The sequence below is a fragment of the Macrosteles quadrilineatus genome, unplaced genomic scaffold, assembly GCF_028750875.1.
Source record: "Macrosteles quadrilineatus isolate MER2022 unplaced genomic scaffold, UCM_ALF_1.0 Scaffold_5__1_contigs__length_97177068, whole genome shotgun sequence".
Classification (NCBI taxonomy): Eukaryota; Metazoa; Arthropoda; class Insecta; order Hemiptera; family Cicadellidae; genus Macrosteles; species Macrosteles quadrilineatus.
In genome coordinates, this window is record NW_026542598.1 from 28,779,381 (window position 1) to 28,834,633 (window position 55,253).

Here is a 55,253-nt window from a genome sequence, read left to right on the forward strand (position 1 = left end):
AGAAGCTAAAAGCTCATTTTTATCTCTGTCACTGACACACATGACAGAATCATCTCTATATCTCATAGGTATTTTTATTCCATCACGTTTTCTCAGGTTATAAGTCTCCTCTTGTAATATATCACCTGGAATAGCGTTATCATCACTAGGACACAACATGTCTTGCTCATCAGTATCATTGGTTCCTGGATACACAATATCTTGCTCTTCTTCATGGAATATATTGTCCTGATTACTGTCAACAAGCTGATTTCTGGTCTCATCATTTAGAATTGATTGCCTGTCAATATCATTGCTACTCTCTTCAATGTTAAAGTAGTGTTTATCATCGTTCTTTTGACAAAACTCAGGATTGAATTTTACATCACGGCACACTTCAGCTTTGTTCTTATCTAAGAAATATACTCTGTATCCACAGTCACTATACCCAACCAAATAACCCTTTTTGGACTTAGCATCAAATTTCTTCCTCTTTTGTTGAGGTATCCAAGCATAGCACTCACTTCCAAAAGTCTTTAGATGTTTGAAGTCTGTTTCACCCTTTAAAAATATCTCAATTGGGGTTTTGTTCTTGATTTTTGTTGGTCCAGTGCGATTGAGAGTATGTGTTGCAGCAAGCACAGCCTCTCCCCATATTCTTTTTGGTAAGTGAGGAGCTGACGTCATCCATGACCTGGCCATTTCACACAAAATTTGATTTTCCCTTTCTGCAACCCCATTCTGTTGAGGTGTATAAGGACAAGTCAAAGAGTGGTGAATTCCATTTTTCTCAGCGAATTCTTTAACATCTCTATTGTTGAATTCCTTTCCACCATCAGTTCTCAGCTCTTTGATTGTTGTTTTAGCTTGATTCTTCACAATCTCACAATACACTGGCAATTTATCTTTAACTTCATCTTTCTTCCTTAGAAGGAAAGTCACTCTAAAACTGGAAAAATCATCTTTAAAAACTAAAAAATAGCGATGACCATGTAAGTCAGGTTCTTCCATTGGCCCACACACATCGGCAAAAATTAACTGTCCAGGTTCATGTGATTTTTCTTGCCGTTCCTTAAATGGAGATCGTTGATATTTCCCCAACACGCATCCCTCACAAAACGGTTTATCAAATCTTACATCAATACCTCGTGATTTAAAAAAATTGTGAACATATCTATGATCTTGGTGCCCCAGTATTTCATGCCAAGACTGCAAATCATTATTTATTTTCTTCAAAATAAAACATGATTCTTTTGGTGGAATGACCTTAACAACCATATTATACAATTGATTAGTTGTATTAGATATAGCCAAAGCAATGGTTGTTCCGTTTTGAGAAAACACCCATGACTTACCATTGTTTTTCACAGTCTGGTGAATGCCTTTTTCACCTGCTTTCCTCACAGAGAATAAGTTACAAGCAACATCAGGACAGTACCAAACATCATCGAAATACCTGTAAGTCCACTGTTTACCATCAAAAACCATAACGTCTATTTTTCCTGACCCCAAGGCCTGAATATGAACACCTTGGCGAGCACTGTCCATCTTTTTAGGAGTATCAAATGGTGTGTAAGTGGCAAACCAGTCCCTGCGGTTTGTCACATGGTGAGAAGCACCACTGTCAACAAGCCAGTTGTCACATTCACTGAAAAATGACTTATCAATTAGGCCTACCTCTAGATTTGATCGAGTCATCATTGCAGCATTTTGTATCTCACGGGTACATTCATTTGATTTATGTCCTTTTGTGTGACACTTAAAACAAATTACACCTGTTCGACAGTTTTTAGATAGATGACCATTTTTGCCACATGAAAAACATTTTATCGCTCCTAATTTTTGCAAGTCTCCCTTTTTGGCATTTTTGGCTCCCATATATTTTGGCTGTTTAGAACTTACTTTTATTTTGGAAACCATGGCTACTGTTACATCCATCTCGTCTCTGTCCTTTAGACGTAATTCAAAGTTGAGACATTTCTTCTGTAGAATGTCCCACGTCTTCACCTCCCTTGGTGAGTCGTGCCAAGTCACATAGGTATATGTGATCATATTCCTTTGGCTTGAGTTGTTGAACTATTTCTCCTAATTCCAAACTGATTTGAATGTAAAACATGTTTCTCAAAAAATGGAACAACTTGTTTCAGTACCACTTCTTCAAAAACTTTAGATAGCACAGGTAACAAGGCCACTGGTCTATAATTATCAATTGACTTTTTATCTCCTTTTTTAAGAATAGGAATCACTGTAGAGTGTTTAAGTTTTTCCGGGAAGTCTCTATTTCCTAGACTTTTGTTTATAACAAAAGTAAGAGGCTTCAATAAAAGATGCAGCAGCTTTAATTACAGGGGCCGGTATTTCATCCCACCCTGCAGAATATTTACTTTTCAGAGACTTAATGGCATCTAGGACATCTTTTTCATTTACTAATTTAAATTTAAAACAATCAGAAGTTTTGCATCTAACTAAATTAATGGCTTCAGCGGCGGGAGATTTGTAAAGAACCGTTTTCTGTGGTGTTGCAGATTAAAACATTTTCACAATTCATAATGTGGAAGAGTTTTTATGTTTGGCACAAGAACATATCCTGGCACAAAGTGATGTCAGCGAGAAATGCCCTCAGTAAAGCATTGTTGTATCTGAATCCCATCCTTGGACGAGCTGTTCTTGATGTCACAGAATTGTGCTGGAAAATCAGCAGGATATCGTTTTTGGACATTTCTATGACAGAGAAAAATAAGCTTACAGATTTTTGTAACAATCAGGTGGGTAATCGAAATTTTGTTCATTGATGGCAACCGTTTGGTTATATTTGATTTTTTGGTTTTGATCATCAAATTGTTGTGACACAAGCGTAAAAGAATAACGTTTAACATTCAAACTTTTGGGATTGAGATGTTACAATTTTTCAACTGGTTTATTTATTTGAGATAACTGGATGGACATAGAATTTTGTGATGGTAATGTAAACAAATTTTAAAATCTAAATGTAATTGGGAAATGAACAGATTAGAAATATGTGTTTCCGTAAAATACACAGGTGGTGGTATAGGCCTACTGGTATGCAAAGGAATCAGTTTTGAACATTTTTTTAAAAGGGATTTGATTAATATTCAGTTGTTGATTACAATTTAAAGTGTTTTTTTTTTCGTTTAGTGAATTTCTTGTGATGTAATCCATCCATTCCATATGAATGAGATGCATGTTTTTTACATAATTTGTTATTGAGACTATGCAAACCGTAGAAATTATATATTGTACTCCTACCACATCTAAGATATCGTATCAAATATATTACGGTAACATATTCCTAGTAGATTTTAATCTTAAATAAATAGGTTTGCATTCAATCAATACCTACAAAATAAAAATAAATAATCAATTTTTAAGTTCCTAGGTGTTCTGAATTATATGGATTTTTCTGAAGATAGTGGTTTTTATTTTATTGTAGCATTCCTTAAAAAGCAAAATCGAGGTGCGTTTGATGGAATTCAGGGAGCTTGTGAAAGAAATTGTTAACACGGCTTGCCAAGGTGCTCTTCTAGTCGTTGGATACACACCTGATGATTCTAACTTGAAAGTTCCAGATCATATCGTTGGTATGTAGTGCAAGTTAATAATCACAATATCTTATATTTCTTAAGTTGAATAGTAAAAAAAACATTATTTATGACTTAAGTTACCCTACCTAAAGCTAGGCACTACAATAATTATTATGCCTAGTTTAATAAACGGTGAAAATAAATTCAGCCAATCGTGTATGTTTGTTTGCCTTGAATAAACAGTCATTATCAAAGCATTGCTCTGTCCACACAAAACAAAAATTTTGTTTGAAAAACCCCAACCAATTCTCCTTTATGGATTAGAAACAGTTGCCGAGAAAAGATAATAACATTTGTAACTAAAGAATCAGTTCAAAGTGCTCTTTGGATCACCAAAACATGAATCAAACATTTTTGGGAAACAAGGAATATGTTCTCTGGACCAGGTGTTGCTCAAGCAAAAACTAGATGTATGATATAGGCTGGTCATGTAATAAGGAGGGAAGATGAAACTATAATGAAAAATATGGCAGGAAAACATGGATGAAAGAAGACTTCTGAACACAAAAAAGAGATGGAAAGCCGCAGGAGCCAAAGATATGAGAATGTTGAGAGAAGATGAAGAAGTCACAGAGGGTTGTAGGACATGTAGGCAGTTAGTTGGTGACACAAAATACTTTCTTGGGTATGAATTCCAATGGAAATAAGAGTAAATGTGTTAAACCTAAACACATTCTAACTTGTAGAATAATAAAAGTATGACTACTTTAAAAGATAAAATTAACGTTGTACTCAGTAGCATTATAAAAATAACTAAAAGCATGTAACTAATGTTGTTAAACATGTGTGGTGTAGGTACGATTGCTATGCGAGGGATAAAAACATCGAGGGATGGAAGATACCGGATGACTTATGCAGATCAAGCTCTCAAGAAAAAAACATGTTGTCGCCTTGCAAGGTACTCTTTTGCTTATGTGATTAGTTTAAGTTTACATGTTGATTTCTGGGAACTTCAATCTTCCATTCATATCTCATGTTTCATATTTGCAAAAAAATGTTTTATTTTCTTCAAAAAATACAATTATCAATACAATACTCAACACAGAAACGACCTTCAGTATCCTCTGTAGTTCCTTACTATTAATACTTTTGGGCTTGATAATTGATACTTTGACACTGATATACAGGGTGTCCCGTAAGTAAACAGCCAAACTCCGGAAAAATAAAGATGGTTCTATGGGTCAAAATAAAGAGAAAATCAAGAATACAATTTTTTCCAAAATCACTTTATCAAGCAGATATCTGCCATTTTCTATTTTTTACATAAACATTTTTATTTTTGGATTTTTTCAACCGATCTTGGCTGTTTACTTACGGGACACCTGTATCCCGACCTGTATATATAAAGGCAAACTGGTGTATTATGGACTCCCAAATCTAATCCATTTTTTTATCCCAAAGTTTAGGATATTTGCAGGTTTGGACACCAACAATGCCTCTCATTCCAAACGTCTCTATTCTTCACAGTTCTATTCCCTCTGCTCTATTATCCACATGGGGCGTAATCTCATTTAGTAATTTTGCATTTAGAATATTAATTATATTTTCATTTTGATATTGTTTGGAGACCACATAGTTAGTGTTATCATTCAGCGCAATCAGTTTCCTCAATTTCAACACAGCATCCAGCGTTCATTAATCGTTTGTATTTTAAATATTTCTTTCTTCTAATGTATTTGTGTCGTTTTTAGTTTCATTCAGCTAGTGGACTTTATAGTGCAAACAGTTTTCCACAACATGTTAAAAACAACGTTGACAGAGCTGGAGAATGTCTTGCTTCATCACATGAAGTACCTGCCTTCAGACGACACTGTAATTGCTGCTGACCTCAGCACAGTGCTTGAGGAACCAAGACCTGCGCCTCCTAAAGTAATAGCATGTTATAAGCCTCATTTAGTTAGTATAATAACTAAAAAGTTCTACATGGTTCTACATATGTATTTACAACTGTTGAGCAAATTTAGTTAGGTACAGTAGAATCTCAAATATATATTCGGTTTTCTGTGTATGATTGATTATTGTGAGATCAATTGTTATTGCTGTTGACTCTATGTAACACACAGACTGTAAGCATGTGGAAATGCCTAATATAAGCTTGCTAATAGACTGCTCCTAACGCAGTAATAGAAGAATCATTACAGCATCAATCAGCCATAACACGGAACATAGGTAAACGTTCCATTTTTTACACGAGCAGTAGTTCGATTGTCAACTCTATTGAACTTTCAGTTTAATCGGTTTCCACAAACAAATCGAAAAAAATTGATCAAACAGAAAGAAACACACATAAATAACATGTTTCTTGGTGGCTACAAACCAATGGTATAGTCAATTAACAAAAAATCACAATCAGTATCATTTTCAGAAGACTGCATGATACTGGAGCAACCCCCTCCCTATGTTTCTTCACAGTTTAGATTTGATTGACTTATCTTTCACTAACAGTTTTTTCTCTTTCAGTTTCCTCTCTTTGTGACGGATTTGATGGTGAGTCTAGATAACCTGCATCTGTCGCCATCTTGTCAGGATTTTCAAGAGGCATTTGAAAGTCTCATGAAAGATTTTGAAAGTGTAATCTTAAACATACCTGTGTTCCTATCAGACTTCTTCTTCGATCCATTCACTGAGTAAGTATTCTATAGATCAGTTGTATGTTAATTTGATGGATGCTTTAATCCTTTTTGAACCATTTATAATTCTCTAAAAAAACCATGAAATTTGTTGCCTTTCTTTTATAACTTATTAAAAAGTTGTGTATGGCTCTCACAAAATGTTGTTATTCTTGATAAAATTTTGCTTGTTTATTAGCTTGTCAGGTGGCAAAATTGTTCTTGTAGACATTTAAGATTTTTTAACATTTTGTCTGAATTCATGCTATTGGCTTAAATGCAGAGATCAATCAAACGCTTAAAAGTAAATCCATTCAAACCAGTAGCAGCTGGTGAACAAAGGTGGTGGGAGAACTCTGTATAATTTGATATAGGGACACCACATTGTTCTTATCAGAAAGAGTAAAAATAAGCAAAATGTTTCAGTTAACGTGCAACTTACAAATAATTTACTAATCCCATTAACTTTCACCAAAGTTCACCATTTATTTAAAGCCTGGTTTACACGACCGGTTCACGACCGCCCGTTCCCAACCGCCCGTCTGACCGCCAGTTCCCGACTGCCCGTCTGACCGCCAGTTCCCGACCGCCCGTCCGTTCCCAACCGCCCGTTCCCGACTGCCCGTTCCCGTTCCTGGTCCTGACCGCCCTGTCACTAGGTCGACAGAGCGTTGTATTTACACGACCCGTTCTCTGTACCCGATCGGAGCTCAGTGCGTTGCTTTCCTTTGTTGGAGATTGTCACTATACGATTTTAAAAAGTAGTTTTTTGGAAGTCTTTAAGTGTAAAATATAAAGCTTGAGAAGTGTCCCACAACAGTTTGTAAGATTTGTACACTTCTATAATTTCCGTAAAAACATCTTTTTCCTTTTGTGGAGTAGATTCCGTCATCTCAAAATTACGAAAAAAAAACTTTAAAGGCAACTCAGACACTCATATCAAGGTTGGACTGAGAGATTTGCCTGGTGTAGAGCTTCGGAATTCACATCTGTTTCCAAAGGAAGTGCACTATCCCCACCCTTCCTCCTTAAATCCGATGGAAATCCCTTTTGATGACCTCCCTACCCAGTGGCCGGCCAAATCGTGACCAGGAGCACACGTTTACACGATCGGATTTCAGGGTCGACGTCAATCGGGCCCGATATAGGGTCCCTAAATCGGTTGTGTAAACAGGGCTTTAGCTTTCTCCCAACATGCTCTGCCACATATGAGCCTCACACCAGACCTGACAGAGATGGTTTGGTTCTACTTGTTTCTTGTAGGCCATTGGTGTGCGGAAAACAAGAGGAGCGACTTTGTGGATTAGGCCCAAGTTTGGAATGTGTAATAAAAGGAGACTCAAAGATACAGAATATGAAACAGCACATTGCACAATGTCTTGTTGACAATTTCAACAGTGCACATCTGTACATGGAACACTTTGAGTCAATGCACACATTCTACATGGACGATTTGTCAATAGATAAGAAACTCATCACCGATGAGACTGGTAAGCACTACCGTTAATTTGCTATGTAGCCTTGTATTTTAAATTTGGCTACAAACAAAACTTTAGGCCTACTCATTATTTTAATTACTTAATTTGTTTTGATTTCTCTAGTATAATTTTGTAGAACTGAGGGAATTTTGTTACTTGACATCCATTGTTTGATAGTATTTTACACAATTCTTTATTTTGCATTTATCGAATCATCAATATCTTTTGGCATAAGTATTTATGGCTGTACCTCTAATGAAAACTTGGATAGAATTCTTACTCTTCAAAAAAGTGCAATCAGAATTATGTTTAATTTAGAATGGGATACTTCTGCTCGTCAATATTTTTCAAACATGGGAATAATGACTGTGTATAGTATTTATGTTTTTCATACAATTTTACACACAACAAAACTATCTAATGCTAATTTGGTCCCAAAACTTGGTGATAGTCATAATTATTTTACCCAGAATAGAAATGAAATTGCTGTCAGTGCCCATAATTTGGAGCTCTTTAACAAAAAAACCACCTGTGCAGGGAAAAGGTTTTTGGACAAACTCCCAGCTGAGGTGAGGAATATTGATAACATTTCCAAATTTAAAAATAAACTCAAACATTTCTTAACTGATAAAACACTTTATGGTTTCGATGAATTGTAGGTTAGTTTGATTTAGTTTTAAGCCTAGTGACGCCATTCAATGTATACGACTGTATACCATATGAATAAAGATATTTTTTTTCATTTCACAATGATCACGTAAAGATAATATATATGGCACAAGTAGAAAATGAAGACACAAGCTTTGGCGAGTGCCTTAACAACTTTTACAAGTGTCTTAAAGGCTAATGATGCAAGTTGGCCAATCACTACTTTACCTACAACCATTTTTCACTAGAACTGTCTGTCATTTGCAAAACCTTTCAACTGACCTTCCGGCAACTGTTGGATAGCAAATCGTTTAGTTCACCTTAGGTTAAGGAAAGAATGTGTGAGTTTCCAGCAGAAGTAGGCAGATCAACAATTGAATTGGTCGTTATCAGCTTATAAAGTTGGCATTCAAAGCATTACAATTTTACTTCTTTTCTCTCAACCCGTGAACCCCATTGGTCCATTACTTTACCTCACCAGTGTTGTAATAGTAGGCTATATTACGCTACTAGTGCGGAAAATAGGTGTTTCGGGATTGCCATAAGAGTATGGTAAACATATTTTCTACGAGTGACAAACAATAATTTTTGCCATACTACTCTTAACAACTAACCTATCAATTAAAAAAACTTTACAAATTCGTTATATATTTCTACCATCTAATATACTTCTAAATCTCACAATATACTCACAAAGTTCTAAGAGGGGTTATATTTTTGTTTATAACTCATTGTATCAACCACGTAAAAAGTGAAAAATTTTTAGAGCAGACTAACGCCTACAGTAAAATCTATTTTGCTCTTCTAATATAAACCAAGCATTTTTCTTGTGTTATTTATTAGCCTTAACTAAAGATTTTTATCTTTTTGGAGTTAACACAGAAGTTAAGTATATGCTTCAAAAAATTCAATTGCACATTATGCTTGATCACACATATGAAGACTGCATATAGTGAGCACTATTTAAATAAATTAAAACTCCGCTAATCCATCTCCTACGGAACTGGGACCTTGGTCGGAACAGTGAACAAGTTTATCTATAAAGGAGCATATTAAATTACCACATTAATGTTTGATATATTTCATATGAGCTTCTTATACTCTAAAACATTTACGTTTATTGTTAAAATCTAATAGGCCTAATCGTTACTTCACAGATTTGGAAAAACTCAGAGAATTTTTGGTTAAGTATAATACTGAACGAGATCTCATAAATAATATAATCGATTCACAAGCAATGGGTATTTTATTTCTACGGATAAAAGGTTTTAAAGACAAAACTTTACCTATACCGACCAGTCTTCTTGAGATTGTGCAAGAAACTTGTCCCAGGTATGTAAAGATGTTCTTATTTAGATTTAATTTTTTTTTTAGTTAAGTTTAAGTTACAGATTAATTGTTGCAATAATATGAGTGTTGTTTTGTGACTTTTTTGTATTTAATTATTCCTTGGAATCTAATTTTATCTGGTTAAATAGCGTAACACTACTTCTTTTTAAAACTTCCTAATCAGCCATTTAAACAGTCAACTATAATAATTGTTATTTGCTTATATGTTTACATAACTAAATCTTACCCACAAATGACTATTTGAAAAGTTTAGAATGTTCACAAAACATTTTCACAGGATTGGACGAGAGCGTATATCTGCTCTAATGGAGGAAGCAGAGTACGCATATGACTATCTGGAGATGGAACCTAAAAGCACTCAGCACTACGTACAATATCTCGACTTCCTGGACAGTGTCACTAGCAGGGTAAGGTTTGAAATCAAATTCCTCTTTAACTCATAACATCTTGAAAAGGTTCACCACTTAAATTAAGCTTTTTACCAATTATTTACTTCCAGGACTGATGCAGTGGCTACGATAAAATAGTTTACGTAGCGTTGTCAATCTGGAGGTTCAATGTTTGGTTTTCAAATCTAATCATTGTAAAAACGTACACTGTATCGTAAAAACAATTTAAATTGGTTGGAAAGACATTGATCATTACCGACAACTATGAAGATTCAAAATCACCTTTAACAGTATTCAATGGATTAATGGCAACATAAGGTTGTTGAGGTGTAATCTGTTTTGTCGTAAATATTGCTTACTTACTTGCTAAAAATAAGTTTATGTTGTAACAAATTGTAGTGTTTAAAATTTGTTCAAATTACATATTCTGCACTCAGGATAGAATGATATGACAATGTAAAAACAGCATTAATAATACATTTGTAACTAACCAAAACAGGTAATTTTAGATCAGATCATTGTTACTTTTACCCCCGGATTTACTTAGGCCCGATTTCACCAAATTCTCGCTAACGATGTTTTAGTTAAACTTCGGTTAAAACTAACCGATGATTTAAACCACAGTTAAGGAAATCTGGTTTCACCAACGAAATCGCGTCAAAACTAACGCTGGTTTTATAAACGAGAGTTTAGAGTAAAATCCAGGTGGCGGTGGCAGTGAACTGTCATAATACCGGGCTGTTATGGGAGCAAGTAAACATAACCTAGAAAATAAATCGTTGTTAATGAGGTAGTGGAAAACAAAACTGGAGACAGCAAGCTTACAGGAATACAATAGATTCTGAGCAAAAAGAACAAATAACAACAGAAAGCAAGAATAAATAGCAAAACAATTAACATAAATAAATAAAGGCAAAGACATGTTGATCAAACAAATTGAATTGAGGAACTAAGCTTGAGTTTTGCGGTGAGTCAAGACTTAAAATCCAACAGGGATGTTCAATATTCTGTTTGTTAACTAACCAGTTTGGTACATTAGAAGTAGTGAAAAAAAAAAAAAAAAAAAACTGGACTCAATGAACTACAAGAACGAGACACAATAAAGAACACACCAAAATAATGATTTTCTATCAAATGCTAGCAGAATAATGACAATTTAGGTTTAGGATGTTGTCATTAACTGTTGACCGAACGCAAAGTAGCAAAACAATTGTTTGAACTTTGGGTTAGGGTTACCCAAAACCAGGAGAAGGAATGGGAGCCTATTTTTTCGAACAACGAAAAAATCAATTTGATAATGTTGGTAGAAAACTCTCTTTTTAGCCGGGATAAAAGAGTGGCTCTTGGTCGCCAATCAGTTCAACGCGATCGCTGATCACAGAGATACGCCTCTAAAAACACAGATCATAGACTAAAAACCTTGTGGGATAACCTAAAGCAATGCATGTGGGATAGCCTAAACACAAACCACTAAAGTGGTTTGTATTCATTGCCTAAAGAAAAAGACTACACGTTTTGATAATTCATATCTAATAATAAAATCAATTTCATCTTTGTTATTAAAATAATTAACCCTTTATCTTATCCACCTAGTTCGGCGAACAAAATAGGCTTCTTGTCGTTGCCATCACTTTCAAAAGCTAATTCGTATCGTATTACTTATACCATTTGGCCTTTCCATATAAATGTTAAACTTAAAGCCAGCTGATATTTCCTTAACAAAGGATTAAAGAAGTTAACCGGTCAAAATTGGGCAGTTAATTATCTAACGACGGTTTAGTCTAAACTAGCTCTAACGGCGGGTGGTGAAATCCGATTTCGTCAGTTAAGAGTTAACTGCAGTTAGAGCATGGTTTAACGGCGGTTTAAGTGCTTGGTGAAATCGGGCCTTACAGTGTATAGATTTCAGGGTCAAACTTAAACTTAGTTTAAAAGTAAAATATTAGAGCTGACTTTATGTATGATCTATGATGTAATTACAATTTGGGTTAGGGCCTAGTTGTACTTCGAAATCCTTCTAACAAATCAGAAAAAAATCCTTCTTTTGTTATTGTTTCTATATTCTGTGTGAAACTGTCTTTTACGAAACTTCTTAATAAGGTTCTCTATTGTAGGTTGATGAGATGGACAATGAGCTGGAATATTGTAAGGATCTTTATGACTTGATCGAAGAATACCAGATAGCAGTATCACCTGACGACATAAACGCTTATTTTGTAAGTTGTTTAGACGATAAAACGATACGTAAAGACATAGTAGATAATTATTTCTTGAGTGAATTTTTGTGAAAAGATTACTAACAACCATTTTAGTTAGTCAAACTCATTGATTTAACAATATAACATTTCTTGTATGATTTCTTTGTTAGCTGTGTTTTCAATTAAAGAAGATAATATATTTGGACTAGCTTGAATAGTTTGTAGCGAGGTGCTAATTTGTGTTGTTATGTTACTGATTGAAACTGGTGGGGTGTGTCTGTGGAATAATGGAAGAGTGGTATGGATAGGTGAGGTTTGGGACATGAAAATAAATAATAAATTAACTATAAGGTTGAGGAATTAGGAAGGGATGCATCTATTTTAAAAGAAAGGTTTTACCCTGAGGTTGATCGTGCCCATTGCCGTAAACACCCTAAGCCAGCTTTGATTTACTAATTTATCTTAAGGAGAAACCGACATTTGAAATTGGAAAACGACATCCTAAAGGCACTGGGCCAGACTGAAAGTGATTTCAGCCAGTATTTTCTACTTGCGCGCCCAGTACATGTATATAACGGTGACACGCACGGCACAAAGTTGAATGAGCCTCTCATAGTATAAAACAAAAATTATAGATTACACAGATGATAGGATCATAGAATATGCAATAGCTTACAATGAGTTGCCTTTTCAGTTTTGAAGTTTTAAAATGTTTACCTACGACCGTATTTCAAACTAGCATTTCAATTCAGTTCTTAGAAGATTCACTTAACAGTATTGCTTACTTACTTTACAGCATTGTTTTGTTACTTTACAGTACAAGTTTGCATCAATGAAGTTTGAGGATTGAGAGAAAAGAAGTAAAAAATTGTAATAGGTACTTCAAACGTCAATTAATTTATAAGCTGTTAAGGCCAATTTAATCAATTATACAATGAGTGAGTGGTTTGGGACAATGAGTCGTTTTATCACAATAAGTGGTTATGAGAGATTATAAACTAAAACATAACTTTTCTTAGAGGTTATGAGAGGGGATTTTTGGTATTAAAAAATGGTTGTAGGTATTAGGTATTGTAGTGTATGTAACTCGCGTAATTAGCCTTTAAGAAACTTGTAGAAGTTTTAAATGATCGTGCCAAGGCTCGTACCTTAAATTTTCTACTTGGGTCTTAACCCTCCGAGTGTCCATAGTTTAGGCCTTAATGTCCGCCTATTTTTGGCGCATTTGCAAGGTTTTACTAAAACGGATCTGAAAAGCTTAAAACAATGTTAATTCTACTGTTCTATATACCATTTTGTTTGGAAAATCATGGGCTTCAATATCATACATAAAACCTAAGGAATGTTTGTTTCAAAAAAATTTTTTTAGGTAAAAATAAAAATTATTTTGGAAAAATTGAAAAAAAATAAGTTTGCGCTCAATGAAATTGTATAAATTATAGGCCTATAAATATTTGAAAATAGCCACTTTGTTCTAAATTTTATGAGGATTACAAATATATAATAATATAAGGAAGTAGATTTGCAAATAAATAAGTTATGGGCAAAAAACAGATTTCAGTACATAGCGTTAGCTAAGAATGCATAGCCTAACCATAGCTAGGAATCTGGCTGATAATTTACATCAATATCACTACCTACTTCTTCAGGATCATCAACCAGCCCTTCAAAATCACTTAAATCTTCTTATAATGCACCACGTATATCACTACTTTTGATTTTTAACACTAAAACAATGATAAACATAATAAAACACATCAGTCATCGGTCCGAGGTTAACTAACCTGTTTACATATACGCACGTCAGCTGTCTGCTACAATTACGATCGGCTCGGAGAACATAAAGCGCTTAGAGACAGACCTCTGGAGAAAGCTTAGAATATAATGAAAAGAACGATACCAAACTCGATCCAGTTCAATCCGATTTTGTCAGTCATAGAGCCTTCGTCGTAAACAGTGTTCGTGAGTCGCTGCAGCGACGCATGACACTCGGAGGGTTAAAGACTAGTTTTACGCGATCATTGGGTAAACTACTATATTGTGGATATGTGATGTTATTTAACAGCTCTGTTGATGGCTCTATTGAAAAAAATATTTTTCATTCCAAAACTGACAATAACTTTATCACCAGCACCAGAATTAATCTAGTACACTTTAGTCAAAGACCAGAGTTTAAAAAACATCAATGTTATATAATTAATTATTCTACACAATTAACTACAAATTTATGTCTATGTTTGCTGTTGTTTTAATTGAATTCCAGACATTTGGAGATAAACTGACGTCCCTGCACAATACGGTGGATAAACTACAGAATGAGAGGAACAAGATTGTAGACAAGTTCAATGAACAGATCAGCAAAGACATCAGCTGTCTTATAGAGGAGGTGGCCAATATCAGGGAGGAGGCTTCGGTAAGTAATTGTTACAAACTTTCTGTTAGTTTTAAATTTGTTTTAACCACTTTCTCTCAGTTGACCAGTCATACTTGTTACATTGTTGTTGTAAACAGTGCGGAATAATTTCAACTTCAATTGTCTGCTGTTTTAGCTAGGACAAATCTTTTTGGGTCAATTTTGGGGCGCTGCGTTCTCCTAACAGAGACTGTTAATTTAAAATACTTCTCAACCTATGCTCTCATTTAATATTTCCTCGCGTCACCTTGTGGATCTTTAACTCCTCATAACACACTTTCCAATCATCACATCCTAAATCTGCATCTTATAAGTAGATACATTGGAAAGTTTTGATTTGTGTAAGCAGAGTGTTGCTCCTTTAACACAATTCAGTTTTCACCGTCTGGTTAAAAATCGTATGAGTAATTTTGTTAGTGTTAAGAAGAGCATGAGGGCTTTCACATTAGAAGGCTCCTAGAGATTGCTTTCAGTTGTCAATTTCAGTGTCTTTCTGTTGTCCACTGCCACTGAACCGGACGGTTGGTGGGCCGTGGCTCCTATCAATGGAACATGTAGTGACATGAGAGCTTGCACAATGATTGGTTGATTGGTTATATTAAGCCGGGTTTTCCTAGGCGCGTAGTCGGCCAGCGGAGAGAGGAACGCGGAGAGCGGACTCAGCTGGTCTTAGGTAATTTAATGTTACTGTTTTCCTAGCAGCGGAGCGGAATGCCATGTTAATTTCAATTCCGCTCTCCGTTGTCCGCTCTCCGCTGGCCGACTCCGCGTCTAGGAAAACCCAGCTTTAGTCGGATTGGAGCCTGCCAACCCTTGTAAATTACTCAATCGGACACTGTTGTGTGTATTACGACTGTTGTGTCTATCAGTTCACCAATTTCAGTATCTTTCATCAGTTTTATTATATTTTGATATTGTTAGAAATGTTTAATGTAAGCCAGTTTTAATCAACCTAATTAAATCCAAGCAGTGGTTATGGAATCTTGGTTATGGGACCTTGGATTCTCAGCAAGATAAAAATAACGCCAAAAGGTAAAAAGTTTTACTAATTTTGGTTTGGTTGATTGGATGCACCCATTGAAGACGACCCCTTAAATGGCTTTTACGACCTCGATGAAATTGTAATGCCAAAAGTTCTTTACCACGGTTCATTACTTGTTGGCAAACTGGGGATCGCAAATGAATTTACTAAGACATATAGTCAGGAACCATGTAGTGTGAAAGAAATTTATACTGTCGATTGTAACATATACACTGTTACAAGAACTTACACAGTGTAAATTCATACCAGCATTTTTAACTGAATGGCAAAAAACCATGTGATGGGGGTGTGACCCACGTACGTCTGAAGTATTTGTTTACAAGTTTTAAATTTCATCAAAGGGTTTTTAATGAATGAGAGATTAAATTATAAGAACCCAATTGTATTGTATGTAAAGTCTTTTATTTATGAATTACAACTATTTAGAAATATACATGCAGTATTCACCTCATGTAGAACATAAACATCTAATTTTGTCTCTAAATGGTTTTTGTATTCTACCTAATTGATCTGTATTTCTGTAGTAAACATTGAACCAACACAGTTTACCTTGATGTCCAGCCAACTACTTGAAATAATACATTACATACCTGAATAGCGCTCAACTTGTTGAGAGAGTACTGAATTTAAACTAGTTTAAAGCTAAAACAGTTCTTGTAAATACACACCTCTTGGGGGTACCCAGGGTAGTCTCTGTGATAGGTAAGCCAACTTCACAAAGAAGATAAGCACTCTTGTCATGGACTTCAAAAGATGAGAAGCACTCTTGTCGTGGACTTCACAAAGATGAGAAGCACTCTTGTCATGGCTTCACAAAGATGAGAAGTATTCTTGTCATGGTCTTCACAAAGATGAGAAGCACTCTTGTCATGGCTTCACAAAGATGAGAAGCACTCTTGTCGTGGACTTCACAAAGATGAGAAGCACTCTTGTCGTGGACTTCACAAAGATGAGAAGCACTCTTGTCATGGCTTCACAAAGATGAGAAGTATTCTTGTCATGGCTTCACAAAGATGAGAAGCACTCTTGTCATGGCTTCACAAAGATGAGAAGCACTCTTGTCGTGGACTTCACAAAGATGAGAAGCACTCTTGTCGTGGACTTCACAAAGATGAGAAGCACTCTTGTCGTGGACTTCACAAAGATGAGAAGCACTCTTGTCGTGGACTTCACAAAGATGAGAAGCACTCTTGTCATGGCTTCACAAAGATGAGAAGCACTCTTGTCGTGGACTTCACAAAGATGAGAAGCACTCTTGTCATGACTTCACAAAGATGAGAGGCACTCTTGTGATGGACTTCACAAAGATGAGAAGCACTCTTGTCATGGTCTTCACAAAGATGAGAAGCACTCTTGTCATGACTTCACAAAGATGAGAAGTACTCTTGTGATGGACTTCACAAAGATGAGAAGCACTCTTGTCATGGTCTTCACAAAGATGAGAAGCACTCTTGTCATGACTTCACAAAGATGAGAGGCACTCTTGTGATGGACTTCACAAAGATGAGAAGCACTCTTGTCATGACTTCACAAAGATGAGAAGCACTCTTGTCATGACTTCACAAAGATGAGAAGCACTCTTGTCATGGTCTTCACAAAGATGAGAAGCACTCTTGTCATGACTTCACAAAGATGAGAAGCACTCTTGTCATGGCTTCACAAAGATGAGAAGTATTCTTGTCATGGTCTTCACAAAGATGAGAAGCACTCTTGTCATGGCTTCACAAAGATGAGAAGTATTCTTGTCATGGTCTTCACAAAGATGGGAAGTACTCTTGTGATGGACTTCACAAAGCAGATACGCACTCAACTTTTCGTGGACTTAACAGAAATGAGAAGCACTCAACTTGTTGTGGACTTCACAAAGATTAGAAGTACTCTTAATGTTGATTTCCGTTGATTTTTTTTGACCATCGCAAGCATGGTGATCTTCCCATGATCTTCAGATGTAGATTCACTTGACCTAAAACCCATCTCCCTACCCTATCCGACAAACTCCTTTGGAAACCCCAGGATAAAAATGTAAATGAATCTCAATCGATGCCTACACAAGAGACTCTCTTTTAAAAGGAAAACAAACCATAAAATGTAAGTAATTGAATATTTTACTTTTTATCTGGAAACAGGTCATTAGAACTTCCGTCTCTCGTTGCCCCCCTCTTACCTATCTCACCCCATAACCCCGGCCCTGACTAGCCTTTCATTATTTCAGCCCACGTCCCTGAGTCAAATCAAAACCCACCCACCTTAAAACCCCCCTCTAACCTACTCATTTTTTAATGCCCACGTCCTGGCTATCCTATCAAGCTTTTCCCATCCCTGTCATAGGCGGAAGTTCTAAGGACCCGTTAAAATTTTGTACTGTATTTTTTTTAGAATTATATTTATTTTTTTATCATTGGATCTATAAAAAAAAACCTTTGAAAAAAACAAGCAAAAACCCCCTTTTTGACGAGAACTTTCACTACAACAGTAAATAAACATCAGGATAAAAATTGATCGATTCTATAATCAAAAGAAACCATACACAGCCTTGCACTCTTTTACAATAAAAACCAAACCAATAGAAGAGACCAAATTTTTCCCCTTGTCTACATATACAGGTCATTAGAACTTCCGTCTCTCGTTGCCCCCCTCTAACCTATCTCACCCCATAACCCCGTGCCCTGACTAGCCTTTCATTATTTGCCCTCGTCCCTGAGTAAAAGATCCCTCCCCCCTTAAAACCCCCCTCTAACCTACTCATTTTTCAATGCCCAATTCCTGGCTATCCTATCAAGCTTTTCCCATCCCTGTCATAGGCGGAAGTTCTAAGGACCTGCTTTATATTTTTCAATAAATAAAAGTGATTTATGACTGTATTTTCCTTACAGTATCTCTATTGTTAAACAAACTAACAGTTTAATCTGATCAAGCGAATACCCTACATTTTGATATACTCGAGGATACAAATTGAGCCTGTCTCTGACCAAAAGAAGACTACACAGTTTACTAAACTCCTTTATATAAAAAACAAAACTTCTACGAACCCATTTTTTAGTTTTTTTACATACACAGGTCATTAGAACTTCCGTCTCTCGCTGCCCCCCTCTTACCTATCTCACCCCATAACCCCGTGCCCTGACTAGCCTTTCATTATTCAGCCCTCGTCCCTGAGTAAAAAAACCCTCCCCCCTTAAAACCCCCCTCTAACCTACTCATTTTTTAATGCCCAATTCCTGGCTATCCTATCAAGCTTTTCCCATCCCTGTCATAGGCGGAAGTTCTAAGGACCTGCTTTATATTTTTCAATAAATAAAAGTGATTTATGACTGTATTTTTCTTACAGTATCTCTATTGCTAAACAAACTAACAGTTTAATCTGATCAAGCGAATACCCTACAACATTTTGATATACTCGAGGATACAAATTGAACCTGTCTCTGACCAAAAGAAGACTACACAGTTTACTAAACTCCTTTATATAAAAAACAAAACTTCTACGAACCCATTTTTTAGTTTTTTACATACACAGGTCATTAGAACTTCCGTCTCTCGCTGCCCCCCTCTTACCTATCTCACCCCATAACCCCGGCCCTGACTAGCCTACCATGATTTTAGCCCTCGTCCTTGAGTAAAAAAATCCCTCCCCCCTTAAAACCCCCCTCTAACCTACTCATTTTTTAATGCCCACTTTCCTGGCTATCCTAACAAGTTTTCCCCATCCCTGTCATAGGCCAAAGTACTAAGGACCTGTTTGATGTTTTCTAAAATTTTACAATTATTAATTTTTGACAATGCTTTTCATATAAAGAAAAAAATTCCTACAGTTAAAAAGAATGACCAAAACCCAACTTAAATTTTTTGACAGTAAAACCTCACAAGAATACTAAAAAACATCTTGGTAAAAATTGAACGACTCTATAATCAAAAGAAACCATGCACAGCCTTACACTCTTTTAAAATAAAAACCAAACCAATAGAAGAGACCATAATTTTCCCCTTGTCTACACATACAGGTCATTAGAACTTCCGTCTTTCGCTGCCCCCCTCTTACCTATCTCACCCCATAACCTCGGCCCTGACTAGCCTACCATGATTTTAGCCCACGTCCCTGAGTCAAATCAAAAACCCACCTCCCTTAAAAACCCCCCTCTAACCTGTTAATTTTTTAATGCCCACTCCCTGGCTATCCTATCAAGCTTTTCCCATCCCTGTCATAGGCGGAAATTCTGAGGACCTGCTTTATATTGTTCAATAAATAAAAGTTATTTATGACATTGTATTTTTTTACAGTATCTCTATTGTTAAGCAAACTACCCTAACAGTTTAATCTGATCAAGAATACCCTACAAAATTTTTAAACACTCAAAAGATACAAATTGAACCTGTCTAAAACCAAAAGAAGACTACAAAGTTTATTTAACTCCTTTAAATAAAAAACAAAACTTCTAAGAACCCATTTCTTCGTTTTTTACACATATACAGGCCATTAGAACTTCCGTCTCTCGCTGCCCCCCTCTAACCTATCTTACCCCATAACCCCAGCCCTGACTAGCCTATTATTATCGAGCCCTCGTCCCTGAGTCAAATCAAATCCCTCCCCCCTTAAAACCCCCCTCTAACCTACTCATTTTTAATGCCCACTTTCCTGGCTATCCTAACAAGTTTTCCCCATCCCTGTTATAGGCGGAAGTTCTAAGGACCTGTTTGATATTTTCTAAAAAGTTACAATATTATTTTTTGACATTATTCCTACACAAAAGAATTCTTTAAGTCAAAGATTTAACTACCTACTACTTTTAATGCTATCTAGATTCATTTGATCAAGAATTTCCCTACGACTCCTAAACATTTGATAAGTAACTCCTAACGCTTCTTGATGCAACCAATAGTCTTCATTTCAGGACAACCGGAACATCTGAACAATAAAAAATCAAAAAATGTAATTGTTGTAGATCTGTGATAAGCTTGATGTTTTTTTGTCGATAGGTAACAATTATTAAGCTATAAAAACTTTGACCTCGATTTGACACATTGTCAGCTTGTAATTTCTTTTTTATATCAATTAAGAATATAAAGTGAACATTTTTAATCCTCTTAAGATGTACCAGTCTTAAAAAAAAAATAAAAAAAATTTTGAATTTTTTGTGAAATTAATCTTAAATTCACACACTAGTTAATGTAATTTATTGTAAATTAAATTGCTCATAAATAATCATAATATCTTACCTGTATCACATCCTTTTTGTCAGAGACTTTTGAAATTCTTTCAGTAGTTGGCTGGATTTAAAATTATGACTGAATTGTTTTGCTTACAATAGTAAAACTGTGTTGGTTCAAACAGTGAAATAATGGCTGTAAACCTAATAAATTATTATTTATCCAAGCAGAGCGTCCCTTAGGAATTTGCAAAAGGTTCCGCGCTTGGTACAAAATAAAAAATAAAATTGTATTAACTTTCTTCATAAAGCTGCGAACAATATCCTTGTCAGTAGCATCAAATATTTCTTACAACTCATTAAATATCTGAGCACTACTACTTTACTACTCTACTAATCTATCTTTCTTTGCTACGTATTCTGCACTGTACAATAGAACTAGCAATTTTTGTTCTTCGTAATTAAATTAAAAGACAGTCAGCATTTCTATATAGTTAAAAATATGAATATTTATTAGGGATGGACGGGATTGAATTTTTAGTTCGGGACGGGACGGGACGGGATTTTTATTTCCTTCCCAATTTTCGGGACGGGACGGGACGGGATTTATTCCTGTGCACAAAAAGAAAGTACTGTATTGCAGTTACCAAAAGAGACATACGAAATCAATTTTTACCATTTGTGGCACTGATCTATAAAAACCAAAAAATGGGTAACCTATAGAAACTTGTGACTCGCGGGTCACGGGGTGATCGTCGTCATGACTCGCGGTCACGGCGCGATCGTCGGTATGACTCCACGGTCACGGCGCGATCGTCGTCATGACTCGCGGTAACGGCGCGATCGTCGTCATGACTCGCGGTCACGGCACGATCGTCGGTATAACTCCGCGGTCACGGGGTTATCGTCGGTATGACTCCACGGTCACAGCGCGATCGTCGTCATGACTCGCGGTCACGACGCGATCGTCGGTATGACTCGCGGTCACGGCGCGATCGTCAGCATGACTCGCGGTCAGGGCGCGATCGTCGTCATGACTCGCGGTCACGGGGTTATCGTCGGTATGACTCCACGGTCACGGCGCGATCGTCGTCATGACTCGCGGTCACGGCGCGATCGTCGTCATGACTCGCGGTCACGGCACGATCGTCGGTATAACTCCGCGGTCACGGGGTTATCGTCGGTATGACTCCACGGTCACAGCGCGATCGTCGTCATGACTCGCGGTCACGACGCGATCGTCGGTATGACTCGCGGTCACGGCGCGATCGTCAGCATGACTCGCGGTCAGGGCGCGATCGTCGTCATGACTCGCGGTCACGGGGTTATCGTCGGTAGGACTCCGCGGTCACGGTGCGATCGTCGGTAGGACTCCGCGGTCACGGCGCGATCGTCGGTATGACTCGCGGTCACGGCGCGATCGTCGGTAGGACTCCGCGGTCACGGCGCGATCGTCGGTAGGACTCCGCGGTCACGGCGTGATCGTCGGTAGGACTCCGCGGTCACGGCGCGATCGTAGGTATGACTCGCGGTCACGGCGCGGACGTCGGTAGGACTCCGCGGTCACGGCGTAATCGTCGACATGACTTCGTCTCCTGCGTTCGCGGACCTGTCGCTCGCAATAACGGCGTTATCGGCACTCGCGAAGCGGAAAAATCGCCGACGTTTGGACCAAATCCCGTCCCGAAAAATTCCCGAGTCAAATGTAATCCCGTCCCGATAATCGGGAATATTTTTTCCCCGAAAAATTCCCGAAATTTCGGGACCCGTCCATCCCTAATATTTATATGTAAAATCATAGTGAAGACGTTTATTGTTCATGAGTTCATAAAAACATGAAAGGTTAATAAAATACTAGTTCATTAGAATTATATCATCCCCAGTATTTGGCAATACTGATACACCGTTTATTTAGGACAAATTCACATAGTAATTTTAAGGTTAATTCAATTGTCACAACTATGTTTAGTAGGAAATGTTCGAAAATCACCTAGGATTATTACAATGGTTTGAGATTAACTAAAACTTGTGAACATTATTTCATTTTCTTGAAATCCTATATTATATCCTCCCAATACTTCATTCTATACGTTTTAAAAACCATATGTCAATTACAAATGTACGAGTATTTAGAACTGCCTGACTATAATTTAATTTTTTCCCAACTACATGATCAATATGGAACTGTTGTCGTTACTCACAGTCTGACGATTTCCACTTTTCTGTCCATTGCAATTTAAAAAAAGTTGGAAGGATAGGCTGCTTACAACTGTCATTCATCTTCTGTGAAATTTCTCTTCAAACCATGTTTCCCTGGAAACAAATATGTACTTACTACTTAGATAGGTTAGTTTTTATACATACAATTTTTAGTATAACTAACTATTCCTTTCTATGCTTTTGTAGTCTCGACTTAAAAGTCATGACGCCTCTTTATGGACTTGTTTAAAATAAAAAGTCTTAACTACAGTTAGTTAGTAGAATCCTTTTTATACAGACACCCCTTTTACCTAACATCGGCTTAACCAGACTACACGCAGGAAGTAGGCGGTACTGAAACAAGACCAGTGGCCACGTGTCAAAATACAATGAATGCTCTCCCAAATTAAAATAAAATTATTGATGCTGTTGACGTCTTAGTTTTCTTGAAGTCACTAGGAAATTACTTAGGAAATTACTAGGAAATTGCTATGAAACACTCGAGCTCGTAGGTTAGATTCGATGAATTACTTAAACTCTAATGAGCAGTATGGGTACCTCGCTACAAAATCTACTGACGAGCTACACAAGTAACTCAGCGACAGTGAGTTAACACGTTCGCTACTGCAATATTACTCAATTTTTCATTCATATGGTTGCATAATTGCGACAGCCTGTCACATTATAAAATAAAGACCAAACTAAAGTAAAAATTGATATTGAAAACTAATTTTCCCCTCTTAAAACTAATTTTACTAAACGGGTATTTATTTTCAAAAATGTATTTATATATCAAAATAGTAGCCCTAATCACTATAATTTTTGTATATGAATTTGAACAGAGGGTGTTTTTGACTCTGGGGACCTGAAAACAAAAAGGTAAATCGGTCCCGGAGTCTAGTTCTTACCATGAGACCTACAGTAATAGCTTATTCCCTATATGGAAAATTTGCTAAAAACATTGTTTGTCTAATGTTTTAACACCCGGGAAAAAACTCAGTATGTCACCAAATGTGTTTTAAAATAAAAGACACCGATGAAGGTTAAATTTAATGATAAACTAATCTTGTATTTTACAGAAAATATTAATACTACTAGCTAGCATTATTTAAATCTTTGTTTTTGCGAATAGAACTTATAGGAAATAAGCTATGGTATTACCGCAGGTCTCATGATAAGATCTATACCCAGGACCACTTTACTTATTTTGATGTCCCAAGAGGCCAAAAACACCATCCGTTCAAATTTAGTGAGTCCGTTAGAGCGTTGACTAGATAACTTGAGTAAAAACCTCCAATTTTGTTGAAATTTGTTACAAATGTTTAAGCCTATATTTATTCAAACGAGTTTGCAAACCAACGTGCAGGATTTATCTGTTTGCTAGCATCTTGGTCTCGCATTTCAGCAACCGCCGTGCGTTGCTCTCTCCGGTTGGGTTAGCCGACCTTGTAGGAGTCAGCATTTTGGATATCAGGGATGGCCTTTGTAATAGCCTCCATTAAAAGTGTGTCAACTTCCTGGATCTCTACCTAATCCCAAGGCTATAGTTCCTGATTGGTACCCTTTTCCTCCAGAGCCTCTCTGTGCGGTACCCTAGCTCAGATTTCCCCAGCTCAGGGAGAACTTTCCCGCTCTGGAAGAGACTACCTTAGCATTCCCATAGTTCAATATATAGCATTTAAACAAAAAACATTAACACCTATAATTTTCACTGAATCCTTTTTAAATAACACATAAAATTTTAAGGGTTATACAATGGTGAGACGTAGGTTAACCAAAAAGTATTTCAGACTTAATACATTACTGAAATTCACTTAAACATAAAACTTGGTTTTAACATTTTCTTGTGATTCCCTGTTATACCCTAAAAGCTAACGTTTCTACATATATTTTCAACCGCCTGTCTCATTTAACTTTCTCACAACTACATGATCAAAGTGGCATCATTGTGGTTACTCACGATCTGAAGATTTCTACTTCCATGTCCTTTTACAGTTAGAATCAGACAAGAAGCTGCTTACGCTCTAATTCTTCGGTGGGGCACACGGAAGATTTCTCAGGTGCCGTTTGACGTCACTAACTGCTGACGTCACTAACTGCTGCGTCTGAAGAAACAGACAATTTTATAATTTTCTATTATTAAATTAAACTGTCATAACCTAACCAAACTAACCAAACGTGCTGATAATGGAAAAATCTAATAAAGGTTTACTAATCTAAAAAATAGTTTTGTTCATAAAATAAAACTATAATTGCCTAAAATTCAATTTTATAATTTTTTAATTATAAAATTAAACCGTCATAACCTAACCAAACCAACCAAACTTGCTGATATGAAAAAATTGTTGGTAAAAAGTTAGTGCCACCGGCGGGATTTGAACCCGGAACATTCGGATTATCAGCCCGCAACGCTATCTACTGCACCACCGAGGCCGATGGCTCAAATCGTATCGTTGCGGTATTGGTGTTCCCTCAAAGTGACGTCGGCAGTTAGTGACGTCAAACGGCACCTGAGAAATCTTCCGTGTGCCGTTTCGCTAATTCTTTAATTATAAAATTTCAGTTTAACCTGTGTTTCCCTGGAAACAGACATGCTACTATACAATAAATGGTAGAGGTTTAAAGTATAAACGAGGGGATACATGTGCGCAAACTGTACATTTTAAGAGTTCAATACTCGTCTTAGAAGCATTACTAATAATCCAATGCCCTCTCACATTTAAACGGAAAAAATAAAAATATCCTATAGAATAAAAAAATATGAATGTTAAACCCAAATGCTGGTTTGTCTTTAAATTGTGTGGACCACAATTAAGTTAAGATCAGCTACTTTACCCCTGTCATATTCTTATCTTAGTTTTACTACATGGAAGTTGGACAAATTTGTTGTTGCTTAACCCTCCGAGTGTCACGCGTCATAAAAACGACGCACAACACACTTTGTGTAGGGTCACGCGTCGCTTTTAAGACGCACAAACATCGTTTACGGCGAAGGCTCTATGACTGACTGAATCGGATTGAACTGGATCGAGTTAGGTATCGTTCTTTCCGTAATATTCTAAGCTTTCTCAAGAGGTCTGTCTCTAAGCGCTAGTCATTTTAGTTCCGAAAATATTGTAGCATACAGCTGACGTGCGTGTATTTGTAAACAGCTAGGTTCCCCCGGACCGATGACTGATGTGTTTTATTACGTTTATCATTGTTTTAGTGTTAAAAATCAAAAGTAGTGATATACGTGGTGCATTATAAGAAGATTTAAGTGGTTTTGAAGTGCTGGTTGATGATCCTGAAGAAGTAGGTAGTGATATTGATGTAAATTATCAGCCAGATTCCTAGCTATGGTTAGGCTATGCATTCTTAGCTAAACGCTATGTACTGAAATACGTTTTTCGCTCATAACTTATTTATTTGATAACTTACCTCGCTATATGATTATATATTTGTAATCCTCATTAAATTTAGAACAAAGTGGCTATTTTCAAATATTTATAGGCCTATAATTTATACAATTTCATTGAGCGCAAACTTATTTTTTTTTTGAAAATTTTCGAAATTATATTTTTTTTACCTAAAAATTTTTTTTTTGAAAAAATGTTCCTTATGTTTTATATATAATATTGAAGCCCATGATTTTCCAAACAAAATGGTATATAGAACATTATAATTAACATTGTTTTAAGCTTCTCAGATCCGTTTTAATAAAACCTTGCAAAGGGGCCAAAAATAGGTGGACATTAAGGCCTAAACTATGGACACTCGGAGGGTTAAGCCTTAAGTTTAGTAAGATCCTATCAAATACGTATGAGTCTGAAATTAGAATTTTTCTTGTCCAATTGAAATTAAATTGTTACATTTTACATGATTTCTCAAGTTTATAAACAAGAAATATCTCTTAATTAGATACTGACCTTCTTGAATCGGCAAATATAATGATTTTCATCAAATGAGACCAAAAACCAACATGTTTTTGTTTACAATAAGATTTTTTTTTACTAGTACTATTAGTTTTACTTACTTACTGCCGTGGCTCCACAAATCTCAGTTGATTCTTCGCCTCGTGTACCGTACCAGCCTCTTCCACCCTTCTCTGTATTCTGCCAAGTTGACATTTGCACCCATTGTCCTGATGTCGTTTAATACTTGGTCAGTCCATCTCAATTTCGGCCTTCCCAATGGACGTTTACCTCCAGGTGTGGCTCTCCAACCTTCATACAGTCTTGTTCCTTTCTCCCTTCTTAGCACATGCCCTATCCAACTTAACCTTCTTCTATTAGTTTTAGTTTGACAAAATAAGAATTTGTAGTTCTGAAACATTTAGTTTTAAGATTTTGAAAACACTTTAGTTGCCATGATAACAGATCTGAATTTATGATTATTGTTTCAGGCTGGATTTCTGCTAAAATATTCTCTTAAAATTGTCCTATTTAAATCTATATATTAATTTGAAACTGTTTTTCTTTGTCATAGCTATTTTGAGAGAACGGCTGGTCGTAGAAACTCGGTAGGGGTGTCTAAAGAAAGGTCTTGGTCTGTAGATGAGCCATCAAAAGAGAAACGTGGTAAATTCCCTCGGGGCTCTGCCCCAGTGGCCTTTAAAGTTCCATCCCATGTTATTCTTATGGAGGAAAACGGGGTTTTTGTCACAGCTAATTTGAGAGAACGGCTGGGTGTAGAAACTTGGTAGGGGTGTCTAAAGAAAGGTATTGGTCTGTAGGTGAGCCCTCAAAAGAAAAACGAGGTAAATTTCCTTGGGGCTCTGCCCCAGAGGCCTTTAAAGTTCACTCAGCAATTGTATTTACATTATGACCATATGGATAATTTTACACTACCAGCTATTAATGAACCAGCTGTTAATATTAAAATTGTATTCAAAGGTCTACTGAAACTGTCAAAACTAAATGTTTACATTATTATTTATAATTTTAAATTGATTCTCCACTGCATGGCAAGTTTTATATAGTTTCTACAAAATGATGAATTTATGATTAGTTTTAAATGTTTTGTTCAAAAATCTATGCTTTATTGCTCTTAGAAAATTTTAAATTATGAAATAAGTGTGACATATCATTTTCAAAGGAACATATAATTATTCCTTATCGGGTTATCTTACTAATAAAGGGTGTCCCAGTAAGAACGCCGGATTTCAGGAGCGTCTTATCCTATTTGTATTTCAATGGGAATGCCCAAATTATCAGCGATGTTATCAGTATTAGGTCCCATTTGTAGTCATGAATCGCTACACGACGGATCAACGCGTGGTCATAGTTAAAGTGCACTACAAGTATCGGGAATGTTTCGTTGAAACGGTCCGAAAGCTGTGCACTATTTTCTGCCGAGATTATGCACTAAATGAGTCATCTGTCCGAAGATTTATTTGTAAGTTCGAAGAAATTGGCTCAGTTTTGGACATTAAAAGACCAGATCGACGTCGGGCAGGTCGCTTCCTTGAAAATATTGAGGCTGTAGATGATAGTGTAGAGGACAACGCAAGAACGTCGATTCGGCGGTGTAGTAAGCAGTTAAGCCTAGCTCGGAGCACGGTACAAAGCATTTTGGTAAAAGACCTTCACATATTCCCTTACATAATGCAGCCAACACAAGAGATCAAGCCAAGAGATCCCGTAGAATGGATTAAGTTTGTAAACTGGATGGTTGAAAATCAAGATGAAAATGACATGTTTTCTAAAACTTTGCTGTTCAGCGATGAAACAAACATTCATCTATGAAAGATCGTGCCATTTTACACCGTGCGACTACTTTCTTTGGGTACATTTAAAGTCGCTTGTTTTCGCCAATAATCCTCAAACAATCCAAGACCTGAAGGTAGAAATTATATTCGTGTCACAGAATTCAACAGGAAGTGGGTGAAAAGTAATGGAAAACTTTGTCATGAGATATCGGGCTTGTCAGCAGGCAGCAGTCGGGCACTTACAAGACATAATATTCCAATAGTAATCGGAGATACAATGCTTTAAGATTCATGTTTCATATTGCAAATTTAGCGTGAAAATATATGGTTTATTAACATTTAAAATCCGGCGTTCTTATTGGGACACCCTTTATTATATCTTATATATATTGTAAGGTTGAAATTCAAGAAAGAACACCAGAAATTCATTTATTGGTATGAAAGTTTTCGATAATCGGGTTGAAAATTGTGTCATAGATGAGTAACTTACGTTGAGGATGAGAGCTGTGTTTAAGTTTTGGAATAGACTAACTACGGAGTATGTTTCATCTATGGTTTTGGTGAAGTAGGTGAACTAATGTCAATTCAGGTATTTAAAAAAAGTGTAGGCCTACAGGGTTTTTACTTTGATGTACTTTGATGTAGCTAGGTCGAACAATGCATCTAAACCTCACTACATACAAAACATTCGGAAACACAACAGTGTCATCACATCTCATCGCATTTGCATGATTTGTTATCAAGGCTGGACTAGGTTATGGATTTGGTTCCGCAAATGTTCAAGATTTGTGATCAAATTTCCTACAATTATGGTTCATTCCATCCACAAAAATCATGCACAGCTTTATGTGGTCGATATGGCCAGGCAAAACTACCCCATAAGTTAATGAATTATCAAGTAAGAACAGGATGATTAAATACATGGGTCGATGTGGCAAGAGAAGGAATTAAAATTGCTTAGATCGAGGTTAGAATGTTACTGCTATCTGGAGAATCAGATATTTTTATCAAATACAAAAAAAACTTATTTAAATGCTGATAAAATTCTGTATTTTTATGACCAAAGATGAAGATTTAATTCCTAAATCTGGATACAATCTGAATGATTTTTCTAAAGCAGATGGAATTAGTTGTTAGTAATAAATATTGACTCTTTCCGTAACATGATAGACTAATTATATGAACTCATTCTCCCATATAGTGAAAGTGGCTTTGACATGAAACAAACTCATGAACAAACAATTATAAAGACTCTAACCTTTTGGGCAACCTAAAGCCGATAAAAAGGTAGGAATTATTGTGTTAAACGAATTCAACAATCACGTTTTTTAGGGAACACAATCGTCATACTTATTATGCTTATCCTCCCTTCATTTAACTAAGATTTTAATGACTTCACTCTATCTATCGCAGTTAGCTGAATTTACATAAAACCCCAAGATTAACCGTCGATTTCGACGGGGTTCCACTAGTAACATTAATTTTAATGAGTACTTAGGAAATGTATGTAGCGTCAGCTGATATATTAGCATCCATCTATATATTAATTACGTAAGCCGATTCTTTGCGTCAAAATTGTGGGTGACTGGGAAATTGTAGAACGACAGAGGGCTCAAATTAAAGGTCTCGACCCCATGACGGCAGAAAAAAAATGAAATTCGCCAAATTTTAACACAAAAACTAGATATAAGGTAAAATGTTCTCCATAAGAATAGCATTAGAAGCCATTTACTGCTGATTTTTGTTTACTTCAATACAGCTGATCGTGATTTATCACTAAGCAAATAAGCAATATTACAATTGGATTACTCATTTACCAGTCAATTCTGCAATGTGATATACTATATAAAACCAGGGATAACGTTTTCTATAATAATTAAGACTTTTTAGTTACGTCATTGTTACGTCTTAGAATGTTGAAATCAATTATTTTACTGTGCAATTTGCAAATTTTTAAGTAAATTAGTTATTCGTATGATAAGTAGTAGAGTCATAGGAGAAGGAGTTGGGCTTAGAATGGCTGAAAAAATGACAAGTTATGTTCTTCTGATTTGAAGGTTAATGTTGTGTTGAATGAATGTTTAACATGGCATAACAACATTGACTAAATAATAAATTATTCCAGATTAAATGGAAAAATTCTGATTTGTTTTCAATTCAAAACATATGTTAAAGATTTATTCTACACTTTTTTGTATATTTACTAGCATTTTTAATTTGAGATTTATTGTTTAATCAAAATGTTGCATGAAGTGGAATAACCTCAACGGCCACTCTTAGGAAACAACCTGGAAATAAAGATGAAATATGTTTGTACAGGCAATATATTTGTTCATTAAATAATTACTCTGACAAGTTCCAATGGGCGGAAAAACAATATTGTTTGGAGGATATTTTAACCAGGTGTTGATCCAAGCAAAAAAGGTTCAAATAATATAGCCTAGCATGCACTGCACAGTGGTAAAGGGAGCATCCATATATAATAGTAAAACCTAGAGGTAGTTTCCATTTCTTAAAACTAACCAAAAATATGGATGTCGAAGATGTCGATAAAAATAGATTTCGTGATTGGTTTCGTTAACTGGGTGATGGAACCCTAACCAGTGGCAAAATAAGTAGGAATCAGCCGATGATAAGGCCTATTTTGATAGAATATGTAAAGTCAATGGCACCTTTAGGAGGAATACCACCACGTAAACTTACAGTAGTTTTTTATGTTGATCAGAAACAAATCTAGGGTTAAGTTTGGTCAATGGGATGCCTTTATTTTACACCAACTTTGTTACATTAAACCTGAACAAAAGGAGTATAAGCTTAGAAATAATAACTGGGATAATTTAGTGGTTTTGACCAAGAAATAAGCTTATCTCAAAACACCTATATTTGCCTTTTCATATTTATTTGACGTAGACAATTCCTAAAATTCCAATCAGGGAAGCTTTTATTTATCCTAACTAACCACAAGGCCAAAGCTACCTTGGTAAACCAGTATTTATTCACAAACAATGATATGTTTGCTGCCTTTTCGTGTTAAACCTCTGGAGTGATTCAAATTATTTATTGAAAATAACATCAACAAATAAAGCAAACAAAGACGGACAACAAACAGTTTTTTACACAAAAGATATGGTGTACATAGATATACCTATCCTGACACATAGATAATGTTATTCTGAGTTTGTTTAAATACCGGAATTGCAATAAGTTGTTTTACATTTGAGCTTTTTAGGGACTTATGTCCCTATAAGCCATTAGTTATTTATTATTCTTGTTAATTAGTTTTTAGAGGAATGTACACACTTGTAACTCTAATATTAAAATACTTTGATGTGTCTTTTCTAACATACTGTATGTTTAACAAAATACCATATGTTATATTTAATAAGTTAACTTTGTTTTTGTTTACAATCATTGTTATTTAGGATTCAATTCAGAATACACCTATTTTATTTTACACATCTTTTATTTAATACTAGCAGAGTACCCGTCCTTCGTACGGGGTTGGCATATAAGTATCAAATGCTTATAGCAGTTATGAGTGAGGACATGGTTTAAGAAATTTCGGTTCTTTTTGAAGTTCGTTCGCTACGCTCACTCACCTTTAGGTTGGAGCTCGTTCGCTGCGCTCACTTTCCTTCAGGTTAACTCGTTCGCTACGCTCACTTGCCTTCAGGTTAGCTCGTTCGCTACGCTCACTCGCCTCCAGGTTGAAGTTCGTTCGCTACGCTCACTCACCTTTTGCTGTTGTCATAAATGTAAAAGAAATAATAGTGCTAGTGCTGCACCCTGTTGGTAATCCTTGTAACTTTTAATGCTATTGAACATCATAGAACAGAACCAACTTGTTTAATTGAAACAGCTGTTGAGATTCATTAATTCCATTTCTCATAAGGTTAACATGGGAAACTCCAGAGCCACTGGGGCGGAGCCCCGAAGGATTTTTGGGATAAAAATATGCCTATATGTTAATCGGGAATGTGAGCTATCATCATGCTAAATTTCAGCCCGATCCGACCAGTAGTTTTTGAGATTAGCTCATACAAACACACACACAGACACCACCTCTTCTTTATAATAGTATATATAGATAGATGTAATAGTTGGGCGACGAGGAAAACCAGTTTTTAATTTTTTTTACATTCTATTTATTACAATTTATTTTTTAATATGAGTGACCTAAGTTACACTGAAAGTTTGACTGATTTAAAGAAGATTAGAGTAGTAGTGAAGGGTCAGTTGTCTAAGGCTGAAAGATGGCTAGCAAACCTACAAAACATGTCAAAAGAAGTAATCAAAACCAGGATAACAACAATTGAAGATTATTGGGAAAGATTTAATTCTGTACAACAATTAATAGAAGAGAAAACTGAAGAAGCTGAAATTGAGAAAGAAATAGATTACAGAGTAGAAATGGAGGACAAATATTACAAGGTAATGGATGAGTTACAAAAACGTATGGGACAGCTTGCAGAACTACAAGTGAACACTCAAAATATTGTGCCTAGTACATCAAATTTGTCTACTCCACAACGTCGATCCACTACTTCCTCAATGATTTTCACACCATATCAGGAAAATGAATCATTCAAGAACTTCATTCGTCGATTTGAGATATTTCTATATCTACATAGCCAAGAATTGGAACCAAAGGATCAAGTTTACACAATGCTACATGCCTTAACGCCACATTTACATCAGAAACTGTATGATTTGTGCGCTCCTGAAAGTCCTTTGGATAAAACATATGCTGAATTAGTAAGTCTTTTGGCTGATTATGTTGACCCTAAACCTAGTACTTGGGCCTTACAACACAAATTTATGACAAGAACACAAGAATCTGAAGAAACCGTAAAAATATATTCCGTTGAGCTTCAAAAGTTATCTTCAGACTGTGACTTCAACTGTAATAATTGTGGGAAATCAATTGCAAACACATTACTACGCATGCAATAAGAGGTATTAGCAATTCAGACATAAGAACAAAATTAAGAAAGATCTGCTTCATCGTTTCAAGATGTAGTGAAACTTGCCTCCATTATGGAATTGGCAAAGAACGAAAGCTATATAGTAGAAGAAAACATTCATTCAAATGAGAAAATCAACAAGATAGCAGGTACAGGAACAAAACCACCCCATTTTTCTCCTACTTGGAACAAAAAGTTAAAGTCTCCATTTGAACGCCTCAAAGGTAAATGCTATCGTTGTGGATCACCTAGACACAGGGCACATCAGTGTAAATTTATCGGAGAAATATGTAAGAAATGCAACAAACAAGGGCATATTGCTAGCGTATGTTTAGGCACAAAACAAACAGAAATTCATTGTACCGAAACTGACAATACTATAGACTATTATAAGGAAGAGAAACAAGAGGTTTTTAAGATACACAACCAGAGTGCCGGTAATGACAAGTTTATGGTCGAGATACTTATTGAAGGTAAACCTGTGCGGATGGAGTTAGATACTGGAGCAGCAATAAGTATTCTACCATACTCTACCTTCAAAAGTCTCAACATAAATAAAAAGATTTTCCACACAAACATAGAACTAAGGACATACTCAAGCGAAATAATCAAACCCCGGGGTGTCGTCTTTGTAGAATGCACTTACAATGATCAGGTGTTTGTTGGGAAACTCTACATAGTGAACCAAAATTTCGATGCCATTTTCGGAAGAGAATGGATTAGAGAGGTCAAACTGGATTGGGCAGAACTTAAAACAGTTAGTAACAATACTACATCTACTGCACTCGAAGATCTTTTGGATGAATTCAAGGAATTATTTGAACCAGGAGTAGGACTCATACCTCACAAAAAAGCACACTTACAGCTTGTTGAAGGGGCAAGACCTATTTTTGTGAAGGCTCGTCCAGTCCCATATGCACTAACTGAAAAAGTAGAACTCGAGTTGAATCGTCTGGAAGAAGCTGGAATCATTTCCAAAACAGACAAGTCCGATTGGGGTACTCCAATTGTACCTGTAGTAAAGCCTAATGGTAACATACGAATATGCGCTGATTACAAGGTTACAGTAAATAAACAAATCAAAGAAGAACATCATCCAATACCTCGGATCGAAGACATTTTTGCTCAAATGAATGGAGGACAGTTGTTCTGTACTTTGGATTTAAGTAACGCTTATCTCCACTTGGAAATGGATGCTGAGAGTGCAGAAATTCAAACTTTGAGCACTCATAAAGGACAATACATAGTTAACAGACTGATGTTTGGTGTAAAAGTTGCTCCAGGAGTTTGGCAAAAGGTGATGGGCGGAATCCTTCAAGACCTTCAAGGTGTTCAGTGCTTCTTCGACGATATAATAATTCAAGGAACGTCATCAAAAGAACTACTAGAAAGACTAAAGCAAGTGTTTGAGCGTTTAAGGAGTCAAAATTTGAAGTTGAACCGTGACAAGTGCAAATTTTTTCAAAAGAAAATTGAATACTTAGGACATGTTATTGACGCCACTGGAATCCACAAAAGTAAGGATAAAATCACAGCAATTACAAATGCACGAAGGCCTCAAAACATACAGGAACTCCGATCTTTCCTAGGGCTTGTTAATTACTACAACCGGTTTGTAAAGAATTTGTCCACTGTTTTAAATCCTTTACATAGACTTCTAAAAAAAGGGCAGTCATTCATATGGGACAGTAAGTGTGAAGAAAGTTTCCAAAACATCAAGAAAAGAATAACAAGTGACACAGTTCTTTGTCACTTTAACCCAGACCTGCCATTGATCCTTGCAACTGACGCTTCACCAGTGGGACTTGGAGCAGTGATATCACATCGTTTCCCAGATGGAAGTGAAAAGCCTATAGCTTTTGCTTCAAGATCATTGACCAATGCTGAAAAACATTACAGCCAAATCGATTAAGAAGCCACAGGTATATACTGGGGGTTGAAGAAATTTTTTTCTTATTGCTACGGACGTCATTTCACACTCATCACGGACCATAAACCATTAGTGTCAATCTTCAATCCCAACAAGAGCCTACCGTCAATGTCAGCTACGCGACTATTCAACTACTCCCATTTTTTATCAGGATTTAACTACACAATTGAATTCAAGAGAACTGGTGACCATGGGAATGCAGATTTCCTCTCAAGATTTCCTGTGGAAGATTCAAAATTTACAAGTATTGACCAGTTTGGACATTTTCAAACAAACCAATTGAACACCATAACTATCAATCCCAAAGAACTAGCCGAAGAAACTAAGAAGGACGCATATCTAAAACAAATTCTTGAGGCTCTTGAGGAGGGTCAATCATTAGAGCCATTGGGATTTCACGATAATGAAGTTACATTACATGAAGGATGCCTCTTCAAAGGGTGGAAAGTAATCATCCCAAATTCCCTCAAGAAAAGAATTCTCAATGAACTACACTACGGGCACATTGGTATAGTAAAAACCAAAGCTTTGGCAAGAAGTTACTGCTTTTGGAGAGGAATGGATAAAGACATTGAAAACATGATTGCTGTTTGCAAGCCTTGTCGTGAGAAACAAAATTCTCCAACGAAAGAGATCAACCATCCTTGGGAACCAGCAACTCAGCCATGGGAGAGAATACATACAGGGTGATTGATATAAGTGTGCCAGCCGTTTTATTCTAAAACTATAAGAGATATCAAAAAAAGTTAAATGGTAAGTGCCTTGGATTTTTTATTTTAAAAATTTTAGTCAAGTCAAAAAAATTATTTTAGCCACCATTTTTCCAATATGGCCACCAACTTTGATTTTTCTTACGGAACACCCTGTATTTTATGATGTATTCCGGTAGAAAATGTAATTTTAAGACGATTTTATTCTTGGGATTTTTTTCATAAACCTAACCGTTTCAAAGATAATAATGTTTAAAGTTTTAAAAATTAGGCATAAGAAAGAGTTTCGATAAAGGCCTAAGCAAGCATGCCAGCTGTTTTATTAAAAAACTATTCAAAATTTCACAACTTTAACCATTATTATCTTTGAAACGGTTAGGTTTATGAAAAAAATAACAAGAATAAAATCGTCTTAAAATTACATTTTCTACTGGAATACATCATGAAATACAGGGTGTTCCATAAGAAATATCAAAGTTGGCGGCCATATTGGAAAAATGGCGGCAAAAAATTTTTTTTCGATTTGACTACAATTTTTAAAATGAAAAATCCAAGGCACTTACCATTTAACTTATTTTGATATCTCTTATGGTTTTCGAATAAAACGGCTGGCACACTTATATCAATCACCCTGTATAGATTTCATGGGCCCAACAAATGGACAACAATTTTTCATTGTTGTTGATGCCTTCTCCAAATGGGTAGAGGTAATACCCACAAAAACAGCAACTACCGATTGGACTATTAAGGAGTTGAAGAAACTTTTTAGTACTTTTGGTCTTCCAAGCCTCCTAATTTCAGAAAATGGACGAAGTTTCACTTCTCTTACTTTTCAAGAGTTTCTTAAGTCATGTGGAACTCAACACAAAACGACTGCTCCGTTCCACCCATCATCTAATGGACAAGCTGAACGCTTTGTACAAACAGTGAAGAAGATATTAGATGAACCAGGAACACTTGACAGTAAAATTCACAAGGCGTTAATTCAACTCCGTCAAGTACCAAACTCAACAGGAAACTCGGCATACTATCTCATGTTCAACAGACAAGTAAGAACATACCTCAGTGTTATGATACCTTCTAGAATCGAGGACTCAAAAGACAAACCTAAAGGTATAACACGCATATTTAAGGTGGGAGACCGTGTTCAAGTGAGAAACTACTACAAGGGTCAGACAAAATGGAGTTTCGGAAAAGTTACATCAAGAGATGGAAATCTACATTACAACGTTGAACTGGAGAACGGAGTAACATGCAGACGACATGTAGATCAAATGCTGCGATCAAGACTTTAAAGGGGGAAAATTGATGTGTCTTTTCTAACATACTGTATGTTTAACAAAATACCATATGTTATATTTAATAAGTTAACTTTGTTTTTGTTTACAATCATTGTTATTTAGGATTCAATTCAGAATACACCTATTTTATTTTACACATCTTTTATTTAATATGTAATACTTACTTAATTGGTCGTAAGTTTATTTGAACTATACAAACAACCACTACCAAAATGGGGACCCCGACGTGATGCGGCAGTAGGTAGGTGATCCATATGCTTACGCAGCCTGGACACCATTCCTTGTGGTTTGTCGTTCTCGTGAGAAGGTACTACGAAAAACTCTCCCAGAAGACGCAGTGATTCGCTGTACAGTAGTTCAGTCGACAAAGCAGGTGAAGATCTTAGCCCTTAGCCCTAATGAAGATCTTAATCCGAGAAGGACTACGGGCAGTAGTTCGGTCAAGTCTGATTTGCTGTGAGCCATTATGGCATCTTTCAACAGGCGGTAGTCTCTCAACCATGCCGTTGTCTTGTGGATGCCAACTGGTGGTGAACTGAAGAAGCTTTATTCCCAACTGTCGCTCTAGATTTTTGAACAAAGTCGAAAAGAACTGGGATCCGCGATCACATGTCAGCTTTTGTGGGCACCCAAATCGAGCTATCCAAGTACAGACAAATGCTAGAGTAACAGATTCTGCAGTTATTTGATTAATAGGACACGCTTCAGGCCAATGAGTAAATCTATGTATGATAGTTAGAAAGTACAGTAGAGTTCTGCAAACTCTGCGTAATGTGTTCTGGAATGGTGCTGAGTTTGTGAAATGCCGGGTTATCAGAAACTAGGGTTAAAAATAAGAACGATACAATTTTTAAGCTTTTTAACTGCCTTTTTTATTCATACTTATATTACAAGTCAGTATTAAGTCATCAGATATAGTACAACAAACCCTTGGTATGAGTTGCAAGCAACTGAGCTGCAGGCAACTTGTCACAACGCTGTTGAAAGGCATAAATAAGTGGTTTACGATCTGTGAATATTGTGAAAGAAGTTGATTCAAAGAGATGACGGAAATGCTGCACTGCTTCATAAATATCAAGTAGTTCTCTGTAGTATGCAGACCAGGTGCACTATTTGTGTGAAAGTCTTTTGGAGAAAACCCCTAAAGGTTGCCAAGCGTCAATCGACAAACTGTTGGAGGCAAGTAGCTACACTTACTCCAGAGGCATTTGTATGGAGACCAAGAGGAGCATCAGGTTTCAGACATCATGAATGGAAATTCAAATAACCCAAATTGAGTGGTGATTGCTGTTTTTTGGATGTCATCTTCGTGGACGGGAATTTGGTGGAAAGCCTTTGTCAAATCAATGGCAGAGAAATTGAATATCAAACATCCACGACCAAAGGTGTTGAAATGTGTTACAAATAAATGTGGTAAATGAATTTGTTACAAGCCTATATTTATTCAAACGAGCTCACGAACCAATGTGCAGATTTATCAGAGTGCTGGCTGGCATCTTGGCCTCGCATTTCAGCAACTGCTGAGCGTTGCTCTCTCCGGTTGGGTTGGCTGTCTTTGAAGGAGTGGGCATTTTGGATATCAGGGATGGCCTCCCTTACCTCGGCCTTTGTCAAAAGTCCGTCAACCTCCTGGATCTCTAACGAATCCCTAGACTTGAGTTCCTGAATGGTACCCATAACTCACAGAGCCTCTCTGCGCGGTTGTCAGATTTCCCCAGTTCAGGGAGAACTTTTCCGTTCTGGGTAAACCTGATCGACTTACCGGTTGGGTTAGCCGTCTTGGAAGGAGTCGGCATTTTGGATATCAGAGATGGCCTTTGTGATGGCCTCCATGACCTCGGCCTCCGTCAAAATACTCCTGTCTACATTCAATTCTTCACTTATCAAAGGAGATCCTATAGGGGGAAACTCCTTTGGGAACTTGAAGGCTGAAGGCAGTGGAGATGTCCTCACGTTTTTACTGGTGGGATCTCTGGACCTAGGAGCTGGAAAGGGTTCCACTCAATTTCCGACCTTGATTCTTGCTTTTTCGAGCTGCTACTCAATAAAGTGTGGGGGGAGGGAGTTTGTAAAAGCCATAAGGAGTATGTGTTTACCGGCATATCTTGCAGCAAGAAATGGACTGGAAACGGAAAGTAACGGGTATAGCCTAGGGGAATATCCCCTACCCCAGTTTCCCAGGGCCCGACCTCCAATTGCTCAGCACGGATTCCTGACGTGCATGGGTTCGCCCGTTGCAATGGAGAGCCCGAGATCTACATCCTTACCAAGGACTGAAGTGGCTAGCTCCTCACGCCTCACTGAGAATACCCTTTAGAAGTGCGGAGCACACATCAACCCTTGCCCCTGCAACACAACAGGGTCACTCCCAGGGACTCCCAGTGAGAGCGTCGTCGCCATTTTAGTCGCCTCTTACGACAAGCCGGGGAAGGCTGTGGTCCTATTCTAACCCGGAAACCACACGGGGAATTTTATTTCACAACTAAAAAACACCTTCAAAGTCTGCTGTTAACATAAAAAATATAATAAATATTTTGTCTCCATGTATTTTGTTCCACACCTATCGAATGATATAAATAATAATATCACTTTCAAGACCTGCCTGTTGTCCTTCAAGTAGTGTCATAGAAAGGGTTATGTTTGATTTATGTTTATATTGTCACCTACCTAAGTGTTGAAGTGCTGCTTTACCAGATATAGTTAAAATATTAAAAGTTACATAACTTTGCCTTACTGTATTGTCTTATCCTAATATTTGTAACACGATTCATCTATTTCCAAATTTAGTCAACTCCTTTGAACCAACACAGTTTTACCCAAAAATATCCAGCCAACTTCTTGAAGTATACTTCTACTTACCTGAACACATCCCAACATGTTGAGGGGATACTTAAAACTTAATATACAAATTTTAAAAGGAGTTCTTGTTTATACAAACCTCTTGGATTACCCAGCGTAGCCTCTGTGACTGGTAACCAATCTTCACAAAGCAGAGAAGCACTCTTGTCGTGGGCTTCACAAAGAGGAGAAGCACTCTTGTTGTGGACTTCACAAAGATGAGAGGCACTCTTGTCATGACTTCACAAACAGGAGAAGCACTCTTGTCATGGAGTTCACAAAGATGAGAGGCACTCTTGTCGTGGACTTCACAAAAAGGAGAAGCACTCTTGTCATGGAGTTCACAAAGATGAGAGGCACTCTTGTCGTGGACTTCACAAACAGGAGAAGCACTCTTGTCATGGAGTTCACAAAGAGGAGAAGCACTCTTGTCATGGAATTCACAAAGATTAGAGGCACTCTTGTCGTGGACTTTACAAAGAGGAGAAGCACTCTTGTCGTGGACTTCACAAAGATGAGAAGCACTCTTGTCGTGGACTTCACAAAGATGAGAGGCACTCTTGTCGTGGACTTCACAAACAGTAGAAGCAGTCTTGTCGTGGACTTCACAAAGATGAGAGGCACTCTTGTCGTGGACTTCACAAACAGAAGAAGCACTCTTGTCGTGGACTTCTCAAAGATGAGAGGCACTCTTGTCTTGGACTTCACAAAGCACTCTTGACGATTTGACACTCCTCTCACAGCAGGCATGGTGATCTTCCCATATATTCAAATATATATTCAGTTGACCTAAAACCATCTCCCTACCCTATCCTACAAACTTCTTTGGAAACCCCAGGATAAAAGTTTAAATGAAACTCTTAATCGATGCCTACACAGTCTCTTACACTCTTTTAAAAGGAAAACAAACCATATACTAATAATTGTATATTGCACTTTTTATCTGTAAACAGGTCATTAGAACTTCTGTCTCTCGCTGCCCCCCTCTTACCTATCTTACCCCATAACCCCGGCCCTGACTATCCTATCATTATTTCAGCCCACGTCCCTGAGTCAAATCAAAATCCCTCCCCCCTTAAAACCACCCCCTCTAACCTACTCATTTTTTAATGCCCACGTCCTGGCTATCCTATCAAGCTTTTCCCATCCCTGTCATAGGCAGAAGTTCTAAGGACCTGTAAAAATGTTGTATTGTATTTATTTTAAGAATTATATTTATTTTTTTTATCATTGGATTTATAAAAAAAAATCTTTGAAAAACAAGCAAAACCCCCCCTTTTTTTACGAGAACTTTCACTACAACAGTAAATAAACATCAGGATAAAAATTTATCGATTCTGTAATCAAAAGAAACCATAGAAAGCCTTACACTCTTTCAGAATGAAAACCAAACCAATAGAAGAGACCAAATGCTTCCCCTTGTCTACATATACAGGTCATTAGAACTTCCGTCTCTCATTGCCCCCCTCTAACCTATCTCACCCCATAGCCCCGTGCCCTGACTAGCCTTTCATTATTTGCCCTCGTCCCTGAGTAAAAGAATCCCTCCCCCCTTAAAACCCCCTTCTAACCTACTCATTTTTTAATGCCCAATTCCTGGCTATCCTATCAAGCTTTTCCCATCCCTGTCATAGGCGGAAGTTCTAAGGACCTGCTTTGTATTTTTCAATAAATAAAAGTTATTTATGACTGTATTTTCCTTACAGTATCTCTATTGTTAAACAAACTAACAGTTTAATCTGATCAAGCGAATACTCTACAACATTTTGATATACTCGAGGATACAAATTGAACCTGTCTCTAACCAAAAGAAGACTACGCAGTTTACTAAACTCCTTTAAATAAAAAACAAAACTTCTACGAACCCATATTTGTTTTTTTTACATACACAGGTCATTAGAACTTCCGTCTCTCGCTGCCCCCCTCTTACCTATCTCACCCCATAACCCCATGCCCTGACTAGCCTTTCATTATTCAGCCCTTGTCCCTGAGTAAAATAATCCCTCCCCCCTTAAAACCCCCCTCTAACCTACTCATTTTTTAATGCCCAATTCCTGGCTATCCTATCAAGTTTTCCCCATCCCTGTCATAGGCGGAGTACTAAGGACCTTTTTGATGTTTTCTAAAATGTTACAATTTATTATTTTTTGACAATGGTTTTCATTTAAAGAGAAAAATTCCTACAGTTAAAAAGAACAACCAAAAACCCAATTTAAATCTTTAAATTTTTTGACTGTAAAACCTCACAAGAGTACTAAAAAAACATCTGGATAAAAATTGAACGACTCTATAATCAAAAGAAACCATATACAGCCTTACTTTCTTTTAGAATAAAAACCAAATTAATAGAAAGGACCATAATTTTCTCTTTGTCTACACATACAGGTCATTAGAACTTCCGTCTCTTGCTGCCCCCCTCTAACCTATTTCACCCCATAACCCCGGCCCTGACTAGCCTATTATTATCGAGCCCACGTCCCTGAGTCAAATAAAATCCCTCCCCCCTTAAAACCCCCCTCTAACCTACTCATTTTTTAATGCCCGCTTTCCTGGCTATCCTAACAAGTTTTCCCCATCCCTGTCATAGGCGGAAGTACTAAGGACCTGTTTTGAATTTAAAATTGAAAAATTACTAAAATTACTATTTTTCGATATTGCATTCCTTTACAATAAAATCCCTAACATAAAAAAATAAACAGTTTCTTGTAACCTTGAACTATCCTACAACAATTTGAAATACTCCGGGATACAAATTGAGCTTGTCGGCGGAAGTACTAAGAACCTGTTGGATATTTTCCAAACGTTACAATTACCTACTATTTTTGACGTATCTCCTATACAAAAGAATCTCTCAAGTCAAAGAATTAACAACCTACTACGTTTTATGCCACCTAGATTCATTTGATCAAGAAATTTCCCTACGACCCCTAAAAATTTGACAACTAACTCCTAACGCTTCTTGATGCAACCAATAGTCTTCATTTCAGGACAACCGGAACATCTGAACATCAATATTGTGGTTAGAATAAAGTTTAGATATGATCTCAAACTAAAATTGACATTTAAATAGCTCTTTGTTGTAGGAACAAATTGTTTTGAGTCAAAAATAGAGTCATTATAATTTTATATTAATTTATACCGGTAATAAAAATGTAATTGTTTTAGATCTATGATAAGCTTGACGTTTTTTGTCGATAACAATTAAGCAATCAAAACTTTGACCTCGATTTGACACATTGTTAGCTTGTAATTTCTTTTTTATATTAATTAAGACTATAAAGTGAACTTTTTTATTCCTCTCAAGATGTACCAGTACATTAATTTGTGAAATCATTTTTATTAACAATGGTTTGAGATAAACTAAAACCTGTGAACATTTGTTACAATTTTAATTTTCTTGGAATCCTTTTTTATATCCTCTCTATACTTCATTCTATACTTTTTTAAACGGTCTCTCAATTACAAATGTACAAGTATTTTGAACTGCTTCACTATATGAGTAATTATTCTTTATATAGTTTAATTTTTTCCCGACTACATGATCAATATGGCACTGTCGTCGTTACTCACGGTCTGACGACTTCTACATCTCAGTCCATTCCAATTAAAAAAAAAGTTTGAAAAATAGGCAGCTTACAACTGTCATTCATCTTCTCGAAATTTCTTTTAAAACCGTGTTTCCCTGGAAACAAATATGTACTTACTACTTAGATAGGTTAGTTTTTAGTTTAATTATTCCTTTCTATGCTTTTGTAGTCTGGACTTAAAAGTCACGATGCCTCTTTATGGACTCGTTTAGAATAAAAAGACTAAACTACTATTCGTAGAATCCTTCTTATCCAGACACCTTATAACCAAACATGGGCTTAACCTGACTACACTCGGGAGGAGTGACAACTCTTTAACTGGAAAAATTTCACGGGATTAGACTGCGGTACTGAAACGACTTTTCTCATGGGAAAAGTTTTAGACCAGTGGTCACGTGTCTAAATACAGTGGTCTCCTAAATTAAAGTAAAATGAGGGATGATGTTGACGACTTAGGTTTCTTCAAGTCACTAGGAAATTACTATGAAACACTCAAGCTCGTAGGTTATATTCGATGAATTACTTAAACGCTAATGAGGTAGCAGTATGGGTACCTCGCTACAAAATCCGCTGACGAGCTACTCAAGTAACTCAGCGACAGTTAGTTAACACGTTCGCTACTGCAATATTACTACATTTTTAATTCATATGGACCTTTAATTTATATGGTTGCATAATTGCAACAGCTGGGTAACACCCGGGTAAAAACTCTGTATGTCACCAAATAAATAAATCTCAAATATATAAATGGTTTTAAAATAAAAGACACCGATTAAGGTTAAATTTAATGATCAACCAATCTTGTATTTTAAAGAAAATATTGATATTAGCTATCATAATTTAAATCTTTGTTTTTGCGAATAGAGCTTATAGGGAATAAGCTATTGTATTACCGCAGGTCTCATGATAAGATCTATACCCAGGACCACTTTACTTATTTTGATGTACCAAGAGGCCAAAAACACCATCCATTCAAATTTAGTGAGTCCGTTAGCACGTTGACTAGATAACTTGAGTAAAAACCTCCAATTTTGTTGAAATTTGTTACAAATGTGTAAGCCTATAATTATTCAAACGAGTTCGCAAACCAACGTGCAAGATTTATCAGTTTGCTGGCATCTTGGTCTCGCATTTCAGCAACCGCCGTGCGTTGCTCTCTCCGGTTGGGTTAGCTGACCTTGTAGGGGTCAGCATTTTGGATATCAGGGATGGCCTTTGTAATAGCCTCCATTAAAAGTGTGATAACTTCCTGGATCTCTACCTAATCCCAAGGCTATAGTTCCCGAATGGTACCCTTTTCCCCCAGAGCCTCTCTGTGCGGTACCCCAGCTCAGATTTCCCCAGCTCAGGGAGAACTTTCCCGCTTTGGAAGAGACTACCATAGCATTCCTATAGTTCAATATAAAATTCAAACAAAAAACATTAACACCTATAATTTTCACTGAGTCCTTTTCAAATAACACATAAAGTTTAAGGGTTATACAATAGTGAGACGTAGGTTAACCAAAAAGTATTACAGACTCAAGACTCAATATTACTGAAATTAACTTAAATATAAAAGTTGTTTTTAACACTTTCTTGCGATTCCCTGTGATACCCTAAAAGCTAACGTTTCTACATATATTTTCAACCGCAACTTTCTCACAGCTACATGATCAAAGTGGCACTATTGTGGTTACTCACGATCTGAAGATTTCTACTTTCATGTCCTTTTACAGTTAGAGTCAGACGAGAAGCTGCTTACGCTCTAATTCATCTTTAATTACAAAATTTCAGTTTAACCAGTGTTTCCCTGGAAACAGACATTTAACTAAACAATAAAAGGTCAGGAGTTAAAGTATACACGAGGAGATACATGAACGCGAACTGTGCATGTTAAGAGCTCAATACTCGTCTCAGAAGCATAACTAATAATCCATTGCCCTCTCACGTTTCATAGATGACTTAAGCGGAAAAAAATAAAATATCCTATAAAATCAAAAATCTGAATGTTAAACCCAAATGTTGGTTTGTCTTCTTTAAATCGTGTGGACTACAATAAATTTAAGATCAACTACTTTGGCCCCATTCGAGTGAATATTGCGCATTAAACCCCTGTCATATGCTAATCCTAGTTTTACTAGATGGAAGTTGGACAAAATTGTTGTTGCTTAAACCTTAAGTTTAGTTAGATCCTATCAAATACGTATGAGTCTGAAATTAGAATTTTATTCCAGTCCAATTGATATTAAATTGTACCGTTTTACATGGTTTCTCATGTTTATGAACAAGAAATATTTCTTAATTAGATAACAACCTACTACGTTTAATGCCATCTAGATTCATTTGATCAGGAAATTTTCCTACGACTCCTTAACATTTGACAACTAACTCCTAACGCTTCTTGATGCAACCAATAGTCTTCATTTCAGGACAACCGGAACATCTGAACATCAATATTGTCGTTAGAATAAGGTTTAGATGTGATCTCAAACTAAAATAAACATTTAAATAGCTCTTTGTTGTAGGAATAAATTATTGTTTTGAGTCAAAAATATAGAGTCATCATAATTTTATATTAATTTATAAAAAACTTAATTGTTTTAGATCCATGATAAGCTTTATGTTTTTTGTCCATAACAATTCAGCAATCAAAACGTTGACCTCGATTTGACAAATTGTGAGCTTTTAATTTCTTTTTTATATTAATTAAGACTATAGTGAACATTTTTAAATCTCTCAAGATGTACCGGTACATTAATTTGTGAAATCATTCTTATAAATTGTTATTTTGTTTTTATGATTATTTAATCTTAAATTCACACACTAACTTAGTTAATGTAATTTATTGTAAATTAAATTGCTGATAAATAATCATAATATCTTACCTGTATCCCATCCTTTTTGTTAGAGACTTTTGAAATTCTTTGAAAAGTAGTTGGCTGGACTTAAAACTATGACTGAATTGTTTTGCTTACAATAGTAAATCTGTGTTGGTTCAAACTGTGAAATAATGATTGTAAACCGAATAAATTGTTAAGCCTATTATTCATCCAAGCAGGTCCAGTCTTAGGAACTTGCAAAAGGTGTCGCGCTTGGTACAGAATACAAAAGAAAATTGTATTAATTTTCTTCATAAAGCTGCGAACAAGATCCTTGTCGCTAGCATTAAGTATTTCTTCCAACTCAATAAATATCTGTGTACTACTACTTTACTACTCTGCTATAGTTCGGCCGCTTAGAAAATGACCTGCGCGCTAATGCTAAACCAATGCTAGAGGAGGTCCCTTTCTAAGCGGCCAAACTATAATCTATCATTCTTTACTACCTATTTTGCACTGTACAATAGAACTAGCGATTTTTGTACTTCATAATTAAATTAAAACAGTTAGCATTTCTATATAGTTAAAAATATTATTCATTAGTAAAATCAAAGTAAAGACCTATATTGTTAATGAGTTTATAAAAAAAAATCATGAAGTGTTAAAATTGGATTGCATACTAGTTCATTAGAAATAATATCATCCCTCAGCATTTGGCAATACTGATACACCGTTAATTTAGGACAAATTCACATAATAACTTTAAGGTTAATTCAATTGTCAGAACTAAGGTTAGTGGGAAATGATCAAAAAGCACCTATGATTATTACAATGGTTTGATATAAACTAAAACCTGTGAACATGTGTTACAATTTTCATTTTCTTTGAATCCTTTTTTATATCCTCTCTATACTTCATTCTATACTTTTTTTTAAAACCGTCTCGCAATTACAAATGTACGAGTATTTTGAACTGCTTGACTATAATCATTCTATAATTTTATTTTTTCCCAACTACATGATCAATATGGCACTGTTGTCGTTACTCACAGTCTGACGATTTTTACTTCTCTGTCCATGCCAATAAAAAAAAAGTTTGAATGATAGGCTGCTTACAACTGTCATTTATCTTCTCTGAAATTTCTTTTCAAACTGTGTTTCCCTGGAAACAAATATGTAGTTAGATAGTAGAGTTTTTATGTAAAAAACTTTTAGTATAAATTATTCCTTTCTAGTATGCTTTTGCAGTCTGGATTTAACACATTAGCCACCAACTATACTCATCCTTCAGTTACAGAGAAGTGTGACGGTCGGTAGGGAACTTGTTAAATGTCATGACGCCTCTTTATGGACTCAAATAAAAAGACAAAACTACAATTAGTAGAATTTTACGTATCCAGACACCTTTTAACCACATTGGCTTATCCAGACTACACTTGGGAGAAGTGACAACTCTTTAACCGGACAAATTAACCGGCCTGGATTGGCTGGAAGTTTTTTTTTTGTCCTAGGACGCTAGGCACGAGCCTGGGATTGTTTTTCATATTACTTCAGGCTAGAACTAGGGGTTGCGGCATTATCACTTAGATAAAATCCATTGGTGACTTGGCGGGGATCGAACCCGGGACCTCAGGGACTGAAGTCCCGCGCTCTAGCCACTACGCCATTAGACGTTCCTAATTTAATGAGTTTTAGGGGACGTCGGTTTAACCAAAAAACCTACTACCCGAACTGGCCGCAGTCTCGAGAAGTCCAGAGAAAAGGGGGTTTACTGTAATTGTATTCTTATAAAAACTGTTGGTTTGACAGAGATGAGAGTTCTTACATTATTTTTCCTTTAGTCTGACTCAAATCCCACCTTAGCTACAGTTTTAAAACATTATCTGCTTACAAATATGACTTGTTTGATTCTTTGATTCAAACTTCAAATCATTGATGCCAGAGTATTTTTTGTTTCTCTATTAATAATGTTTATACGTTATGTTCTTTTTGTCTTTTATCATATTTTAAAGATAACCTGTCCATACATAAGTGTGTCTTCCTCATCTATACCTACTAATGTTAACCCTCCAGTACACTCCCGGCTAATAGTAACACCAGTACATGCACGCAGACTAACAGTCCGCATCTTACTTCTTCGTGAATTTAAACTTTGAATCACATGTGGCTCACAGATATGAAATCACATGCTGAAGACACACAAAGAACTTACATCCCCTGCGCTGAAATTGGGTAGGCTTGATCACAGAGGTGACATCGCCCTCTTTCTTCTTCGTTGCCTGGAGCAAGTGCTGGAGCTACTGTCATGGGCAACTTTACACGCGCCTTACTTTACACCCAGGGCCAAATGAAGCTAAGGCGGTCAAAACACTGCCATTGTCCTTGGAAAGGTAGTGGGGAAGGTAGATGGCGTGTCATGTCATTTTCTGGCTGATTAACTTATTTTTGCGCGCTTTTCAAATGTGCCGACTCTTAGACCACAGCGTGTGTACTGGAGGGTTAAAAGAAGCAATACAGATGTTGGGTGTATTACCTGTGTATTAAACCCACTAACGCCATCAACTTCCACCGAAGCCTGTTTATTTAAGGTTGGTCTCTCCCATCGGCTAAGCCAAACATTGGTAGGCTTAGGTAAAATGTGTTACAATGTACGGGATTTGAACCCACACATGTAGATAGACATCACCAGTGCAACATGTTATCCAAATGAACTACCACACCACTGTCAGCCAAAGAGGATGAGTGTCACTATAAGCACAATTCAACACTCGAGCTCATAGGTTAGATTCGATGAATTACTTAAAGGCCAATAAGGTAGCAGTATACCTTGCTACGCTACAAAATCCAGTGACAAGCCACAAACACGACTCAGCAACAGTGAGTTAAGGGGTTGAATTCCATATTTAAATTTTACAACGAAACCAATAATATTTTTTAATTATGATTGTTATTTCAAATTTTAACTCAAACTTTTAACTATCTCAAATTAAAATTAAAAACTGTACTACCTACTAAAAAAGTAAATCTAATTGCTCACCTACAATTTTATTCTTTATCAGCTCACCATTATTATTTCATGTATACAAGATACTTTCTGCTCTAGTTTACTTTGTTCAAGATTTGATATTTTGGGAAAAATCCATGGAAACAATCCTAATACCAAAACCCCAAATAAATATGTTTTAACATTATTGTTTATGGTTCCTACTGTGAGCTTGTCTGACTAATCTAGTTTAGATACTAGATTAGGTTTTAGTTGACACCATTCAATGTACCTTGTGAATAAAGATTATTTGACTTTGAGTTTGTAGCCCCAGGGGTTAGTTATTTATTTAATTATGCCTAACTAATATGATAATACGCTATCTTTTATCTTAAAACCACATCAATTTTAATCTTTTTTTAATTAGTTTTCGATAGACGTACCCCACAGTAAGAAAAAAAAGTATACTTCTTCTTCTTCGTGACGTTCCAGTCCAGTGAACTGAAACCCTACTGGACTGAGGCTGTTTTAGGACTTTGTCCTCTTCAGCCATAAAAATCCTGCATTGAGGTGCATTTCACAAGAATCCACCCATCCCATCATGGGCGTCCCACCACTGCCACAGATTTGGTTCTTTGAACTCCAACTGATTTTGATCTTTAGTTTCCAAGACTATAGTCTTCAAAGACTAGCTATGCTGATTTGATGCTTTTATCTCATCTAATGAACGCCAGTGTCTTTTGAGACAAGTTCTTTAACGATCTAACCAAGACTAGGTTTGAACCCTTGATCTACAATGTTGTATCCTGGCCGTTAACACAGCCTTAGATCACTTGCCTATTGATCTGACCTAACAATCTACTGTTGAAAATACTGACTCCCAGGTTTAGCAAGGATTTAGCAAGGTTTGATTATGTCATTCTGGATTTTTATAGGTTTCAAAAAATGGTTATGTACCTACTTGTTAACCCTCCGTCGGTCGCACCTATTTTTTAACATGACCGGTCGCACTATATCTCTCAGATACATTTTTCCTTGAAAAGTTGTTTGAGTACATTAGACATATATTTCCCCCCTAATTTTTATTTTACTTTACACAACAACTCTTGACCAGATTTCATACATATTTCACATCGTCTAAGCATCTCTCAATTAGTAAAAAAAAAGTTGTCAGACCAAACACATTCCTGTATCCATTAGATACCATGCCCGTGTAAAATTAAATTGCGACCAGTGCCACTGCATGTAAAATTGAACTTGATGTTTTCTTTGCTGGGTTTTATTTATTTCTATATGTAATGGAATTACTTAATTTTTTGTATGATTTAAAAGAGATACATCACATAAAAACGAGACCGGTCCCGTTTTTATTTTGAGACACATCACAAAAGAAAAACGGGACTGGTCGCACTGTACCTATCAGATACAACAGAGCAAAACAGGGCATGTGTGCACAAAACGACGCTAACAGTGATACTGGGTGTGTGGGTGGAGGGGATGAAACAGCACACTGGCCAAGACTGGTTTTGTGGCGAGAACACGAAAATGGCAGAATTTTTTCATGTTGCGTTATCTAATAAATTAAGTGTGACCAAACGGTGGGTTAAGCATCTTGTATTTCTGGGAATAGTTTATTACCTTATCCAACCTATCTTTACTGGGAGCGAGCGGATGTAGTGTACAGCGGTAGAGCTCGGGCCTTTAGTCTCTGAGGTCCTGGGTTCAAATCCCACCAATCACAATGGATTTTATCTAAGTTACAATGCCGCGACCCTCTAGGTCTAGCCTGAAGTCATGTGCAAAGCGGTTCCAGGCTAGAGGTTAGGATGTGAAATTACACTTTACCAGTACATCATTTAAAATTGTTACTTTTAATAATCCTCTTTATGAGTATCATTTGTGATGATTTTCCATAAAAACATTCTATATTTATGTTTTGTTTGATTAGCCTTTTGAAAATGTATGAAAGTGTTTAAAACAATAGGAAAATAGGTCAAATTTATGTAATTTCAACTTGTTTACTAAAATCTCAATTCAAATATGAGACAACCTGACAGGTTTTGACTAAGAAGACTGAATCTTTGCTCTTATATTTACCAATTAAAAGAACTCTGAAATCATTATTTGCCCGTGAATATTTACGTTTTATTGGCAAGGGGTTTTACTGGCATTGAGGTTTTATGGAAAATTGCTCAAGGATATCATTAGCTAAGGAATATTTAGATTTTTGATCAAATTTGAACAAAAAAACTAACCTGTTGTGGCATGTTGCTGAGATAAGTTGATTATATCTTCAGTAAATAAAAGATATTCTCAGGCTTGCAGCAGGTAATGTTTCCCAAAACGCTGACTCTCTTCACCTTCGGATTTAATCCTGGAAAATTGTTTCGTTAGATTTTATTTCTGGAATTTTGTCAGTAATTGATGGCAAACTGGAAGACTCTGTGCCCTCTGTGATGCAAAGTGCTTGCTGCTTGGGCTCTTCCGTGCTGGACACAAGTATATGTCGAGCAGGCACAAGCACAATATACTTGCTGAAAGCGCACAGGCAACATATAAGCAAGTTTCCTCTGTACCTTACTTCTCTGTTGTCATACCAAGTGCAAGTTGGACAAACTAATTTCAACTTTTAAATTTTGTTAAATCTTAATCAATGACTGCTATTATGAGTTTCCCATCAATTTAATCCCCTTTCAAATAATCCTGTATAGATACTAATATTCTTTTTTAACAGTTATACAGTACAATTTTTATTTCTGCCCAACTGAAATTACATCTTTTATAGTGTTGCAAAATTATGGACAAGTACCTCAGATCTCTAAGTGAAATACTGACCTTCTTTAAATCTCAGCCAGATGAATGAATTCAATCACGTGACACCGAAACCTACATGTTTCTGTTTCTGGTTAGATTGTCTTTTATTTGTATCATAAATTTTAATTTGACAAACATTTTGTATTTAATATAGGTACTAATTTGCAGTACTGAAAAGTTTAGTTGTAAGTTAGTGGATAAAATCTAGTTACCATGATAACAAATCTATATTTAAAATTAATTGTTGTCATAAGCTTTTTTATAAGCAAAATATCCCATGGGGTGCTATGTAACACATGTGTATGTAAGCTATTACCACTGTTGGGCTCATGATAAGATGAATCGGGGCCAATTAAATATGTATTGATCTCGCTAGAGGCCAAAAACACCATAATAAATCATACAATTACTAAACATTTAGCACCTTTGAAGTTATTTTATTAAAACAACTAACATGTTTCTGCTCTTAATAGGCCATGAGTAATTATTAAAGAGTATATAATAAACTTTAGTACCTGGGGACCGAGCTTTGCTCGGGGAAAATCATTAATTTACTCTGAAAGCAGTCTTAGTATTGCAGATACATAAATCCATTACCAAACTCCACACTGCTCGTCTTTACTACTACCTTCAGCACTCTCTACGTCGTGGACCTGTTTCTCTCCCTTCCCATTGCATGTTAGGATTGCAGATACATTAATGTAATTACCACAGACAGTTCCCACACTCTGCACTGCTAGCCTTACTACTTCCTTCACTACTTCCTATGAAGCGGACCTGTTTTCCTCCCTTCCCATTGCATTTAAAGATTGCAGATACCTTAATCCAATTGTCATAAACGGTTCCCACACTCCGGACAGCTCGGCTTGACTACTTCCTTCACCACTTCCTACGTCGCGAGCCTGTTTTCCTCCCTCCCCATAGCATTTTAGGATTCCAGATACCTTAATCTAATTGTCACAAACAGTTCCCACACTCAGGAGAGCCCGCCTTGACTACTTCCTTCACCACTTCCTACGTCACAGACCTGTTTCCCTCCCTTCCCATAGCATTTTAGGATTGGAAATACCTTAATCTAATCGTCATAAACAGTTCCCACACTCCGGCCAGCTCGCCTTGACTGCTTCCTTCACCACTTCCTACGTCGCGGACCTGTTTTCTTCTCTCCCCATAGCATTTTAGGATTGCAGATACCTTAATCTAATCGTCATAAACAGTTCTCACACTCCGAACAGCTCGCCTTGACTATTTCCCTCACCACTTCCTATGTCACGGACCTGTTTTCCTCCCTTCCCATTCCATTTTAGGGTTGCAGATACCTTAATCTAATCGTCATAAACAGTTCCCACACTCCGGACTACTCGCCTTGACTACTTCCTTCACCCCTTCCTACGTCGTGGACCTGTTTTCCTCCCTTCCCTTAGCATTTTAGGATTGCAAATACCATAATCTAATCGTCATAAACAGTTCCCACACTCCGGACAGCTCGCCTTGACTTCTTCCTTCATCACTTCCTACGTCGCAGACCTGTTTCCTTCCCTTTCTATAGCATTTTAGGATTGCAGATACCTTAATCTAATCGTCATAAACAGTTCTCACACTCCGAACAGCTCGCCTTGACTATTTCCCTCACCACTTCCTATGTCACGGACCTGTTTTCCTCCCTTCCTATTCCATTTTAGGGTTGCAGATACCTTAATCTAATCGTCATAAACAGTTCCCACACTCCGGACTACTCGCCTTGACTACTTCCTTCACCCCTTCCTACGTCGTGGACCTGTTTTCCACCCTTCCCATAGCATTTTAGGATTGCAAATACCATAATCTAATCGTCATAAACAGTTCCTACAGTTCGTGTACTGCTTACCTTTACTAGGCCTACAATGTATCGAGCAAAATTCAGTATAATCTTTGCTTAATAGTAACAATAACAAGTGATGCTTTCCCTTTTGTACTGTATTTGTAATTTGCTAGTTTACTTTGGGTAGTTGGCTTATTATGAACACATGCTACAACTTCAAGTCTTTTGTTTACTTTTTCCTTCTTATTTAATTCAACCAACATGGTTACTAAGCAACCCATAAGACTAATGTTAACAAAATGTGACTTTCAGTTTTGTTTTTATACGTAATTAGATTTTTGTTGGCAGTTCTAACTGCATGAAACTCGTTTTTAGGCCAAAAATAAACTTTTTACAAGATTTGAAGAAAATCGTTGGAGCCGTTTTCGAGATCTTTCTGCAAGCAAGCAAGCATACATACAAGCAAACATTGCCCATATTAGAGTATAGGATTTTCCATGTGAAAAGTAAAGTTTATAAACATATCTGTCTGTTAGCATGATAACTCTAGTGGTTGAATCTTAACGTAAACCTACATTTATTCAAATGAGTTCACAAACTAGCATGATTGGACTAAGGGAACGGGGTTATTATAGAGTAAAAATTTGTTTTTCTTATTTTGAGCCTCATAAAATAGAATTTTTCAAATTCTCTCTAAATCATTGTTTACAGCTAAGAAACAAAATTAGTATCCTATGAAAGGTTTTTTTACGTCCAATGGTTATGGAGAAAATAAGTTATTCTTATGG

General features: G+C 36.5%; 2 protein-coding genes across 2 annotated transcripts; both read left to right on the forward strand.

Annotated features, from left to right (window-relative positions):
- The first annotated feature begins 33,774 nt into the window (after positions 1 to 33,774).
- On the forward strand, positions 33,775 to 35,613 carry LOC128995492 (uncharacterized protein K02A2.6-like). The gene has a single exon (XM_054420509.1). It carries the CDS (start codon positions 33,775 to 33,777, stop codon positions 35,611 to 35,613), a length of 1,839 nt encoding a protein of 612 aa, XP_054276484.1.
- Positions 35,614 to 36,985: 1,372 nt separating this feature from the next.
- Positions 36,986 to 37,636, forward strand: LOC128995493 (uncharacterized protein K02A2.6-like). The gene has a single exon (XM_054420510.1). The coding sequence runs from the start codon at positions 36,986 to 36,988 to the stop codon at positions 37,634 to 37,636; it is 651 nt and encodes a 216-aa protein (XP_054276485.1).
- The last annotated feature ends 17,617 nt before the right edge of the window (positions 37,637 to 55,253 follow it).

Bases quoted from the DNA above. Each gene is read 5' to 3' on its own strand.
- LOC128995493 (XM_054420510.1), top strand. From the start codon at position 36,986: ATGGGCCCAACAAATGGACAACAATTTTTCATTGTTGTTGATGCCTTC.
- LOC128995492 (XM_054420509.1), top strand. From the start codon at position 33,775: ATGGAATTGGCAAAGAACGAAAGCTATATAGTAGAAGAAAACATTCAT.